Here is a 72089-nt window from a genome sequence, read left to right as displayed (position 1 = left end):
ATTGTCGTAACTGCTGTATTAGTTACTAACCTGCATGTGTGTGCATTGTGTTAAACTAGGTGAAATCAAGGCTAATCAGTAGGCTTATATCTATTGCTCGTTAATCTGCAATGTGAGTCATTCTTCTTTTTAAACTATTTTCTCACCGTTTGTGAGTAAGTATTACAAAACTCCAAGTTATTTTCAAAGGTTATAATTACAGGGATTAAGTCTTTGTAGTCACCAAATTACAGCTGGTATGTGGGGTAATTGTGCACATTACTGTTATTATCACTCTATGTGAGTGAATCTTACTCTATGTGAGTTATTATTACTCTGTGTGAGTACACCGTCACTATTTGGGCAACGGGACCCAATAGTGGTATGACCACAGTCACAGAAATGAATCGAGTGACAAATACCCATTCTTGATAATTGGTTGATAGAAACATTGTAATCGCTCTTAATACTGTAAATTATAACTAACGGGTCGTTTTAGAAAACAGAATGATTCACTCAGTATTTCCCGCTGACAAAACCTTTTTCAAACATGTTTCAGGTGATCTGTGTGATCCAGAAAAAGTGCAGTAAAGCACTATCAAGCTCAGAGAAGTGGCTCAGTGTAAATAAATGAATAAAACATGTTTTGAGAAATAAAGATTTCTGTATGAAATCAACGTATTGTAAATTATGGGATTTATCCCTTAAACTTTTTGTAATATATTAAACGAGCATATTTCACGGATAAAAGATCCTGTTATAAAAAGACTTCCGCTGCCGTAATAATTAAATACCACGGGAACTGTCTCGCGGTCCCCCGACTCCGTCCAGGGTGGGTCGGGGAGCCGTGACAGCGAAGGTGGTATCAGAGCTAATAATTAAATTGAGCCACTGATCGAGCCACTGATTAAGCCTAAATTAAGCATTTTGGACCACAGTGCTTAATTTTACTAGTTGTTATTCTGTGATTATTTGTTTTATTAACTGGCTATTTTTAGTTACAGTATGGGTAAACAAAAGTTGTCTGCTATCTACCACAAACTAGATGTGGCATCTTCTTCTAAAAATCCAGTAAATTTAGAAGAAGGAATCTTTGTCCGCAAGGCAAACTATGAGAATCCACTTTCTCCAGAGAAAAGGGATTCGATACTTAAAAAGAGTCAGGAGACAAAGAAACCCCGAACCAAGAGAGTTAGGTTTAACCCAGAAGTTCAAGAGTTGGGTAATAATACACCTTGGGAAGATAAAATAGACGGGAAATGGGCAAATTTCTATATGCTAGCTACTGTAGCAGAAAATGCTAATCTCTAAATATCCGACAAGTTGGGTCTAGTAAGAGAAATCACAGTCCCGTAAATAAATAAAGTCCTAAGTGTGTTTATTTCTGTTGTTCTTTGTGTAAATTAGTATGCAATAAAACTTCAGTATTTTGTTTGTTAAACTTTGTTCCAAAGTTTTAACATTGCATTTTACATATATGCTATGCAGCATGAATGAGATGTCGGAAACATTCCAGAATCTCAACTTATATCCAGTGCCTATCAAAGTCTCTCACGACTTTACTGGTTACATTGCTGACATAGAAGAACCTGTGGAATTCCAAGCTCCACCGCTGGAAAAAGCCAAACCTAAAAAGAAGAGAAGATATGTAGGGTGGAGGAAAGTGCGCCGTAGGAAAACTACCACTAGGAAACTCCCTAAAATAGAAAATCCTGTGATCATGAACAAGGGAAAGGAAATAGAAACTGGAGAAAGTTCAAAACCACCTGAAAAAGAAATAGGAATAGACCTGAAACAAAAGGGAATAGAGATTGGCGAAAGCTCTAAACAGTCTGAGGAAATCACGTTCCAGGACGAAATAGATCTCCTATTAGAGAACTTTGATGTTTTAGAGCCTATCAACGATAATCTCTTTTCTTACCCGGCTACAGTTCAATTCCCACTAAACCTAGGACCAGCTATTCCAGACCCACTAGTTCATACCAGACCATTAGGCCAAATGGAGGAATGGTGGACCAATGACTGGCAATTCCAAAATATAGTTAACAGTCCTTATAGCTTCCTTCCACAATTTGACCCAGAACCACTCCCAAATCCTCCCATGAGTAATGAAAACCTAGCTGAATTCCGTCAGTTCGGTGAAGAACTGATAGGTACAGGTAATAGGATCAGGGAAATGGGGGAGCATCTAACTTGGAAATACGATGAGAGGGAGCATCGTTACTAGAACCGTCAGTTAAACCACAGAAAGCCGTATTGTATAATAGTAACTTAAAATTCTGTAAAATGGGCAATAAAACTCTGTAAAATACAGGTGTGTATGGATGCATATACAATATACTAACAAAGTAAAAGTCGAGAAATCGACAATTTTGGTTATACTTAAATGTTGTGATAATCTATGTGTTTATCTATGTGAATTTTGTCATTAATAAGTTAGACACTAATAATTTTACCAATTAGCAGATGGAAAACGCTAACAATGAACCAATTAATGAAGTAAATTAATCTGAGCAAGAACAGGAAGATCAATATATAACCCGACAAGATATCGAGCACTTTATCGCCCAAGGGATAGCTCATGCTATTCCAGAAATTGTAGCTGCTGTTCGAAAACCTGCCGAACCACAATTAATTCCTAGTAAACGTATTCCAGAAGATAACGGCAGTAACAGCATAAATGGAGGCGGTAATCATGACGATCATGATCCGCAGCAGGCCCCACTCCCTAAAAGAATGAAAGCTGCAACGCCTGGTTGCACTTACAAAGAATTTCTTGCTTGCAAACCCGCTGAATTTGCAGGTAATGAAGGGGCAACTGCAACACTGCGTTGGTTAGAGAAAACCGAGGCAGTAATTGCAATAAGCAAATGTGCCACAGAGGATCAGGTGATGTATGCATCAAATCTGTTCAAAGAAGGAGCACTCGAATGGTGGAACACGGTCCTCCAGGCAAAAGGAAGAAGGATAGCCTACGCCATAGGGTGGGAAGAATTTAAGAGTTTGGTAGAAAGAAAATTCTGTCCCGAATACGAGAAGGAACAGATGGCAAACAAGTTCCTGAGTCATCGTATGTTAGGTATAGATTGCCGGGGCTATACTTCAACATTCTTTGAATACGCAAGGGTAGTGCCATCACTGGCTTCGCCAGAACCGGTACTTATCTCTCGTTACATCTGGGGGTTAATTAGTGAAATCCGAAACATCGTTAAAGCTGCGAGACCTCGTACTATTGACGATGCTGTAGAATTAGCTAATACCCTAACAGATGAATTGGTACGCACAAGAGAGGAAGATCGCAAGAAGGAATTAGCTCACAAGATTACCCAAGGATTTCGTGTGGGTAATGCCAAGAAGAGAGGAACCGGACAATCCTCATCATCTCCTTTCTGCAAAATTTGCAAAAAGAAGCATTATGGACAATGCAACATGGTTTGCAATTTTTGCAAAATGAAAGGACATCGGGAAGAAGACTGCAGGAAGAAAACAAAAGTTTGTTATAATTGCAGAGAGAGGGGACACTTTCAATCTGAATGTCCTAAGTTAGCTAAACCTATAGTTAACCAAGCCAAACCCACGGAAGGAACAACCAAGAAAAATGCTCGTTGATGTGCGTGAAGTGTGTTATATTTTTAGATATATATTTAAGCCCTTTTTACACTTTTAGCCAAGTTTTAAATTTATAAAACACGATATTTACTAACACTAAACACACATATGGGCAAGTGCACCCATCGTGGACGTAGTATAGTGTTGGTAAGATACCGAGGTCGTCCAAGGACACAAGAGCTTTTAATACCGGTTTATCCTCAACGTCTAATCAAATCAAAAAGTTAGAAAAATGTTTTAAACTAAGAAAAATAAAAACTAACTAAATGCTGAAAAAGAAAATAAAATAAAAACAGATAGACAAGATGAATCACTTGGATCCGACACGTGTGTTAGTATAACCTTTGATTATTTTCGCACTTTTGCACTTGTTTAAGAGATTATCTTAGTTATTGTAGTAGGCCCCTCTTTTGAAGGCGACGTTACCCTCAACCCAGTAGTTTGAGTCAGCAAGGATACAATCCTAAAGGGTCGGATTATTGAAAGATAATGAATTAAGTTATTAATGCAAATTATGGTAGGCCCCGCTTTTGGCGGTGACGTTACCCTCGGCTAAGTAGTCTGAGTCAGCAGGGATACAGTCCTAAATAGCCGGGTTATAGTATTAATAGTAGTTAGCTTATGAGGGGGTCAAAGAGTTTGGATCCCCGCCATCCAATACCTATGGGCATTGAAGGAGATCCTACTAAATTTGACCCAGGTCCCAAGCAGGACCTCTAAACGCTGAACAAGGGCAAGACCTTTACCAAACCGTTCCCTTAACCCCCGACCAGGTAGCCAACATACCTCCATATAGACCGTGGAGATATGAATGGTGAAAATCTTTTATTTTATATAGACAGTAAAATAATGCCAAGACACCACGGACAAACGATAAGGAAAGATCACCTTCAACATAAGTAACTAGTTATTAAAGTCATTAATACAAAACCAAATAAAAAGTGCAAAAGATTAAAAATAAAAAGTATTATACTAAACACTTGTCTTCACCAAGTGATGTAAGAGACTTAGGCAAACATGGCCTTGATTGTCAAGAACTCTTACGATCAATCTTGGATCCCGAGACGACTCACACACTCTATGATGGACAATGGATGATGGTGGTGGATGATGGTGTTATGGTGGTGGTGGGTGGTGGATGAAGTGTGAGAGAGGTGGTGTGCCAAGGGATGAGAGAGAATGAAGCCAAGCTCCTCTATTTATAGGCTGAACAGAACGCTGGACACGGCCCCGTGTTCGCTGAACACGGCCCCGTGCCCGTCTGACATTCTCTCTCTTCATTAATTGTAATTGCGAATTACAATTAATGCGCCTGCTGTACTTTCAACACGCCCCCGTGTCCGCTGGGCACGGCCCCGTGGTGAGCAATGGAAGCTTCTACTGGTTTGTCTTTTCTGCTGCTTCCTGGGCACGCCCCCGTGTTCACTGGACACGGGGCGTGTTCAGGCTCTGTTCTCTTCTCTTTGTCTTGGGAGGTGCCGTTGAGGGTCCGGGCAGTTTACTTTTGTTCCTTTTCTTGTATTTATGGTAGAATTAGTGGTCTTTTTGCTTCTTTTGTGATTTTGAGCTCATTTCATCCTGAAAATACAAAAGGAAGACAAAAACACTCTTTTTCCAACATTAGTACTTAAAAAGGGTTAGTTTTATGCCTTAATTGATGTGTTTTATATGTTGCATTTTACACACATCAAATACCCCCACACTTGAACTTTTGCTTGTCCTCAAGCAAAACTCTTTTAATGTGGCTTACACTCCCAAATGGAATAGGTAGAAGAGAAGTTTTTTTTTTTTTTTTTTTTAACTTGTCCTAGAGTGTCGGGAATCCAAGGTTTGTATAGGTTCTATTTTTACCTTATTTACAATCTTATTTGTCATGGTTTATTTTGAACTTTTCATAAGATAAACTACTTAATTTGGCATAGCATGCCTTATTAAAATTCCATTTATATACAAGTTCACATACCTCACGGGAGATCACTCAATCACTCGGCCGAAGGTGTATATTTAAGTGAATCGCTCGAGAGCGGCACGGATTTACATTTTCCATATGCTTGCCAAGTGATCAATCCTCCTCCTTTTTAACTTTTACCTTTGTAAATATCAAGAGGTCTTTTGGGGTGAAGGCTTGCGTTTAAAGGTGGGTGGTTGGTTAGTGGTTAGTAAAAAGGGCGAAAATTGTAACAAGTGTCGGTTTTTCGTGAAATACCTTATTTTTGGTGACCTTTATTTTTGAAGTATTTCTCCAAACAAGCTTTTTGTAGCTTATGTTTGTTTTTGACTTCATTTTTTTTTTTTTTTTTTTTCACGTAAAGGTATGTTTATGAAAAACCGAGTTTGTCACTAAAATAAAGGTGAAAAAATGAAAAAGGTTTTTGGTGGGTAGAAAATTGTTTGGGGGTAATGAAATGAAAGGTTTAGGCTCAAAGGGGTTTTCTAGGGGGGTTTTGGGTAGGTAAAAAAAAATAAAAAATAATGGTTTTGAAAGAAAAATAGTTAGTCCTAATGCCTCCATCATTTACTTACTTGGGTTTAAGCTGGTAAGGACCGGGAATGTATCGTCGTGGCAAGTTCTAGATTTGTAAAGACCGAGCGGCTATTCACACAAGAAACGAAAAATGAGCATTTAATCTAAGTATGTGTATTTTTATGCTCAATAAAGGCTCAAAACTCACTTTTTTGTGGGAATGGGTTTTTAATGTGACCAAGCATATATAATCGAATTTTAGCTAGACTTGTTATACCGTTTCATAATTTTCTTATGTTAGTTCTTTTTATCACGACGCTATCGGTTGTAAGTTTGTAAAAATATAACCCTTTTATAACTTGTTATTCCCAACTTAAACTAAGACAAGTAAATAAAAAAAATGAAAAAGTTTTTGAAAAAATTTGGGGTGTTTAGCGGTTCCAATAGAGTTTTGTGTAAGGCTTGTTTTAGGATTTTGCAAAATTCCAAGGTTTTAGCATCCCCCCCACACTTAAATTACACATTGTCCTCAATGTGTCCAAAAATAGAGTTTTTGGTTGATTAGAATATGTAAAAGTGTGTTTAAAAACAAAGATTTGTGTTACTGGCGCCCTGGACACGGCCCCGTGTTGACCGGGCACGGCCCCGTGGTCAAGTGCCAGTAACAAAAATTATAGAATTGAAACAGAAGCCTGGACACGGGGGCGTGTTCGCTGAACACGGCCCGTGTCCAGTTACCTGAACTGGGTGATTTCCTGCAGGGGGCTCAGCACGGGGCCGTGTTGGTTGGGCACGGCCCGTGTGGAGCCTTCTGTTATGGAGATTTTTGTCGGTTTGTTCTGTTCTTCTGCATGGTTCCATTTTTTCTCGTTCCCTTTTTCATCCATTACCACCATGAGTCCATAAATCATAAAAACCATCATAACATTGCTAATAGAGAGATAATACATAAAGATAAAAGTTACATAGATAGTAAGCTTATGGAGTTCTAGCCCTATGTTTTATTTTAATTTTAGCAAAATTTCCAAGAATCTACTGATCCTGGTTAGACAAGGCTTTGTAGAGCTCCAACTTTCGGATGCGTTTCTCCTCATATGTCGGCAAGCCACTCCTCTACCTCCCTTGGAAGGAGGAAGGAAGGCTCGTTCGCATTTGTTTGAGGAGTTTCAATTTCCGCCGGGACTTCTTGTGGGATTTCCATAGGAGGTTCCGCGGGGATGTCTCCCCACCCGGTAGGGTTGTTAATACCGAGTGCTAAGTTCCAGTCTTGTTGTGGAAGGACTGGTTCCATAGGAGGTGCCACCAAAATGTTTAACCTTTGGTGCAAAAGGTTAATCTCTTGGAAGCTGCTTTCCAATCCCATTGTAAGATCGTTGATACGGTCAATGAGGACCTCCTCTACGGACGTCATTTCGTCGAGAGCCTCTCTTAGTGCTATCACGTAGTGCACAAGTGTGGCTTCAACGGAGGGTCTCCTTCCCCTTCGGCTGTTTGAGGAATGCACGGATGATGTTTCGCTGTTTTCACTCGCCATTCTACGAAAAATAAACCAAAAATAGTTTATAAGACGAAACAGTTTCTGGACACGGCCCCGTGCTCACTGAGCACGGCCCCGTGTTCATCTTTCTGCAGAATTTTGGAGCAAGGAACCTTGGGTTTTCGAGTTATTTTCTGAGTTTGTGCAAGCTTTTTGACAGTAAATAACTCTAAACAATGTTACATAACATGTTTTTACCAAGATTCCATGATCAAAACTCCTTGTTTCCTACCATAAAGATTGAAAATTCAAACTTTTCATGGTGGCTTTTGAAGAAAGATGAAGAAGAAGGAAATGTCTAGAAGAGGAAAGGACAAGATGAGTTGTTGGAAACTTCTTTTAGACTTACCTAGGATTGTTTGAGAGAAGATTCCTTCAAATCTCTGTCCCCAAGTTGGTCCAAATGTGCAGGATTTTTGGCTGCATTTATAGAAAATGACAGCCTGCTGGACACGGCCCCGTGTCCGCTGGACACGGCCCCGTGTGCAGAGAAAATTCTGACACAGTTTGTCCGTATTCTGACGTCATGATCAGAAGGGAATCTTTTGATGGACACGGGGGCGTGTTGGCCGAGCACGGCCCCGTGTCGGAAAGCTGATTTATGAAGTTTTGTCTTTATTAAGGAGCTAATTCTTATCGGGTGGCTCCTGACTTGTTGGAACAACCCCATAGTGCCTAAGATACCTTAATTGTCCTATACTAAGGCGAGAACGCAAGAGGTTGTCGGTGAGGGTAATTCCTATTTTCATTCTAGGTGGACAAGTCCAACCCTTTCCCGGGCTCTCGTTAAAGAAGGTGTATGCCGAATCGCTCAGGTCTATGTATGCACCGAACGAGGTCGATGGGGAGTCCTTCACGGCACAATCGGCACAGGGACGACTATCGTCCACGTCTTGTCTAGGAAGAAAGGTATTTTCGGGAGCAACGAGGTTGTCAGAATGCGGTTCCAACATTTCCTCATGGTCATCATCTTGGGATGGATCTAAGAAATCCTTCCTAAGTTCTTTTGACCAATTTAGAAGTAGTTCTTCTAGTTGAAATAGCTCGTCAAGGAGCATATCTCCTAGAATATCCGGTTGGGCGCATTCGAGGGAGAAATAGTGTTTATTTTTACTTTCGCCCCTCTTAAGGCTACAAGGAATTGGTGGGTCTATATAGTGTGGCCTATAAGTGAGGAAGAAACATTTTAATTCCTCGTGTTCGCCTCCACATATTTGACACCACAAACCATAAGAGTACCGAAAGTAAAAAGAATCACTATTACTCATGTTTGTATCAGAAGTTACCAACCGCCGGGATCAAACGGTTCTGTTTTCAGCAACTGAATCTTGGGCACGGGGGCGTGTTGAGTGGACACGGCCCCGTGTTCAGCCTACTGTCTGATATAAAACAGGATTGCCAGTTCCAATGATTGGGCACGGGGGCGTGTTCAGCGGGCACGGCCCCGTGCTGAGCTCTGCAGAAGCTGAAAAATCTAAAAAAAAATCCTAAAAAATTAAAGAAAAATAAAAAGATGATTAGGCCGTTGATTCCTAACTTTCTTAAAATCCTTGTGTCCCCGGCAACGGCGCCAAAAACTTGATGTGCGTGAAGTGTGTTATATTTTTAGATATATATTTAAGCCCTTTTTACACTTTTAGCCAAGTTTTAAATTTATAAAACACGATATTTACTAACACTAAACACACATATGGGCAAGTGCACCCATCGTGGACGTAGTATAGTGTTGGTAAGATACCGAGGTCGTCCAAGGACACAAGAGCTTTTAATACCGGTTTATCCTCAACGTCTAATCAAATCAAAAAGTTAGAAAAATGTTTTAAACTAAGAAAAATAAAAACTAACTAAATGCTGAAAAAGAAAATAAAATAAAAACAGATAGACAAGATGAATCACTTGGATCCGACACGTGTGTTAGTATAACCTTTGATTATTTTCGCACTTTTGCACTTGTTTAAGAGATTATCTTAGTTATTGTAGTAGGCCCCTCTTTTGAAGGCGACGTTACCCTCAACCCAGTAGTTTGAGTCAGCAAGGATACAATCCTAAAGGGTCGGATTATTGAAAGATAATGAATTAAGTTATTAATGCAAATTATGGTAGGCCCCGCTTTTGGCGGTGACGTTACCCTCGGCTAAGTAGTCTGAGTCAGCAGGGATACAGTCCTAAATAGCCGGGTTATAGTATTAATAGTAGTTAGCTTATGAGGGGGTCAAAGAGTTTGGATCCCCGCCATCCAATACCTATGGGCATTGAAGGAGATCCTACTAAATTTGACCCAGGTCCCAAGCAGGACCTCTAAACGCTGAACAAGGGCAAGACCTTTACCAAACCGTTCCCTTAACCCCCGACCAGGTAGCCAACATACCTCCATATAGACCGTGGAGATATGAATGGTGAAAATCTTTTATTTTATATAGACAGTAAAATAATGCCAAGACACCACGGACAAACGATAAGGAAAGATCACCTTCAACATAAGTAACTAGTTATTAAAGTCATTAATACAAAACCAAATAAAAAGTGCAAAAGATTAAAAATAAAAAGTATTATACTAAACACTTGTCTTCACCAAGTGATGTAAGAGACTTAGGCAAACATGGCCTTGATTGTCAAGAACTCTTACGATCAATCTTGGATCCCGAGACGACTCACACACTCTATGATGGACAATGGATGATGGTGGTGGATGATGGTGTTATGGTGGTGGTGGGTGGTGGATGAAGTGTGAGAGAGGTGGTGTGCCAAGGGATGAGAGAGAATGAAGCCAAGCTCCTCTATTTATAGGCTGAACAGAACGCTGGACACGGCCCCGTGTTCGCTGAACACGGCCCCGTGCCCGTCTGACATTCTCTCTCTTCATTAATTGTAATTGCGAATTACAATTAATGCGCCTGCTGTACTTTCAACACGCCCCCGTGTCCGCTGGGCACGGCCCCGTGGTGAGCAATGGAAGCTTCTACTGGTTTGTCTTTTCTGCTGCTTCCTGGGCACGCCCCCGTGTTCACTGGACACGGGGCGTGTTCAGGCTCTGTTCTCTTCTCTTTGTCTTGGGAGGTGCCGTTGAGGGTCCGGGCAGTTTACTTTTGTTCCTTTTCTTGTATTTATGGTAGAATTAGTGGTCTTTTTGCTTCTTTTGTGATTTTGAGCTCATTTCATCCTGAAAATACAAAAGGAAGACAAAAACACTCTTTTTCCAACATTAGTACTTAAAAAGGGTTAGTTTTATGCCTTAATTGATGTGTTTTATATGTTGCATTTTACACACATCACTCGTGCATTCCAGCTGACCACTCAAGAGGCCGAACTCATTCCAGATGTGATAGCTGGTACGTTCTTAGTTCACAACGTATTTGCAAAAGTATTATTTGACTCTGGTGCGAACCAAAGTTTTATAAATACTTTATTTTGCCAAGATCTTAAGTTACCTTTAACCACTCTTAGGCAAATCTTCACAGTAGAAACCGCAGAAGGAAATTCTGTAAAAATAGATAAAATCTGGCAAGAAGGAAAAATAGAACTATTAGGCCATAAGTTTTCTGCAAATTTGTTACCAATGAATTTAGCAGGATTCGATGTAGTATTAGGAATGGATTGGTTGATAGCCAACCATGCACGAATCCTATGTGACAAAAATGCTGTAGAAATTCAAACACCTTCAGGAGAAATAATTTTAATTACTGGAGATAGACCTCGAAAGCCACTAAAATTCATCTCAGTAATGAAATTGGCTAGTTATTCAAGACAACAGGAAATGGTGTATATGATTTCAGTAACCATTAGCACTAAGGATAAAGAACTTCAGGACATCCCCGTAGTCTCAGAATACCCAGACGTTTTTCCAGAAGAATTACCTGGATTACCACCTGATAGGGAAGTAGAGTTTAGAATTCATTTAATTCCAGGTACTGCACCAATAGCTAAAGCACCTTATAGATTAGCACCTACCGAAATGCTAGAATTGAAGAAGCAATTAGATGAATTACTAAGCAAAGGATTCATACAACCGAGTTCATCCCCTTGGGGTGCACCGGTATTATTTGTGAAGAAGAAAGATGGATCGATGAGAATGTATATCGATTATAGAGAGTTGAATAAGGTTACAATTAAGAATCGATACCCACTACCTAGGATTGATGATCTTTTTGACCAATTGCAAGGAGCTAGGTATTTCTCTAAGATAGATTTAAGATCCGGATACCATCAGTTGAAAGTACAAGAAGAGGACATACCTAAAACTGCGTTTAGAACTAGGTATGGTCATTATGAGTTTACAGTCATGCCCTTTGGATTAACGAATGCCCCAGCAGCATTCATGGACATGATGAATCGAATCTGTAAACCATACTTGGATAAATTTGTGATCGTTTTTATCGACGATATACTTATTTACTCCAAAAGCCAAAAAGAACATTGTGAGCATTTACACGTTCTCTTAACTTTGTTAAGAAAAGAAAGGCTTTATGCCAAATTCTCGAAATGTGAATTTTGGCTTCAAGAAGTGCAATTCTTAGGTCATGTGGTAAATCATGAAGGTATCCATGTAGATCCTGCTAAGATAGAAGCCATTACGAAATGGAAAGTTCCACAAACAGCAATGGAGATAAGAAGTTTTCTAGGCTTAGCTGGATACTATAGACGATTTATCAAAGATTTTTCTAAGATAGCCGTACCATTAACTAAGTTAACCTGTAAAGCTGCTAAGTTTGAATGGGGACCTAGACAAGAAGAAGCCTTTAAGATTTTAAAGCATAGGTTGACAAATGCACCAATCTTAGCTTTACCCGAGGGAACAGAAGATTTTGAGGTATACTGTGATGCTTCGAAATTAGGATACGGATGTGTGTTAATGCAACGTAAGAAGGTGATTGCGTATGCTTCTAGACAATTGAAAAAGCACGAAGAAAATTATACGACTCATGATTTAGAATTAGGAGCCATAATCTTTGCTCTTAAAATCTGGAGACATTATCTGTATGGAAGTAAGTTTACTGTCTATACCGATCATAAAAGTTTAAGATATATATTTGGGCAAAAAGAATTAAACATGAGGCAAAGAAGATGGATGGAGATGCTAAGCGATTACGACTGTGATATCCAATATCACGAAGGAAAGGCAAATGTAGTTGCAGATGCCTTAAGTCGTAAGTATCATGAGAAACAAAAACGAGTCCGTGCTCTGAGGTTAAATCTACAAGTAGATTTAATGGCACAAATCAAAGAAGTTCAGAAAACAGCGATCCAAGATGATGCTGAAGGAATGAAAGGTTACTTAAAAGAATTAGAACAAGGAAATGATGGAATATGGAAATTCCATAAGAAACGTATTTGGGTACCTAAGCAAGGAGACTTAAGAAATAAGATTTTAGAAGAAGCTCATAAATCTAAGTATACTATGCACCCAGGAAACAATAAGATGTACCAAGATTTAAGAAATAATTTCTGGTGGATAGGAATGAAAAAGGATATAGCCGAATACGTATCCAAATGCTTAACTTGTTCACAAGTTAAAGCTGAACACCAGAAACCTTCAGGATTACTACAACAGTTGGAAATGCCTGTATGGAAATGGGAACTCATAACAATGGATTTTGTTACAAAGTTACCCAAAACCAAAAGAGGTAATGATGCGATTTGGGTAATTGTAGACCGATTAACCAAGTCAGCTCATTTCTTACCAATAAAAGAAACCTTTAGCATGGAAAGGTTAGCACAACTGTACGTGGACGAGGTAGTATCTCTACATGGAGTCCCGCTCTCCATTGTATCGGATAGAGATAGTCGTTTTACATCTCATTTCTGGAAAAGTTTTCAGAAAGCAATGGGAACTCGACTAAATCTAAGTACTGCTTATCATCCACAAACAGACGGACAGAGTGAAAGGACAATACAAACGCTAGAAGACATGCTCCGAGCATGTGTAATTGACTTTGGTGGTAATTGGGATAGCCATTTGCCATTAATTGAATTCTCCTATAACAATAGTTATCATTCAAGCATCGAAGCTGCACCATTCGAAGCATTGTACGGACGTAAGTGCAGAACCCCAGTATGTTGGGCAGAAATCGGAGAAAGTCAATTATCAGGTCCTGAAATTGTACAAGAAACTACTGACAAAATAACTCAAATCAAGGAAAGATTAAAAACGGCTCGAGATCGTCAGAAGAGCTATGCAGACAATCGTCGCAAGCCACTCGAATTCCAAATAGGAGATAAGGTACTTTTAAAAGTTTCTCCTTGGAAAGGAGTAGTACGATTCGGAAAGAAAGGAAAGCTAAGTCCAAGATACGTTGGACCATTCCCAGTGATTCAACGAATCGGACCAGTTGCTTATCGTTTACAACTACCAGAAGAATTGGCTGGAGTACATGATGTATTTCATGTATCCAATCTCAAGAAATGTTTAGCAGATGAATCCCTGGTAGTCCCTCTTCAAGATATAGAGGTAAACGAAAAGTTGAAATTTTTAGAGCAACCATTACAGATCGAGGACAGAAAAGTCAAGTTTCTTAAACACAAACGACTGGTGTTGGTCAAAGTCAAATGGAATTCAAGGAGAGGACCAGAATACACTTGGGAACTGGAATCGGAAATGAAGCAAAAGTACCCTCATCTATTCCAGTAAATCTCGAGGACGAGATTTTTTTTAAGGTGGGGAGGATGTAACAACTGTCACGAAAATCCATAATTAGGATGGTAATTAGGTAATAAGGAAACCCTAATTAAGAAACCCAAGTGATTCCGCATAAACCCTAAAATTTTCATAACAATCGGAATCAGGATCAGGACCCCTAAAACTCAGGGGGGGGGGGTTAAACCCTATTGACATTTATCTTCAAAAACGTGCTGGAGAAGTAAAAGTTTCGTTGATTAACAACTCACCAAGGCTAGTTTGGACACGAAACAGCCTAGGCTACGAAATAGACCCGTCGCGCCACGCGACGGGTACACAGGTCATCTTCGCGTGGCGCGAGGGAGGCCAAAATCCAGCTATAAATAGAAGGCTGTGGGACTTAGTTCTGTGCCTTACTCTGACGTTCAATTTCGAATTGAGCTCTGAGTTATAACAAATATCGTTCACACAAAACACACACCGATCACGAAGTGCTGCCGCAATCAGGGTAATAACTCGATCGCTATTACGATTCAACGTCTGATCGATTATAACTATCCAACGATAGTCCCGGTGCTGCTCAATTGAGCTTGTACTTTGATTACTCGTCGTGATTTCGACTTGAATATTAGAGTGCTGTTCGAATTCGGACTATGCTCTGTTATTCGTTGTGAATCCGATTGAATTATCGAGTATTGCACTGATTAATCGTTGTGAAAGTTTAATCTCGTGAATTGTCGTAACTGCTGTATTAGTTACTGACCTGCCTGTGTGTGCATTGTGTTAAACTAGGTGAAATCAAGGCTAATCAGTAGGCTTATATCTATTGCTCGTTAATCTGCAATGTGAGTCATTCTTCTTTTTAAACTATTTTCTCACCGTTTGTGAGTAAGTATTACAAAACTCCAAGTTATTTTCAAAGGTTATAATTACAGGGATTAAGTCTTTGTAGTCACCAAATTACAGCTGGTATGTGGGGTAATTGTGCACATTACTGTTATTATCACTCTATGTGAGTGAATCTTACTCTATGTGAGTTATTATTACTCTGTGTGAGTACACCGTCACTATTTGGGCAACGGGACCCAATAGTGGTATGACCACAGTCACAGAAATGAATCGAGTGACAAATACCCATTCTTGATAATTGGTTGATAGAAACATTGTAATCGCTCTTAATACTGTAAATTATAACTAACGGGTCGTTTTAGAAAACAGAATGATTCACTCAGTATTTCTCGCTGACAAAACCTTTTTCAAACATGTTTCAGGTGATCTGTGTGATCCAGAAAAAGTGCAGTAAAGCACTATCAAGCTCAGAGAAGTGGCTCAGTGTAAATAAATGAATAAAACATGTTTTGAGAAATAAAGATTTCTGTATGAAATCAACGTATTGTAAATTATGGGATTTATCCCTTAAACTTTGTGTAATATATTAAACGAGCATATTTCACGGATAAAAGATCCTGTTATAAAAAGACTTCCGCTGCCGTAATAATTAAATACCACGGGAACTGTCTCGCGGTCCCCCGACTCCGTCCAGGGTGGGTCGGGGAGCCGTGACAGATGTGCATCGATTTCCAAGACCTAAACAAAGCATGCCCCAAGGACTGTTATCCCCTCCCGGAGATAGACACCCAGGTGGACTCCCTGTCCCAGTACCCGCTGAAGTGCTTTCTAGACGCTTACAAGGGATACCACCAAATACAGATGTCAATAGAAGATAAAGAGATAACCGCTTTTATCACAGATGAGGGGACATTTTGCTATACCAAGATGCCCTTCGGCCTCAAGAACGCGGGGGCAACATACCAAAGGTTTATGAACACCTTGTTTAGGGAACAGAGGGGAAGGAATTTAGAGGTGTACGTTGACGACGTTGTCATCAAAAGTTTGACGGAAACAGCCATGATAGACGACATAGCCGAGACTCTCAACACAATGCAGGATGTAAACATGAAGCTGAACCCTGGAAAGTGTTGTTTCGGGGTAGAGGAAGGAAACTTCTTGGGGGTAGTGGTAACTAAAGGGGGATAAAAGCAAACCCGGAGAAAACCCAGGCTGTGGCCGAAATGCGCTCTCCCAGATCCCTGAAGGACATCCAGCAGTTGAACGGAAGGTTGATAGCACTAAATCGCTTCTTATCAAAGGTGGCTGACAAAACCCTCCGCTTCATGAAAGTATTAAAAGACTGCCTCCAGACCAGTAAGTTCAACTGGACCACTGAGGCCGAAGCCGCCTTTCAGGAAATGAAAACATACATCTGTAAGCTCCCGACATTAGCCACCCCGGTGCCTGGAGACCCGTTGCTCTTTTACCTATCTGCCTCGAAGACGACCATAAGCGCGGTCATGATGGTGGAACGGGAGGGGAAACAGATCCCCATATATTTTATCAGCAGAACACTTAGGGGGCCCGAGGAACGATACATGCCTTTAGAGAAACTTGCGTTGGCCCTGGTCTTTGCATCTCGGAGGCTCAGAAGGTATTTCCAAGGGCATAAAGTCACCTTAGTAACTGATCAACCCCTTCAGAAAGTGCTTAGAAAACCAGAACAGTTGGGACGACTGGCTAAATGGGCTGTAGAGTTAGGGGAACATTCTCTGGAGTTTAAGCCCAGAACGGCCATGAAGGGACAAATACTGGCTGACTTCCTAGCAGAGGTCCCCGAGGATGAAGAGAGGGAGCTACTAAAATGGGAAGCTTTGGAGGAGGAGGAAAAGAAAAGGGAAGACGAGGCTGTGTGGAAGTTGTTTACCGATGGAGCATCCAGTGAAGAAGGGAGTGGTGCAGGTATCACGCTGGTAAGCCCCGAGGGGGTCGAGTTGACATATGCTATAAGGTTGGATTTCGAAAACACCAACAATACCGCCGAGTATGAAGCCCTCTTAGCGGGGATGAGACTGGCACAGAAGATGAAAGCAAAACACGTGGAGGCTAGCACCGATTCACAGTTGGTGGTAAAGCAGTACCAGGGGGAATATGAAGCCAAGGATAACACCATGGCTCGATGTGTGGCGAAAGTTAAGGAGGCAGCTAAGACATTCAGAACCTTCAAACTAGAATACATCCCTCGTGGGAGGAACAGGAAGTCTGATGCACTCAGCAAGTTAGCTTCGGTAGCATTCGACCATCTCGCGAAGGAGGTCAAAGTAGAGGTTCTAACATCCCCCTCCCTTAACACAGCGGAAGTGGCTACGATTGAAGGTCCTCAGGAAACATGGATGACCCCAATCATCAAATTCCTCCAGGACGGGACTCTACCCGAGGGGGAATGGGCGGCCAGAAAGATAAGGGTCAAGGCCCTACAATATGAACTGATTGGAGGGGAGCTATAACGAAGGTCGTATCTGGGCCCGTCCCTGAAGTGTGTTGATATGGAAGAGGCCGAATATGTGGTCAGGGAGATGCACGAGGGGATTTGTGGAATGCACTCAGGACCAAGAACGGTAGTGAGAAAGGCAATGAACGCAGGGTTCTACTGGCCACGAATGTACGAAACGGCATCTGAGGAAATCAAGAAGTGTGACAACTGCCAAGTACATGCACCGATGACCCACCAGCACAAACACCCCATGGTTCCAGTCTCGACATCTTGGCCATTCCAGAAATGGGCCATCGACATAATTGGGCCTTTCCCGGAGGGTCCAGGAGGGGTCAAATACGTGGTGGTAGCCATTGATTACTTCACTAAGTGGATTGAAGCGAAACCCCTGGCAAAGATCACTGGAGATCAAATGAGACGGTTCGTGCTGGATAACATCGTATGCAGATATGGGGTTCCGAAAGAACTGGTGAGTGACAACGGGGTTCAGTTCGCCGGAAGACCCTTCAAGCCATGGTGCGAGCAAATGAGGATTCAACAAGTGTTCACCTCCGTTACCCATGCCCAGAGTAACGGGTTTGTGTTATGGGCATACCGAACCACTCCCAAAAGTTGCAACGGGGAGACCCCGTTCAGTCTTACCTATGGAACAGAGGCTATGATCCCTGCTGAAATCGGATCCCAAACTGCCCGGATGAAGCTTAGGGATGAGGAGAACGAGCAGGATCTAAGGATGAACCTGAATTTGCTGGAAGAGAGAAGAGAGATAGCAGCAGTAAGAGAAGCTCACTACAAAAAACTCCTGGAAAGTTACTACAACACCCGGATGAAGAAGCTCAACATCGTCCCAGGGGACCTGGTTCTCAGAGACAACGAGGCCAGTCTGCAGGAAAACACCGGGAAGTTGGGCCCCAACTGGGAGGGACCATACAGAGTCACATGGGCGAAAGGCAAGGGAACATGCAAGTTAGAGACGCTAGAGGGAAAGGAGGTCCTCAGGACCTGGAACCTCATGCAGCTCAGGAAGTATTACGTGTAAGGGGCATACCCCCAGGGAAAACGGCCAAGGGCCACTTTTGTAGTAGACAAACTATGTGTACGGGGATTTTCCCTTCAGAAAGTAAACCTTTTTGTAAACAGTCTATGCCGGGAAGTGTAAATCCCCCGAAGATTAAATGAAAGACGGACGAAAACGTCCCATTTTGAAAACGATGGGTAACCATACCTGGGCAGACGTGCCTATGAACACCCTTTAAATCTAAACTAGAGCAAACAAACACACGTGTATGAGGCATTCAAAGCATGCCAAAAGCCCGGCCGTGGGGCTAATAAAGGTCTAGCTAACCTAAAACGGACAAAAGAAAGTTAAAAACATAACACCGCATTATAAACTTGTCCGCCGATTGGCCTCGAACAGACAATCGCAGTTTAACGAAACAAACAGCAAAGAACAAATAATGCAAGCGCACCCGTGTATACAAAACTACGAAGGGGAATCTGCTTTATTTAATACAAAATGTACATACAAAGAAAAGCCCCAATAACTCGGGCAAGAATTAGCAATATACAAGATTACAAACACAGCAAGGTAAAATGAAAACATAACTCCTCGCTAAAACAGCTTGAAAATCCCCAAGGAATCACCAAGCTAACCTCCGATAAAAACCCCTGCAAAACAAAATAGACAAGACAAGGAACAGGCAACAAAGCGAAGGGGGCTATACATAACCATAGGCCATACGATTAGAGGTCAAGATGGTCCCCAACACAAAGGACCATCCAAGAAAGTCAAGCAAAACATACAAGTATCCCAAAGTAAGTTAGAGTTATTACAACCATATCGAAGTTTATCAAATGTTCAGAATTCACTGGGGATCACCCCCGGAAAGGGACGGCGGAGACGAAGGACCGGCAGAGGAGAACAGGGCCTTCAATTCATCAATTGAAATCAAGGGATGCTCAAGGATCTTGGCAAGGATGGCCGGGGTTTTACGCCCAAACTCCTCGTTCAGTTTGGACAACCTCTTTTTCGCCTTAGAATTATAAAGAGGAGTCTCTTTTCTACCCAGGCCTTGGGCAGAATAAACATAGCCATCCTTCAAGCCCGCCTGATAGCCAACATCCCTATAGGCCCTATAAACCTCCTCCAAACCGCTTTTAAAGTCTTCTGATTGAGCAACAGCAGTGAGGAAAGCTCCAAAACCTTCAGTAATCAACCAGTGCTTCTCCCCCGCCAATCGTTGATTATCATCGGAAGGTATCCCATAATCTGCATACATGGTATTAAGCTGCTCCTGGGAAACGGAGCCAACTTCCTTTACATGCTTCAGCTCAGCAACAAGCTCTTCCTTCTCCGCAATCAACGATGCCATTTCCTGCTCCCAAGCCCGCTCCTTCCTCTCAAGCATAGCTCCAGCCCCCTAGACAAAGGGTCAGTGAGTATGTATGTATATATAAAAAAAGGGGGGGGGGAGAAGACTATGCACCTTCTCCTCCTGTAACCTCCTCTCAGCATCAACCACCTAGTCTCTAAGCCCGGCAATAACCAACTGAGAAGCCTTAAGCTCAGCCTTGAGTCCCTCGTTCGCTTTCCTCAAATCGTCAATCCTTTGCAGCATCCCAGCACCCCTAAAGAAGCTTTCACATAAAGACATGCTGTATTGATCTTCAAAGAGATCATCCCTTAGGGCAGAATTTACAAATTTATGTGAGGGAGGGACAACATGATTCAGAAAGTCTCTGGCAGCTTCAGGAGTCCCTATTACGGAAGAACTAGTTACATTCCATTTGGGAACATAAGTGGTGGGAATGGCATCAGCAAACAGAGGGGCAAGGGGGGATCGACAAGCAAGGCCTTCATGAAAAGTAGGTTTGCTAGTCCCAGTAGCATGTAAAGGAGAAAGCTCAAAGACCGAGGAAAAGCAAGCTACCCCCACCTCAGAGGCCTTGTCCCGGATGCGGCAAGGAGAAGGACCAGTTGGAATTTCTATAGACTCCCGAGAACTCCCCTAAGAAGCAAGAAAAAGGACAATCAGAAATGACACAAAAAGAAAGAAGAAGAGAAGAGATAACTTACCAGTAATGGAGCACTCACTAAGCTTGAGGACTTCAAATGCTTGGACAGGGAACCTTTGACCCCGGCGGGAGGAAGGTCAGAGGCAGCCTTGGAGGAAGAAGGAAGTTTCTGACCACTAGCACTCCGAAGCCTCTGACGAATGTTGCGAGGTGCAGGAGCCGGTTGGGGACTGGCAGACCTCCTTTTACGAACTAGCTGTATCTCCACTCCTTCGTCGTCGCTTTGACCGGAGGGATGAACGGGAGGAAGGTCGGGAGAACTTTCCTCCCCACCAGAAGGATCCTCCTCAGATCCACCCAGGGCAACAGAGCCTCCTGCCTGGACGGATCCCCCCGCAACCTGCGCCTCCGCGTTCAACCGGGGATCAACCTCATCATCAACCACATATTTTACATCCTTAGAGTCACCCTGGAGAAGCCGCCACAAAGTTATCTCTGCACAAGACACTAAAGATGACTATGGGTCCCCAAAGGCATAAAAAAGGAAATGACTGTAAGAAGCAAACCAAGAACAAGGAAATACCTTTCTTGCCGAAAAAAGCTCTTGGACGAACTGGGTAGGAGGGGCTCAGACCACCCATAGCAAGCATCCCTTCAGAGGAAGTGAAAGCCCTCGTTGGATTGTCACACATCCTTTTCCACTGGATGGTCTCACTTGCAGAAAGGATGGGGATAGCATCCTCAATAACGGCGTCAAGATCCTTTGGCACAGGGGACTCCGGCAGCATAGCCGTAGAAACAAAGATGAATCTGCACTTCCAGTCCTTTGGATAGGTAGAAGTTGGCATGAAACTGTAGCAAGGCCTCGAAACACTGTTCTGTCGTTTAGCGAAGGTGAACCAGTCACCGTCAGAAATAAGCCGGTAAAACATACAGAACAAGGGGACAGAGGGTTCCCCGGAGATAGCGGCACAGGACAGTTCAAAATGAACTACCCTCATGAACCCCAAAGGGTGAATCTGTGAGAAATGAATACCGAAATGACGAAGCAGAGAAATCTTGAAGGCAGAAAGGGGGTATCGGACCCCGCAAGAAGAGAAGGCAAGAGTATAAATGGGTATCCTGTCCGGCGTACATTCTGCCGATTCATTGGGGCCGGGCAAAGAAGGAGAAAACCGATCTGGAATGTTGTATGCCTCAATGAAAGATTTCAGGTCCTTCACCGTTAAGATAGACCTTATCGACCACCGGCCACCACGACTCATGATTAGAAGAGACAGTGAATGGGGAAGATGATTACAGGGAAAGAAAGGAAGTTGGAAGATTTGAATGTGAAATCGGAAGAGGTTAAAAGGGGGATATTTAAAGAGATGATCGCTGACATGCAAGTAACCGTCACATCAGCGGTCTCTTCAAAATTTAAAAAGGGGGCACGTGCTACTAGGGAGTTAATTCCCGCTACAGTAGATTCGGCGATGTCATGATTAACGAATACGGTAAGCAGCAACTGACCCGGAATGGGCCCACCAAAAGAGAAACCACCTCTCTTAAGCGGTTGTGACTCAGCCCCGGATCATGAGCCTCGGGTCTCAGAACCAGGGACTAAAGATGACTTGACGACAGGCCAGTGGGGAGACCCACTTTACCCGCTTTGGGCCTTTCTCTTTGGGAGCCCAATCACTTAAAAGCCCACTGGATGGAACACCCTTGCTTGTTAAGGTTTCTCCTTCGTTTGGCAATGAGCGGGAAAACAGCTAAGGAGGAGCAGGCTCATTAAATGCTTGATAAGAAGAGCATCCGGTCACCATCACTGTACTTATCCGGCTGGGTATTAATGAAGAGAGGCATCGCACCGTTGGGGATCAGACACGTGTCTGACCTTCCCAATAAACCACAAATACCGTCGGATAGCATGGGGGAAACCCCTCTAGGAGATAAGGGCTGGCCATTATATAAGGAGGAGAAAAGATAGAGCAAAGGTAAGTATGATCTCCGGCCAACTTCTCATTTACTACTCTCATTAATTCCCTTCTCATTTAATTCCGACCAACATTCCTCACATTTACTACATATAACTCATTAATTAGATTCACACCAAGGGAGGAACTTTCCGGTGAATATCTTCATCGGAAAATACTCCTTATCTTTCCCGGCAAGTTTACTTACTCTCACGCCGGAGCTTGGTCACGGATCCCCCTCCCGGGGTCCCCCGTGGCGAGGCTAATGGTTTACTATTTTGTAGCAAGCAAGGCCAAGAGCTCCTGACGTCACCGAAGATCCAGCCAACGTCATCCGGAGGTTGAGTATTCGACAAATGTATTAGTAGTTTCTATGTTTTAATAAATTTTTTGTACTTTATGTTATAGAAAATGAACAGAATGAAAATGATAATGAGGACGTTGTTATCATGTTTGAAGAAGTCGATGTAGTTTCATTTCATGACACCAAGAATGTCATAAAACTTAGAATCGTTGAGAGTTTAATATGTTGGATGAATAATGATTAAATAGTTGATTTAGTAAGACCGTAAGAGTACCATAAAGGTTTAACTATAATATCTAGGATTTTTTATAATGTAACATGCTAACATAGTTGATTAATTTCTCATATATTTATGTTGACTTAAAGTAAAAAAAACTATGGAAATTAAAGTGTTAGGTTTTAAAAGCTTGATGTTGATATAATACTTAAAATTTAGTCATTAGCAAAGTGTTTAAACATCCTCTTTTGTAACTCAAATTCTAAAACACCTCGTTCTTCAACCATGCTATATCACCTTTTAGTCTATAATAACTAATTTGGTATTCCTAACAAGTTAGAAGTGTTTGGTTTTATTATGTATGATATATATGTGCATACTAGATTTTCATGGAAGACTGATATAGTTTTGATCTATAGCGTGTTTCTATACAAAATGGCATCGAACCTTGATTATGACTATGCGTTATTAAGATCATCAACAACATGTGTTTGGATGAAAATTGTGGTGATAAATTTAGTTAATTGAAAAAAAAAAGTAGAAGTTAGTGATTTCGTGTTAAAAGACCTAATGTTATCCAATTATAAGATTCTTTACCAAGTTGGTTAAACTTGTGTTCTAAAAGCTTATTAATAAACTTATGGATGATATTCAATCAAAAGACATGTCTAGAATTTGTTAAAATTCAATGTTGTCAAAAGTTACAAACCAGTTGGATTTTAGAATAACTTGAAATTTGAAAATCAACATACTAATTATTGTATTTCTAGGACTAGAGGATGCCCAGAAGTGTGACTTGATAAATATGTAAAAGGGTTGATCAATTTAGTGGCCATGTGACTTGATAATTTGATTACAGAAATATGATAAAATTTTATGGCCATGTATAAGGGGAGAGGGTGGTCACTAGTGATACATTTCTATCACTACCAAGCACCAATCAACTCATACCATGTCATCACCCAATATTCTATCACTAGTGATAGAAATATAGTCGGGGTGGTCACTAGTGATAGAAAATAGCTATTTAAAAATAGCTAACAAAAGTTGAGGGGCTAAATTTGAACTTTTCATCAAAGTTCTATCTCTGCAAAACAAATACGACAAAACAATCTCTGCAAATTCTTTCCAATTTCAACGCGTTAAACTTTCAACGCGTTACAAAAATCATGCGTTATAAGCTTGGCGGCGACGGTGTTCGATTGTTGTTTCACGTGTGATGGGGTGGCCATCACGGACCACCCCGCCTCCCCTAAGCGAAATTATTTATGTACTAATGTTGTAAAAATGTGTTGCTAAATGGGAATAACATTGATTATGTGGCCCGACAACTAGCCAAGTAAGACCATCTCTTAAATGTTTTAGGAATGTAATGCTCTAATGAGATGTGTATGTACTTTACTTCCTAATTACTATCGGGTATCTCCATAGTGTGTTCATTTGTTAATTGATGTTATAATATGCACACTAATATTAGAATGCTTTTATAGCTATGGGTTCATATTTTAAGTCTGAACTTATGTTATAACGTCAACATTGTTATTTGTGAATACCATATAAGTGAATACCACAGTTAAACGTATTTCGAAACTTAAATTTTTGGAAAATGCTTGCTTAAAGGTGTGGAGCGAGTTTGCAACCCAAACATCATATATTACAACGGATCATCGTAGAACTACAGTCATGAGATAATAGTGAACATTATGCCATTTTATCAGAAGTCTATTAAAAGACGAAAGGAGCATCAAATGTCTGCGAGATGATGAAACCAAATCTATTGGTCGATGAAATGAAACTAATATGAATTAAGTGTTGATGAAGACTAAGAAAAATAGGGGGTAGATCAAATGATCAAGGAGAGGATGTGATTGAAAAGGTATCATGTTGAGCGGCGATGATAGAGAGGGGAGAGTTTTCGTATTACAGTTGGGAGGATCGATCATTGTGGCAAGGGGAAAGTGTAATCTTGAGAAATTCGATGATCATTCTCATTAATCAAAAGGGTTTAAATACAAGAATACAAAGGCACAATAAGGAAACTATATCTCCGTAAATCAAGGAGAGACATGTGCACAATAAATACAATAATATATTTCTGCTAATATCCTCCCGCAGTCGAAGCAGTAGCTGGCCGAATGCAAAGACTGGACTTAAAGCGTTCAAACAAGATACGTGGAAGGCCTTTTGTAAAGATGTCAGCATATTGGTATTCAGTGGGAACATGTAGAACACGTACAACACCAAGACGAACTTTCTCTCGTACAAAATGAATATCAGTTTCGACATGTTTGGTGCGTTGATGTTGAACCGGGTTTTGTGACAGATACATGACAGAAATATTGTCACAGTAAAGGATGGATGCCTGCGTAACTGGAAGATGCAGTTCAAGCAACAAGTTGCGAATCCAAGATAACTCAGCTATGGTGTTTGCAACTCCCTTATATTCGGCTTCAGCGCTTGAGCGTGAGATGGTAGGTTACCGCTTGGAGGACCAAGATACCAAGTTGTCTCCAAGAAAAACACAATATCCGGAGGTCGAGCGACGTGTATCGGGGACCCCCCCGCAGTCAGCATTTGAGTAGGCGGTGAGACTCGTTGATCTGGAGGGGGACATGTGGAGACCGTGATCGGCAGTGCCCTTTAGATAGCGAAGTATGTGTTTTAGATACGCAAAGCGAGGCTCTCGTGGGGCATGCATGAAGAGGCAGATTTGCTACACTGTATATGAAATATTTGGCCGTGTAAACGTAAGGTATTGTAACGCACCCGCAAGGCTGCGATATAAAGTCCCGTCAGGAAGGGGTGTGCCAGCCGAAGCACTGAGTTTAGAATGAGTATCGGCCGGTGTGGTACACGGTTTTCAATTTTCCATCTTTGCTCTACTTAGAATGTCATGAATGTAGGCACGCTGGGAGAGAAAAAGACCTCCAGATTGATGAGTAACTTCAATGCCCAAGAAATGATGTAACCTGCCAAGATCAGTCATAGAAAATTCCCGAGACATAGCTGATATAAAATGATGAAGCAGCCAATCATTTGATGCAGTGAGGACGATATCGTCCACATATAAAAGGAGGTAAGCCATGTCAGTGCCTCGTTTATATATGAACAAGGAGCTATCAAAGGTGGATGTCCGAAATCCACAGCGAATGGTATATGAGGCGAACCTATGATACCACGCCCGATGTAAGACCCCGAAAACGGGTTTTGTAATCAAACCACGTTTATACTAAAAGACGGGTAATTTACCTTTAGTGGTAAAAGTAACCCGGTGAATATTAGGATTCTTAAATAAACAAACCTATTATTAAAATAAAAGTTAAATGAAAGTTTTCGAAGAAATAAAGTTATAGAAGCCCGAGATAACGGGACTTAAAATAAACTTAGTCGTAACTTCCCCGAACCCACTAAGTTAACTAGGAATGTTTAACCTAGTTAATAAGAGGGAATGTTACTAGAAATAAGTAGGTTATGGCCTACTTAATAACTAACCAAACTAGAGGGACTTAAGTTGCCAAAAAAGGGACTTGATTTATAAAAACTAAAAATCGAAACACAACACACACTTAGTGTGTGTGTGTGCGTACGACCAGGAGCAAGAGCAAGGAGCTCAAAACCCTAGTTCAACAAATTGGTCAAGTTGAAGCTCGAATCAAGATCCAAATCAATGCATGAACGCGTAGAAACGATCACCAAGTCATGGGGATCACAAGGTATGTCACAAAACCTAGATTGGTTGAAGTTGAAATTTGAGACAAGTAGGTTACTTGCAAATAAATTGATGGATTATGATCCAAGGATGAAAGTAGGAATGATTTTTATGTCTAGGAGTAAACCCTAGTCATTTACTTGTTGAATTGAGGTTCATAATTGTGAATTTCATGATTATCCATTTATGTGTTAAATGGGTTTTGTAGAAATAAGATGAACCCTAGAATGATGACTTTTAAAATGGTGATTAACTGATTTCCATGAGATGAATCTGAGAATAGTATGCATGCTAAACATAATGGAATTGAAATTATGTTTATGTTTAGTAGAAATAACTAGTTATGAACTAGTTGTAAATGTGTAAAAATTTATGCACATTAGGTGTTTGTTAAAATGCCTAAATGAGAACTAAAGTGTTGAAATTAGAGTGATAATGTGTATTTGAATGATATGGCAATTACGCGTAATATGAAGTGATAAGGGTTCTAAATATTATGTTGATTTAGACTTAATGTTGTAACCCATGTGATCAAAAAGTAGTTAACTTTAGATAAGCTAAGTTAACTAATCATGAAGTCGAATAGTAGCTTCGGCATAGAAAATAAGTGAGGTGGAATAGTCGTGATTTTTATGACTAATTTAACCGCCGTGTAAATGATTGAAAATAGTTTAACGCCTAACGAGCTAGGTGGAGGCTTGGGAAAGGAAGCGGGTCAAACAAATCAAGAATGGAGGAAAAGCATAATTCGGATGCAAGGTAAGTATATCTTACACTAGTCATATATTTTAGAATATCCTTTTGTCGTGTTAATTACGAAAAAGACAAATACCTAATTGAGATATGGTGTTCAGCGTGTAGTCGTACAGAACAAGATAATCAAATATGCTGAGAAACCATAGTGATGGCTAAAAATGAGTTAAATCGGTAATTCGATCATATTATGACGAATGAAACGTGTACTTTTAATTGTTACCATATAAGGTAAATCATAATAACCAATAAGGGCAAAATGGTAATTTGGTCACACGTTGACCATAATCGTTAGTTTTGAAAGACAATTATGACGTAAGCCATAATTGGCCAAAAAGTGTTAAGAAATGGAATTATAAGTAAAATGACCGCACGGTGTAAATCGGAGCAAGTCATATATACGAGGTGGTAATAAATGTCATCTCGCTAATATAATTGGTCAGTTAGACCAAATGGGTCAAAAGGTGAAATTATCACCCTTTGACAATATCGACTAATGGGTTGTCGAGTTGTATGATTTTAGGGAATAAATAGCACATGGATGTTTACAGCGCTATCACTTAGCAGCCACTAAGGCAAGGTATTGAAACAGGTCAATATATTGATCCGAGCCAGGTATGTATAATAACACAACTCATCATGTAGAATTTGGAGTTCTATAAGGGTTAGACAAGATTAAAATATCGATATTCGGTTATCTTTTAGGTAAACCGAATAAATTGAGTTATGATTATAGTGTTTTAGAAGCACATGGGTTTACAATCAAGAATTATAGTTAAAAGATCGGATTTTGAGTCAAACAAGTATTTAAAGGTCCTTGTAGTAAAAGAAGGATGAAAATTGACCAAATTGCCCTTGTAAGCTAATTCGAACGAACGACCCTTAAAGGTGGTTCGGAAACAAGTTTTATGATTAAATAAATACTTAGAATGAGTATAGGTAGTGAAAGATTTAAATTCTTGGGTCGAAAGACTTTATATGAGTCTTTGTCGTAAAATGATAATCCGAGGGGTAAAAACTCGAAACATATAGATATCCACATTAAATCCAACGCACATATAGTTGTGGTGGAAGATTACTTGATAAGAAATGTAGGAATAAGATGCTAGAAATGAATGAAAGCGATTTCAAGCTTTAAAGTGCTTAAATACCCTTAACAGGTCAAAATAAGCATACGAGCGAAAACGGGTTTAAATTGTGTAATAAACCTGTGATTAGAACCTAAAATGGTATATAACATTAATTTGAAGAAGTGTATGCGATATAAGGATCAAACAAATACGTTTGTTTGATAAAATGCATAAACGGGTTAAAATTCGGTAAAAAGGTAACGAGTCGAAGGCTTAGAAGTCTCAAAATTTATTATGTTGGATGTTGGATTTTAACTCCATATGATGGAGAATTAAATTACGGACGCGTAGGAAAAAGAATCGCGTAAAACGGATCAATAACGAAGAAGTTATGGTCGTTTCCGTAAAAACTGGTATTGCTGAAAAATGCAGGACCCAGCTCCAGAGGTGCTGGAAAACGGTCTCCCTCGCGCCATGCGAGGGAGCAACGTGGTGCCGGCGCGTGGCGCAACAGGCACTGTTTTTGGCGAAAATTTTTTATTTTAATCAGTTTCGCTTCCCGGACTCCTTTACGCACGTTTTAAACTACGTATGACTAATCCGACTCATGTTTTATGAATTTCAGGTATAATTTTAGCACCGGAGGACGATCAAGCACAACGAAGAACCGAACACGATCAAGAAATAAGCTTCTGCACTATGTATCGTTCTTATGTTAAATGACGAACTCACACATGTTATGTTGTATAGTTTTAATTCTGTAAGAAAGTTTAATGAAACCCGTATTTTCAATGTATTTGAAATTCTAATTACCCGTTTATCTTCGTAAATTATACGAAAATCGTTAAATAATAATAAGGGTGTTACACCCGAGGTGCCTGTTTGATCCCGTATAATGATTTATTCAGCTTGCACACATATTTAGGATTATATGCATCAATAAATCCTGGTGGCTGAAACATATACACAGTTTCGTTGAGATCCCCACGCAAAAATGTGTTTTTAATGTCCAACTGATGTATAGGCCAGGACCTGGATACTGCCAGGCTAAGTACAGTGCGAATGGTAGTTGGTTTAACTACCGGACTAAACGTCTCATCACAATCAATGCCAACCTGCTGGGACTTACCATTTACCACAAGACAAGCCTTATATCTTTCCAAACGTCCATCTGCGTGAAACTTGTGGCGAAACAACCACATACACCTGATAATATGAGCATCGGGATGCCGAGGCACGAGATCCCACGTGTTATTATCTATAAAAGCAGTGTATTCGGTTTTCATAGCATCGGACCAATGTGGATCAAACTGGGCATCAATGGGTGACTTGGATAAAGGGGATATGGTTTCAATGTTTAGGTTAAGAGGTGCCTTGGGTTTGGACGTCCCGTCACGAGACCGAGTGATCATTGGGTGTGTCGAAGTGGTAGGGGCGGTGGGGAGTGTCGTTGGCGGTGGAGCCGGGTGTGTGTTTGGTTGGGCCGAGGTAAGAGGTTGGGCGATGGGCCGTGGTCTACGAGAATAGGTAAAAGTCGGTGGGGGGGCCTTGATGTAGGAGTCGCTGGTGGGATGGGTGGTATCGGGTGTTGGGACGGGGTGGTGTTAGAGGGCGCGGAAGCTAGTGGTATCGGTGGTTAGGGAGTGGTGGCCATGGGTTGTTGAAAAATTATAGGGGATGGGTCCGACTCCAAAAAACTGTAGGACATAGGTTTAGGTGTAAACGTCTTGGACAGTGGGAACTCAAGTTCATTGAAGGTGACGTGACGGGAAATACTAACTTTTCCAGTGGATAAATCCAGGCATCGGTACCCGCGATGATCCACAGGGTAGCCTAGAAAGACACATGGAGAGGAGCGGTGAGCAAGTTTGTGAGGGCGAGTGTCAGACTGGTTAGCGTAACAGGCACAACCAAACACCCGAAGTTGTTGATAGTCAGGGTTTTTGAGGTAGAGGGCTGCAGTGGGTGTTCGAAAACCAATGGGTTTGCAAGGAAGAATGTTATGAAGGTATACGGACGTGTGCAATGCCTCTACCCAATATTGTGGTGGTAGTGAGGCATGGGTGAGGAGAGAGAGCATGATTTCATTAAGACGACGAATCATGCGCTCAGCCGTCCCATTTTGTTGGGAGGTGTGAGGGCACGAGAAGCGGAATTGTAAGCCATGGGTCGAGGCGAATTGTTTGAATTGGGTGTTATCAAATTCTCCACCCATGTCACACTGGAAGCTCTTAATTTGGTGATGAAATTGGGTGGATATGTATTTGTAAAATTGGGTAAATTTGGTGTAGGTTTCGGACTTAAAATTCAAAGGAAATACCCAAGTAAAATGAGTATAATCGTCAATCACAACCAAATAATATTTATATCCCTGTTTGCTAAGTATAGGAGAGGTCCATAAATCACAATGAATAATATCAAATGGACAAACAGTGCAAGAAGTAGATAAATTAAAAGGCAAACGTTTATGCTTAGCAATTTGACAAGAGTCACAAAAAACTGAACGACTTTGTTTATCACAAGAAATAAATTTATTGGAATTCAAAAAATCTAGGACATGTAAACCAGGATGTCCAAGACGGTTGTGCCAGGAGCCTTGAGAACTGGTGGAAACAAAAGCAGAAGCATTAGGTACTTGGATAGCGGTTAGCGGGTAGAGATTACTGGTACTGACGTGGCGACTCAGGATAGTCCCACTCGGATAATCCTTCACAGAAAAAACAAAAGGATCAAAATCGACAGACACCCAATTATCACGAGTAAATTTTCGAACAGAAATGAAGTTCTTTATGATATTAGGTGTGTGAAGTATGTTTTTAAGGTGGAGTGGTTTAGAGGTGGTGGGTAGACTGGTGTGGCCTGATCCAACAACTGGTAACCGATGTCCATTTCCAACCAACACATTTTTAATAGATTGATTACAAGGGTGAGAAATCATACATGAGTCTCGGGTGAGGTAGTCTGATGCTCCAGTATCCATGAACCAACTAGGAGTTTCGGGTTCCAAAGCCATAGTGTTAAAAGCTTCTGCAAGTTCAGTAGGTTCCAAGGGGTTGACATCAGTCATATGGGCTTCAGGGGCGGACTGATTTGGTGCCGAAGAAGGTGGTTGTTGTGGTGCGGTCCAAGGTGAGACCCAACCCGGTTGGGTTGGGTAGGGGCACGGGGGTGGTGGGTTGGCTCAGAACGAGTTGGCCCAATACGGTGGTGGCATGGGGTAGTATTGCTGGTTCCACGAGTTCCTTGGCGGGTTCCGATTAGATGGGCCACGACTGCTGGACCCAGACCCAGAAGTGCCTGAACGATAGTGGGCTGGGCCAGAATTAATGGGGCTGTTAGTTGGGTTCTGGTTGTGGGTTGGGTTATCCCGGTGTGGACCGCTACGACGATTTTGGTTGAAACGGGTGGGACGGTTCGAGCCATAGTTCTGATTGCGAGTGGGCTGAGTATCACGAGGGGGACCATCACGGCTGGGAGTTGGGGCTACGGCTACATGTGGTTCCGAATTGGGACCAGTTCTGTCTCGAGCAGCCTGTCGTTCCATATCACCACGAAGCATCTCACGTGCCTCGTTTCAGGAGGGAAGTTCACGATTAATGATAGAACCGATGGTGTCATACTCCCGAGGCAGACCCCGAACAAGTTGCAGAACTAAAGTTTGTTCGTTAACCGGGCTGCCCACATCGTCTAACTGGGCTGCCAAATCCCGAAGGGTTTGGCAGTAGGCTTCCAACGAAGACATAGAACTGAGTTTCAGGTTCACAAACCGAGATTGAAGGGCGGCACAACGAGGACCTTTGTTGTTATGAAAGATGTTCTTGACCCGATTCCAAGCTTGGAGAGTCGTAGATGGTTCTTCAAGGACCCGAAGGAGATAGTTAGCGGATAACGTGTTGTATATCCACTGAAGTACGACAACATCAATCTTCATCCATTGAGCGTAGGTGGGATCGTCTTTAGACGGTGGTTCAGCGGTGATGTGGTCTAGGACCTCGTATCCGCGAGCATGAAGGTTAAAGAGCTTCACCCACGCGGAGTACGTGACCGTAGTACCATCCAGGACAGGGACCTTCTTGGTGATATCAGTAACAGTATAAACTGGATGTAAGGGAGCAGATTGTGTGGAGGTGTTGGTGGTGTCATGTTTGTCGCCCATAGTGAAGGGTCAACCGAACTGGACACAGGGTCGAAATTAAGGAAGAAGGTGGCCGGCGGCTTAAGGTCAAAACCCTAGAAACTAGATCGAGATCCGAAAAAAAACAAGGGGCTGCGGCTGCGGTTAGGTATAGAGCACAAGCTCTAATACCATGTAATCTTGAGAAATTCGATGATCATTCTCATTAATCAAAATGGTTTAAATACAAGAATACAAAGGCACAATAAGGAAACTACATCCCCGTAAATCAAGGAGAGAGATGTGCACAATAAATATAATAATATATTTCTGCTAATAGAAAGAGGTTTGATAAGGGTAACTTTATCATTTGATCTTTTAAGCATTTCAGTTCATCAAAATAAACTACAAACCTAACATCACACAAATGTTTAGTAGAATTACTTTCAATTTATTCAAATGCGAACTTTTGGTCACATTCCAGTTACTTTTATAACATTCTTCAAACCAAACGAACCCCATAGCACTGCGAATGGTGTGTTGACGTGTAATTGTGCTTGACCCAAACTAAAAAACCAAAGCGGAGAGATACAATATGTATGGATCAAGCTTCGGGATCTATTTATTTTGTTCATGATAGTAATCCACCATCTTGTGGATAAGCCTTTATATTTTTATTATCCTACATATCTAAGGTATACAAATGACTTTTTTCAATAAAAAAGATAACGTGCTATTTATTCGAATAAAAATTATAAGGTCATCTAGCAATCTTACACGTATTATACACGGAAAGAGTCTATTTTATATGAAAGAAACGAATCACAGAAAAGTTTTCTAAGGGCTTTTGAATGCTTAAAATGTGTTGGCTTATAATTGTTTAAGTGGTTATATAGGCTATAGTGGAATTAATCAAAGTGATTCTTAAGTACCACTTAAGAGTGTGGACCTATATGCTATCACTGGCCACAACAGAACTAAAGCTAATGTCCCATACACATATTCTTGTGTTCAAATCAAAACCATCAAAAATTTAAGAACCACTTTAATAATGTCATTTTGTTATATAACCTTTCCTAACATTGCATGGATTAAGGAGACTTTCACCCAATTTTCTCTGTTCGTCACGCGTCATAACAGATTTTCTATACGAATCCGAATTTTCTCTATAGCGAATTAAAAGCTTACGAAATCAACAAATCTTTTCGCTAAACCGTTCCCTACAACAATTTTCACCTCACAACATAGGAATGAAACATGACCTAAAGATGTAATGTTCATGTGTTTTGAAACGAGGGAAGTCAGATAGATGTTGCAATCTTTTCTCTTTGCTAAATATGTTTCTGGCTCTTCTTAGGCCATGTGTAGTTATAAAGCCCCTTTGTGGGCGTTATGCGACACATGTCGTGCCACGTCACACAGGGGCTTTATGGTGCGTTATATCACTAGACCCTGTAGTCATAAAGCCCCTACCTTATCATTATTAATTAATTAATAACCCCTTCAATTATATATACATATGTATGTATATATATGTGTGTGAGAGGGGGGAAAAGTTTGAAGATCCATAGCGCCGCTATATCCATCATGCCAGCAACATTTCAAAGCCTCATAGCGCCGCCCGTCATGGTGTGGCGGGCGCTATGGCCCAAAAAAACCCATCTCCGCGCCCCACTACACTGGACCTTAAGGTCTTTAATGAGAAAATTCTTCGATAGTAACTCTTAAAATATAAATATCCTAAGTAGCTTGTGAAAAAGAAAAATACACCTCTTATATATACTTGCAAATGATATTTTTAAGTCATCTTCTAATTCTCTTCAAGAGTTCTTAAGTTATATTTGTGATTTTGTCTTAGTCATAGCAATGTGATATATCAGATATAAAAAATATAGTAATGATTTTATTATAATATTTATCAACAGGTTTCTTAAGGACAGTGGCGGATCTTGCCCGTTGAACCTGCCAGGGCCGAAAGACACGGACACTAAAATTAGCACTACGGCCAAAAAACATGCCAGGGCCGAACATAGTATATATACAAAATTTCGATCGAAATGCGGAAAATTAACACTACGGCCGAAAAACTTGCCAGGGCCGTGGCCCTGCCACGGCTCCACTAAGATCCGCCCCTGCTTAAGGAGCACTTATTTATATAAAATAGTGTCAGAAAGTTAATTCTATTTGAAAAAACAGAAGCGTCGATTTAACATGTCTAGAGCCGATTTCGTATATTTCCAGCATAAAACTCGCTTATGAATCAAATAGTGGTTTTCAAATCGATTTCTTAAGGAGCACTTATTTAATCAACTGAAGTTTTATATAAATTAAATTTGAAGTTGTATAACGCTTCGCTTGCGGTATGCTCATATAATGTATATATATGTGTGGGTGTTCGGAGGCAAAAGTGAAAGTGCTCTAATTTTAACGTTATTTTACTAATTTCGTGAAAATAACGTTAAAAGAGAGGATGTTTAATCATGCATCATGTGGTGGCATTGATAGCCGAAAAACAAAGGGTACATGCACTAATCGGCGTTTGTCTCAATTGCTGAGTATTATGTGCCTTATGTCCAAGGCTTGATACAAAACCACTATCGAGCCGGGGGTCTCACCGGAAGCTGACTCTCTATTCCTACAAGGTAGAGGTAAGGCTGTCTACATCTTACCCTCCTCAGACCCTACCTTAGCTTTGCTATTGGTGGGCTATACTGAGTATGATGATAATAAACTTTAAAGTTGTATGAAGTTTTATATAAAATAACTTTGAAGTTGTATATAAGAAATTTATTTTAATCTAAATTTACACTTCGCTTTAAGACGACGCTTAGTATTAATTTTGTTACGTATGATACAAGTCCTTTATGCAATAGTTTCTAAGTCACCCTCAATAATTATTATTATTATTATTATTATTATTATTAATGATATTTAATAAGGTTTGACTAGATTTAAGTATACATTTACTATTTATATTTTTGTAACTAAATACTATTTAAATTAAATATTATCTTGTTTAAATACTTAAGAATATAATTACTAAATATTACATAATAATAATAATACCCAAATATAATCTGTGTTTAAACTATATCGCCAGGTTGGATTAGATTGATCTCCAAAAGAGCCTTAGTGACATGTTTTGTATCGCACGGGTCAATGAACATGAAGAAGTAATAAATAAGTTTAAATTACCAACCTATATTGTTTGGTTATATAAGATCTGCTGATTATGAAAGTCAAAACTTAAGGAAACTATCTTCCATGCTTGATGGAATAAGTTGAAGTAGAATCCTTGATCCAGAAGTTTTCTCCCTTAAAGGCTTCCCAAAACAATTGCTCAAACTACCACTGATACAAAACTGATGCTTTCAAGATTAAAAAAATAGAAGAACAAATGATGGAATATCAAAGTGTTGGTCAACAAGTCAACAGAAGTCAAAACTGAAGACTAGAAGATCAAGTAAACAAGTCAAAGACAAGAAGTTCCGGATTACTAGAAGTATTGGTTCACACCAGCAGGTTTAGAGAATCCAGTTGTTTTCTCTTATTTAAACTAGAAGCAATAGTCTAATGTAATAGTGTAACTATCTAGCAGTTTTACTACTGCTTTCAGTTACATCGTATAATGAATTGTTAGGAGTCGCTTTCATGATGACATCACCAGCAGTTCTCTCCTCCTATAAATATAGTTCTTCTTATTCATTGAAATTTAACACTAACGCTCTGTTCCCGAGTTAACTTAACGAGGGATAAGAAAAGAAAACAAAAGTGAGAAAGGAAAGGACGAGAAAGGAAAATAAAAGATGACTTTCCCACCATTTCCTCCCAAATCGGAAGGAAAGAAAAATTAAAGAATTTAGCCTAGCTTTCCCGTCATTTCCTTTCTTTTCCTTCCTTAAATGAAACTCGGGAACACGACATGTTTTATTTTCTTTTCTTTTCCTTCCTTAAATGAAACTCTGGAACACAAAATATTTTTACTTTCTCTTTGTTTCCTTTCCTTTCCTTCCGTTAGTAAACTCTGGAACACAGTGTAAGAGCCAATTGGCATAAGAACTTAGTGAGAGACAGTTCACCTGTGAGGGGGAGTATTCTGTACCTTGTGATTGTATTGAAGCATTTGAATATGACAGAATCATTGTGTAATTATTCCCAAATCTAATAGTGTTGATGTGTTTGTATAATCTGTTTTGATTAAGTTTCTATATTTGTTTAGAGTTAACTGCTATTTTCGTCCCCGTGGTTTGTCCACTTATGCCAGTTCAGACCAAATTTCAAATTTGTACCATTTCCATCCCTCACATTCTTGAAACATGTCAGTTCCGTCCAAAAAATGGCAGTTCTTGTTTAACTGTTTAATAAAAAACACACACTACACACTCCCTCAGATCCGACATATATGTAAAAGATAACGTGGAAGTAATATACTCTTTATTAAAAAATAGTAAAACATTCCGATTTATAATATATATTAATTAATTAACTACATATTATTTATCAAATTTTAGTTGTGAGACATTTTTACTATTTAATTTTTGTATATTTTTCATTCTTAGACCACCCGTAGTGGGGCGTGGTTTTTAAAAATTTTTCAAAAAAAACGCTGGATAACGCCCCGTCCCCCATTACACCAGACGTTTCCGGGCGTTTTTTCGAAAAAAAATTCGTTTGGCGTTTTAACTAAAACGCTGAAATTGTATTGGGGTGCGAGATTGGACCGTTGCCAAACGGTCAAATGTATTTAATTTTTTTTAATTCAAAAATTTACCCACTATATATATATCAACCCACTTTCTCCTATTTTTTTATAAAAAAACTCTTACATTCTCTCCTATTTTCTCTTATTTTTTATAAAAAAAACCCACTTTCCCCTATTTTTTATACAATCATGCATCCATTCCGACCCCCTTTTGGTGTCCCCGCAAGACCCACGAACCCGAACACAACCCAACCGCAAACCCGTATAACCTTCAAGACATGAACCCGAGCTTTTTAACGTACGCGGCTTACTTGAGTGGCGCCACTCCGTTTGTGCCTCCCACTTTCGGCTATGGTCAAGCCGGTGGGTCGCAACCGTCACAACAACAAGCCGAATCCGAACCCGATGTCGATGTCGTGCCGGAGACGCAACCCGAATCGGTGCAAGAGAAATCGAAACGCGGCAGAAGGTCGCATTAGAAGAAGGAAAAGGACGAACCTCGACGTACAAAAAATACCATTAAATGGACGAAGGAAGAGGAATTCACGTTGACTCGGGCGTGGCTCGACATTTCGGAGGACGAAGAAACCGGTAACTCTTATATTTTTTTTTTTACATATTTTTTACTTTTATTTTTAACATACAACTTATATTTTTACTTTTTTTTTAATTTGTAGTAAACTTTCAAACGGGACCCGTTTTTGGGATAGGGTTCGTGCACTCTTTTTTAGCACGTGGGGTCAAGGCGAACATTGGGACAAAGATTCCATTTGTAGCAAATGGACCGACATCAACAACAAGTCTCACGCGTTCCAAGAAGTTTAGCAACGTAACTATGATACTCGCCCGAGCGGTGAAAGTGACGTCGGGGTTTTAACGAGGACTTTGGAGGAGTTCGAGAGGACGAAATGCCCTTTCACGTACTATAAGTGTTGGGATCTACTACGAAAAAGTCCAAAGTGGGCGCTAGTTAATCCAATGACGTCTAGTAGTAGACGTCGAGCTAAAAGGTCAAAAACATCATCCTCCGTTGATCCTTCAACTCCGACATCGGATGCCCGCAATGTCGATTTAAATGAGGTGGTGGACGTTGACGAAGAACTTCAAGAAGAGTTGACCCGACCGCAAGGTAGAAGAAAGGATAAGCGAACCGGGAAAAAACGGTCGAGTCGTCTTCGGATCTCGAGTTAAAGGAAGATTTCGAGGAGATGAACCGTCGTCTCCAAGACATTCGCGGCCTCGGCCACCAACGTTATGAGGTTATGAAAGAACGAGTGGCCGAAACAAAAAAGTTTAACGAGATGCAAGAGGCGAGGCAAATGGAAAAGGACATTGAGTTTTTGTCCAAACCTATCGACCACCTCCAAGGCGATGCGTTGATACTTGCGCAAATGCGTCGTCAAAAAATTCGAGAAAAATATGGACTCTAGATCATCCTTTTTTTTTTAACTTTATTTTTTTTAGGTTTTTTTATTTTCTGTTTTTTATTTCGTTTTTATTTTTCAAGTAGTGTAATTTTTATTTTAGATTAATGAAGCTTTTTATGTTTTAAATTAAAAAAAATAATTGGGAAATGATTACATAGGCGTTATTGGAATAATGGCCCACTACACCACTTTATGCTATAATGCCCCATGCTGACTGGGATGACACGTGTCGAATAATGCCCCATGGTGGGGGCATTATTTTGATTTACCACTACACATGGTCTTATGCTTTTGATTTTCTACCACATTGGCACAAACTATTTTTCATCTTTGACCCTAACAATTTTTTTACTTTCAAGTTTCAACTTTGGTCTTATATACTTTTCATCTTTTACAAATTTATTGTTTTACGTTTCAATCTAAATTTTACGAGTTAACACGTTGCAACACGCATTTGTAGTTCAACGTTCTTATGTGTTTTACGGTTTAATGTTATTCTAATTTCATTGTTGAAAATAGTTATTTGTATGTAAAACTGACACGCTATTCATAAAATCAAAATATCCTACCCACACACCATTGTTAATAAACAATTTATGATTGTTAAAGGACTACCAAGGGTAATTAACTAAATACACAACACAATGATCTAAATGATGTAACATTCCTTTGTATAAAATAAACATTAAAAAAAGTATTTTCTTCTAACTTTCATACCTAATTATTTTCTTTACAATAATAACAAAAATAAAAAATTGAACTTTGTACAAATAATTAATTTAATAACCTGCATAAAGAGAAATTAATTTCCTCCAAGTGCCTAAATATAAAAATATTAGGGTGAAGGGGGTGCTCACCTAATAGGTGAGTCCCCTCTCTTACGCCAAACCAATCCCCGTGTGCCACGTCAACTCCCCTCTTAAACTCCCCTAACACCCCCATTTGATGGCGCCACTCCCCTCTTAACTCCCCTTATTTTTTTATTCAAAAAAAAAAAAAAAACAAAGAAAATCTATGATTGGTTGATGCTCAGCTGGCCCACCAAACTTCCCCCCTCCTCCATCGGTGAGTCCATGCCCATCTTCACCCCCGATTCGGGACCCTGCGGGGATGGCGGCGGTGTTCCCGATCGGGGAAATGGTTCACCGATCACTTCACCGATTGCGCCCCGTTCACCCTTAGAACCAAAAGATCCTCCAAACTCATTGGAGAATAAACACACAGTAGCCTTTTTCTCCAACAAGAACCAGGGTTTTAGTGAGAGAAAAAAAACAGAGTCACTTTGTGTTTTTGTGTGAAAAATAAAGAGGACAAAAAGGGGAGCTTCCATCAATCATAGCAAAGCTGCTAAAATCATGTTACCTGCTCCTATGTGATGGGTATCTGTCAATTTCCCTTTTTTAAGTAACAAAAATTTACCTTTCTGATTTGGGTATTTTCTTTCTTCTGTTCTTCATCATTTCTTGATTGTTAAAGACTTAAAGTTGAGATCTTGATTGAATCAAGATTAGGGTTTTAAGTGGGTGACAGTAAATAAGTAATGGGTAATGTTAGTGTCAGAGAACAAGCAAAGGGTAAACAGTTTGATCAAGATGAGTGCTTCATGGAATGTGGTCATGCTCAGGCGCATGTTAGTGATAGAAACAGCAGCAGCAGCTATCCTGCGCATATGCTTCCCCACCATAGGGCTTCAGCTTCTCACACGCCTCAGGTAACTCAAACAGTCAAACTATTATATATATACACATATAGACATATTATATATAGTATCCTCAAGATTCAGTCTTGTGTTGGTTTGGTTTGGTTTTTATGGGTCCCACTTATGGTTTAATAATTTTAGATTGTGCAGGTTCAAAGAGATGAATATAAATCTGTGAATCAAGAAAAGAGTATGCCAGTGGTGATAAGATGGATTCATGGTGGCACAGAAATTGCAATTGAGGGGTCATGGGATAACTGGAGGACAAGGTTTGTTCATAAAGTATTTATATATTATTGCTATGGTTTTGTGCTTTCTTGATCATATTTTGTGTTGATCAGGGAGTTATTAGAGTGTTCGGGCAGCGATTTCTTTATCGTTAAGGTGTTAAACGTTGGCGTTTACCATTATCGATTTGTTGTTGATGGGCGGTGGACTTATGCTTCTGATTTACCACATGAACTTGATGATATAGGGAATGTTTTTAACATTTTGGACTTGAAGGTATGTTGCATTCTTGTCATGTTTCTTTGTATTGATTCATTTTTGCATAATTTGAAGTTGTGTTATAAACTTGAATTACATAACTATGAGAATCACATAGATACTTATGCCTATTGTTTTAAATATGGATCTTTCTAGAAATAGTGGGTTTAGAAAGTTTAAGAGTGTTTTCATGTGGGTGAATTGTGACTAAAAGTAGGTAGGGGTGTTCACGGTTTGGTTCGAAATTGTGAAACCGTTCAAACTGGTTATCAGTTTAGTTTTGCGGTCGGTTTTTTATCTAAAATTTTGGTCGGTCGATTTCAAAAATTGCAAACCATAGTGAACGGTTTGGTTTGTGGTTTATACCTAAAACCAACCGTATAAAACCGGACTGGACCGTAAAGTTTAAGTAGATTTTTTAAATATTTCATGCAGTGGCGGACCCATGATTTTTTCATGGAGGTGCGGAATATTTTTAAAGATTTTAGGCCCTTAGGTATATGAAAAAAATTTCGGTTCATATCGGGTCAGTTCGGGTCGGGTCATGCAAAATAAAAGAATATCAAGCTAAAATTTATATAATCATCAAAAACACGTCAAACGTCGTTACAAATATATTTAAAATGTCGCCCTACGAGTTTTTATTTTTTAAAATCTATACAAACATCATTTAGAGCTAATGGTCTAAGCAAATCTTTCTCTATATAACATATACAACTAATTTTTAACACTAAACACTTAAACAATCATCACCGAACTTCATAATTTTTTATTTTAAAATCAAGCCCTAGTTTAATTGTTTATTCCTTGTAACTAACCATTTAAACACACTAAACTTTAACTAAAACAACAAAATCAGCCAACTAAAGTTTCAAAAAACAACAAAACAACTAAAATTTTGAACAATTTTATTTCTCCTAAAAATAAAAAAAAAACAAGAAAACAACAAAATAATTGAACCATACTCGAAAAAAGTGATGAAGATGCTGTTTTCATGAGTGTAGTGGCCATAATTTACTATTCTCCGGCGGAATCCGAAGTTGTTGCTGCTGCCTGATGAAGACCTGTTGTGCGCTGTTGTTGGTGTCATGGGCCTGGGATCACAAAACAAAGAGCGGGACGTGAGAAGGGGAAAGGGTGGTGGGTTGGGTTATTATATTTTAGTTCAAATTTTATTATTTTGAAAGATTCCAACTCGTATGTTGTTTGGATAGTTAATTCAAGACAATAACATAACGTTCATACTATTTTGAAAGTTAACATGTATTAACAAACTCTTGATAACAAACCAGAAGTTGAACCATTTTAGTTTTGGTTAATCGGTTTGCGTTATTTGGGATTTTGTGTTAAGGAAATGAACATGTTCACAAATACAAATAAAATCAGCGAAGGCGGCATAGGCTAGAGGTGGATGGCGGAGGGAGCAGTGCGGGAACGTGAAGCCCTAATCGTCGGACGGGGGTCAATAGTATTCATCGATGTGAATAATGAGAAGGAGAGGGAACGGTACATAAACATGGTGGGGATATGGTTTCCTATTTTATTTGTTATGGTAATAAATAAATAAGAATTAAAGAATATAAAACATTTAGATACAATAAATAAATGAACGAGTAAATTGCGTTTTCGGCCCTTGTGGTTATATCACTTTTACTATATTAGCCCAAAATAAGAATTTTAAACATATATGCCCCCAAATAGTTTCTATAACTAACCATTTTGGCCCATAAGTCTAGAGATCATGGGGCCAAAATGGTTAGTTATGGAGACCATAGAGGCTAAAATGGTTAGACTTAGGGGCTAAAATAGTTAGTTATAGAGACCATGGGGGCAGATATGTTAAAAATTCTTATTTTAGGCTAATATAGTAAAAGTGATATAACCACAGGGGCCAAAAACGTAATTTACTCATAAATGAACATAAATATATAAAGAACAACATAAAGAAACGTAAATGAATGAACGCTCAAGAATGCATAACCGAATGTTCACGAACAAAATTGAACGAATAAGACCTTTATTCATGTTCTCGTTTAGTTAAGTAATCGAACAAAATTTCTTGTACATGTTCGTCCAGTTACTAAACGAACGAACGTAAACGAACTTCCCGCCAAACGGTTCATAAACTATTCGCTAGACGTTCGGTTTATTTGCAGCGCTATGAGAACCTAAATGTAGCCATGAATCATTATACATATACAAATTTTAGTTTTAATTGAACTTGAAACTCAATAATTAAGAAATCATATTTAACTACATACTTCTAAGAACACCTTAATTGATATTCTATAAATCTTCTTCGGTTATCCATATATGTATCATACATGCAATGGGTATGATATTGCTCACCCATTTTTGCCTACCCGTGCCGTGTTATGCCCCCCTTAAGAAAATTATGTATCCGCCACTGCTTACAAGTCACGAGAAAGTAATTGGATGTGACAACACAAATGAAGTCCGCTATCTTAATATGTAAACTCTGCTTATAATTGGTTTTGTATTGTATTGTATTGAAGAAAATGAAGTCCGCTATCTTGATGAACAAAATGCCTCATTATTTAGAAAAAAAAAAATATGGATCTTTTGTTCAAAGTTTCGGTTTTTTGACATTTCAGGAAAGTTACTCCGAAAATGGGGGACGAGATGAAGAACCGGAATGCCCTTCTTCCCCGGTATCAAGCTACAACAATGCCGGCTTCACATTACAAGATTTTGGCGAGAAACTGCCCGAACTGCCCCCGTTGCTACAACAAATGCCTCTAAATCAACCATCTTCATCCAAGAACTTCCAACAGGCTCTTCACAAGCCATTACCAGCCAATTTGAACCATTTATATGTTAAGAGAGACGGTAGCAATCAACCTGTTGTTGCGCTGAGTTCATCGCAGCGATTTCGCTCCAAATTTGTAACAACGGTGCTTTACAAGCCATTCAAGAAAGTAAGAAAGTGATTTTTTTTTTATTTTCTTTCTTTTTTGTTTGTTTTATTTGGGGTTTACAAACCAGAAACTACATATTGGAGGCATTGAGTTTTATAGTTTAGGAAAAAAGGCAGAATCTTGATTTATAAAGAATTTTATGTCGTTTACATTCAATATGTGCTTTGTCATGTGACAAAACTGCGAAAGGATCGAGTAACCCGCAGCTGGGGATGGGCAAAACCCGTCCGGAATCTCAAAAGCAAACAACCTGGACCGTTGTAAATGGGCCGGGTTGTAAAATTTGAAACAACCCTTATTTGGTTTGGTTTATAATCAAATTTTCTTTTCTTTTTGAAGAGGTATGGTCCCAATTCCCTGCCCACATGGCAGGGACCACACCACTTTTTGTGCACACAAGGCACCCATGTCACCAGGACCTTCTAGAAGCTTCCAGAAGACATCTAGGCGGTTCATAGCTGGCATCAAAGATGCTTTGCCCAACATAAAGGACAACACGTGTCACCATTAAGAGAAGGCCACATAGGCCTGCGACGATCCAGGGAGCAAGTCTGACGCAACCAGTACGAGGTATCCAGCGTAAGCAAATAGAAGGACGCCACGTGTACCACTACACCCTTCGCGACAGAGCAGACCAAGAGGATATTCCTTTTGGTCGGACAGCTGGCGCACACCCACATCTGGCACAGCTGCTTCCTCCTTCTTCACCATCCGGCTATAAATAGGACCCTTCATCATTCAGGTTAAGGATCTTGGCTCTCTTTACTCACTCTATACACACACTGTTTTATTCATCTCAGAGCAGTACTTATTCTCACGCCGGAGCCTGGTTAAGAGGGAAAACCCCATTTTCCCCTCTTAACGAGACTAACGGTGTTTACTGTTTTGCAGATCTCAGGCCTTTGATACGAGCAAGAGAAGAGGTTGAACCCCATAAGTGAAACGACCCTCTTGGTTATCTTTGGTGTTAACCATTGTTTCAACATTGGCGCCATCCGCTTTTTTGCAAGACCACTCTCACCTCTTTTTCTCTTTTAGAAACACTCGTGAAAATGGCAGACCAAAATCATTCACACCCAGCTGACGGAGAAATCTCTTCTTTTGAACTCGTTTCGGACACGGCACACGTCCAACGCGGTCAAAGGAACGAGACCATCCAGGAAGGTCAGCTGAACAACGAGTTTCCGTCCATTTTTGGAAGTGCGTCCAGGGCTGCTAGCCAGACCACAACTGGACCCATTTTCCAAACACCAACAAGAATCATTACTCAAACCACAAACGGGGCTGCTCTCCAACCTCCAACGGGGATGTTACATCAAACCCCACCGCCGATGCAGACTGTAAGCCATGGGCCAGGCCCTTCGGTGCCATCGGAACAAGCACAACTCAACTATTCTGCACTTTTAGGGCTACCCGAAGGAAAAACTCTGGCTTCCTAGTATGCCGAACAGATGGCGTCTATAAACCTCGTTTATACGCAGCTCAACGCACAACAAGCCTTGCTCCAAGCACAGGCTAACCAATCAGCGTTCGTAACTCCACAACCAAGGTCTCTGAGTACACACACGGCTCAGCAGACAAACGCGTGGAACTTACGACCAGAAAGAGAACCAGTGCAACAGGTCAGAAGACCCAGCATACAAGACACGCGCGATACCTATGCGGAAACAGAGAGCAACTTCGTCCAAACTTCCAATCAACAACGAAGGCCGATCCAAACCCGTTTGGGCGCACGCAACATGAATACAGAATGGGAAGAGGAGGAAGACGACCCAACGTACAAGGCAGAATCCACGGTGTTTAGCAGACTTCCTCCAGAACACGAGGCTTACAAACCAACCAAGCGCGCGGGGTACAACCCCAAAGCAGAGCATGACTTCACTTTGAGCTATCGTCCTGAGGACATGGCTGAAAATTCAAAATTCATTCCAGAAATCGCGTGCGCAGCCATCGACAAAACAAAGTTACCACACAACGTAGGTAAATACAATGGGTTGACGGACCCAGACGATCACCTTCAGGTATTTAAAGGTGCGGGAGCAACAGGCGGATGGAACTTACCAACATGGTGCCACCTGTTTGCTCAGACATTCGTCGGCGCGGCGCGCATTTGGTTCGACAACCTACCGGCTGGCAAAATCAAATCGTGGGTCGACTTCCGAGAGAAGTTCTTGGCACACTTCTCTCAGCAACGAAGACAAGCAAGAGATTCAGGTGATTGTCTGAACATATGGAGAAAAGATTATGAAAGCGTAGAAGATTTCATTACAAGGTATAACAAAGAATGTCTAGAGATCGGAGACATACCAGAAAAAATGATGCGTGCACACTTCATGAGAGCAGTCAAGTGCGATGATCTGGTTAAAAGAATCAAAGGGCGAGATGGAGGACCCAAAGACTGGGAAACCTTCATTGAAGCAGCCAAGACCATTGCGCAGACGGATAGGCAACTGACCGGTGACGATCACCGTCAGCGCGCACACAACCATCATGATCGAAACAACAGAAGGGGCAGAAATCAACCCTGGAGGGCCTCTGGGAACAGAGAAAGAAGCCCCCCACGGGACGACGCACGCCATACGATCAATCAGATAGCCCATCGAAAAGAAGTAAAGCGCGAAAATAGAGAAAAGCAGTGGACTCCACTAACCAAAACACCTTCTGAAGTCTTAGCTACAGAGAACCATCAATTCAAACCACCCTTGCAGATGCGCAACAAAAGGGGTCAGGACCCAAATCTCTTATGTGAATTCCACAAAGACACGGGCCACTTGACCGATGATTGCTTCAGCTTAAAACAAGAAATCAAAAGAGCTCTAAGAGACGGGAAGCTCGGTCACTTAGTCAAAGGAGGAAAGCGCGATTACCGCCAGATACAACGAAGAGATGAAGGTCCAGACAACAAGAAGCTCAGAAAGCTAGAAACTCATATGGTGCAAGGAGGACCACGGCGACCAAGAAAAAACTACAACAAACGCGCACAGGATGATTCATGGCGCGAGAAGCAAGTAGTGTTCCCAATTGTCAGGGGAGGTCCAAGAGAAAAGCGGCCAATAGTCATTCCAGGGGTGATCGGCCACTACCAAACAGATTACATCTTTATTGATCCCGGAAGCACCGCAGACATCATATATGAACAGTGCTTCAATCAATTCGACCAAGAGGATAAGGCGCGCCTAGAACCAGTTGACTACCCATTAACTGGATTCTGCAACGAGGCCGTCTTTCCCCTAGGGCAAATATCTTTCCCAGTACTACTTTCTGATGGGAGAAATTCAAGAACTGAAGAAGTCACATTCATGGTGCTACCGGCACATTCAAGACATGACATCCTCTTAGGACGAGAATCCCAAGGAGATTTCAGTATGATCTGTTCCGCACCACATTCCGCCATAGGCTTTCCAACCGAAACAGGCATTGCGCTGATATACGCAAGCAAGGAAGTGCTAGCAACAGACGAAATCAGGCCGGCAAAAGCAAGCAAGCCCGCACCGCGCAGAGAGGCAGAAAAATGGGTATTGAATAGCGCATACCCAGAACAAACAGTCACTCTGGGACCCGCGATGTCTGACCTAACGCGTGCGGCGCTAAAGAAATTACTGCATGACAACATGGACGTGTTCGCCTGGACACCGGCCGATATGGTTGGTGTTCCACGGCATATAGCGGAACACCGGCTAAACGTCTCAGAGGATGCGAAGCCAGTAGTGCATGCCAAACGACACCTGGGGGACATCAAACATGATGCAATGAAAGAACAAGTGTTAGAACTGCTAAACGCAGGAATCATCAGGGAAGTCCGGTACCAAACGTGGGTGGCAAGCCCAGTTATGGTAAAGAAACCGAATGGCAGTTGGCGAATGTGCGTCGACTACAAGGATCTGAACAAAGCATGCCCCCGTGACTGCTATGCGTTGCCAGACATAGACGAGAAAATAGATTCTTTGGCAACATTTCGGTGGAAATGTTTTCTGGATTGCTACAAGGGATACCACCAGGTCCAGATGGCTGTTCAAGACGAGGATAAAACCGCATTCCGCACGCCAACGGGGCTATACTGCTACACCAAGATGCCGTTCGGCTTAAAGAATGCAGGTGCTACGTATCAACGGTTGATGAACGAAACATTTAGTGACGCCATCGGTAAATACATCGAGGTATACATGGACGATCTGGTAATCATGAGCAGGGAGGAGAGCGCGATGCTGGTAAATATTCAGAAAACCTTCAACACGCTGCGCAGTGTGAGCATCAAACTGAATCCAGCAAAGTGCTCATTTGGAATGGAGGAAGGAAAGTTTCTGGGCTTCATAGTCACCAAAGATGGTTTTAAGGTGAACCCAGAAAAGGTCCAGGCCATAGAGAGGATGCCTTCACCAACAAGCATCAAAGATATGCAAAAGCTCGCAGGACGATTGGCAGCCCTCAATCGATTCCTAGCTAACCACGCGGCAAAATCTTTCCCATTCATCAAGACCTTGCGAAACTGCATGAAGAAAACACAATTCCAATGGACTCCGGAAGCAGAAAATGCGTTCCGCGAGATGAAAAACTGTCTCATCAAGCTGCCAACTCTAACCGCACCAAACAAAGGAGAGCCTTTGGTTTTGTACCTCTCAGCTTCCGACAGGGCCGTCGGTGCCGTATTGCTGGTGGATCGACAAGGTGTCCAAACACCTGTGTATTATGTGTCCAGAACCTTAACCGACCCAGAAACAAGATACGCAATCATGGAAAAGCTTGTCCTTGCACTGATTCACGCGTCAAGAAGGCTACGCCGATATTTCGCCAATCACGTCATCCACGTGTTAACAAATTACAATATTGGGAATATCCTAGCAAGGCCGGAAATATCAGGAAGGTTGGCCAAATGGGCGATAGAGCTAGGGGGACACAACGTAGTCTTCAGACCACGACCGTCGATAAAAGGCCAAGTTTTGGCAGACTTCATGACAGAAGTCCCCGATGACAAAGACAGAGAGTGTAAGGCGATGGAGAAAGCGGAGAAAAAACAAACTGAAGAACCATGGATGTTGTATACTGACGGTGCGTCCAACGAAGATGGGGCAGGCGCGGGGCTACGGCTAGTGAGCCCTGACAAAAACGAGTTCACTTACGCCATACGTCTAGACTTCAAGAGCACAAATAACGAAGCAGAGTATGAAGCCTTTCTGGCCGGCTTGCGCTTAGCAATCAAAATGGGAGTCCGACATATTGAGGCACATGTGGACTCCATGCTAGTGGCAGGCCAAATCAACGGTCAATACGAAGCCAAGGGCGACATAATGGCACTCTATCTCAACCAAGCAAAGACGTTGCTGCAAACCTTCTATTCTTACAAGGTGCACCACATAAACCGCAGCGAAAACAAGCCGGCAGACGCCTTAAGCAAGCTTGCGTCAACAAGTTTTCAGCACCTAGCCAAAGACGTACGCATAGAAGTTTTAAGCAACCCGTCTGTTCCACTCCGAGAAGTCAGCGTCATCCAAACAGGAACCACGTCCTGGATGACACCCATCATCATGTACTTACAGTCCGGGATACTCCCAGAAAATAAAGCTGAGGCGCGGAAGATCCAGTATAAATCAGAACATTATCAAATGGCGGACGGGATATTGTACCGAAAGTCATATCTCGGCCCTCTGCTGAGATGTGTTGACGCCGACGACGCAAATTATCTGATCCGGGAAGTACATGAAGGCATCTGCGGCATCCACGCCGGGCCGCGCATGGTAGTGGCTAAAGTAATGAACGCCGGTTACTACTGGCCCGGAATGCACCTCGATGCCGTGAAGGAATTAAGGAAATGCAGCGGCTGCCAACGGCATGCACCAAAAACCATGCGTCCAAAAAACGAGTTGGTGCCAGTAACAACCGCATGGCCCTTCCAGCAATGGGGCATAGACATGGTGGGCCCCTTCCCAGAAGCTCCGGGGGCAGTCAAGTTCATTATCGTCGCGGTCGATTACTTCACCAAGTGGGTAGAAGCAAAAGCACTTGCGTCAACCACATCGGCAGTCGTTAAACGATTTATCTGGGAACAAATCATATGTCGTTTCGGCCTTCCACTCCGAATTATCACCGACAATGGTACAAATTTTGCAGCAGATGATCTCGAACGATGGTTCAAGGAACTAAACATTGAACACACCTTCTCGTCGGTCGCACATCCGCAAGGGAATGGTCAAGTTGAAGCAGTCAATAAGAGCATCGTTGATGGCATCAAAGCAAGACTCGGTGAAAAAAGACGAGGATGGGTCGACGAGCTACCAAGCATATTATGGGCCCATAGAACAATGCCCAAGACAAGCAATGGGGAAACACCGTTCAGCTTGGTCTATGGGTCCGAGGCTGTGATTCCAGCAGAAATCGGGCTTCCATCGCCGAGAATGCTCTCCATGAATCTGATCAATAACGAAGAAGAAAGGAGGATCGACCTGGACCTCCTAGAAGAACGGAGAGAGATGGCAGCAATCAACGAAGCCAAATACAAGACAAAGCTTGAAAAATATTACAACTCCCGAGTCCGGATCTGCACCTTCAACCCAGGCGATTATGTCTTAAGGGACAATGAAGCGTCCAACGCAGAAAAACCGGGAAAACTGGCTCCCAAGTGGGAAGGCCCGTACATTATTGATGAGGTCCTCGGCAAGGGAGCATACAAGCTACGCACCATGAACGACAAAGAGGTTCCACGAACCTGGAACGCCCAACAGTTACGAAAATGCTACATATAAACATGTAATCGTATAGGGCGAATCGCCGACACATTTACCTAATACAAGAAGTGTTTGGCTATATTTACTTCATGCAAATTTTTTGTCACAACTGCATTTATCACTTCGGGCGTACACGAAAACATCAATGGCTCGACCATAGGAAACGTTGTAGACCTCCAAGGCTCGTCACAACCAAGTGCACAGCCGGGTCGAAAAACACAACCAAAGCCTACAAAAACGCCAAAAAACATAACTTCGTGCCCACATAAACACGAAAATATCGATAGCAAGGCAACTAAACATTGTAATGCTCCCAAGGCTGTGATCCCAGCTGAGCTCACACAATAACCTGCAACTCGATCACTTCGTATGTCACATGCAAGCGCGCATACTTAAACGACAGAATAAAAACGTTGTAGTAACGCAACATCACCTGTCAGTGCCATCATTCATTCGTGACACCTAATCAAAGTAATTAAAACATGCACATATTATGACGATTTCAAAATTTGCATAAACATAATCAAAGTAGCAACACATTTGTCAAAATACATAGAACCGCAGGTACGAAATATGAAATTGTCTTAAAACACCATTACAAGCCCATACAAGGCTATACGCGGCACACAGGCCGGAAACTTCCACTTAGGGACGGCTGGGACCAGCACCACCTGCACCACCAGCGCCGTCATCTCCCAATGCTTTCTTCAACAAAGCAACTCCATCAACTTTGAGGGCCAATTTACCAGCAGCCTTCACAACAGCAAAGTCAAGCATCGCAAATGCTCGACGCTTCTCAGCATACGCACCATCACAATCAGCCTTATACAACTCAAACTTGTAATCCTTATCGTTGTTGGCAGCAGCTAATCTACCCTCAGCATACCCAAACTTGCGTCCGCTGTTATAACCTGCCACGCCCAACTCAAACATATAGTTGGCAAGTTCCGACGAATGTACGATACGATCAGCAAGCTACACGAAACACAGGGAGTAAATAAAATGACAAGGAAGAACACGCAAAAAACAAAAAGGAAAAACAAAAGAGAAGAAAAGTTACCAGGGGAACACCACGAGATAACAACCACCTAGTATCAGCTGCGGTTTCCTCAGCAAGGAGTTCAGAGGCACGACACTCCGCCGTCTTCTCATCAAGAAGACGCTGAACAGTCTCACATTCAGACGCTTTTTCTTGCGCAAGTAGTTCTAGCTTGTCAATCCGAGCAATATACTATTTCTCCTTTTTCTCTGCAGCAAGCCGCACCTGATTAGCCTCATCAGCCAAGGCCGTCTTCTCACCGGATAAACGAACAATAGCATCGCGCTGAGATTGCATCTCTGAGTTCGTGCGCGCGCAAGCAGATTCCCAATCTTTTTGTTTCTGCTCATTCAACTTTTTCTGTTCTTCGAGCTTTCGCTCAGCTTCCGCAACCCTCCATTGCAGCCCTTTCTTCTCCGCGTTAAACTTTTCTCTTTCCTCAGAGAAAACCTTCTTAGACGCTTCAAACTCAAGAGTCTCTTCCCCTATAAACCGCCATTCACGAAGGATTTCTTGAGAAGTGGCAAAAAAGTTGACCCCAGCCCTAACATGATCATCCATAAGAGCAAAACGGTTACGGGTTTTCTGAAACATCCTCTCAGCGGGCGGTAGAGCCAAAGAGAAAAACTGATGACAGTTGTCCAAATCATCCATACGAGAACCCTGCACAAGATTACAACGGGGAGCATGAGGCATGTCATCACATGCCGGGTTATCCCACGAATCCTCAGGCACACGTTCAAAGTGCGAAGATCGCACAGTGCCAGATGCGACTCCATCACCAGGAGGACGCTTGGTATAAATGGTCTGCGGCGGAGTAGTCTCACTAGACTCCACATCAAGTTCAATTCCCTTACCCTTGTCACCCGCCGCAACATTACCCGCAGTCTCATTACCCCCAACATCACCACCACCTTCAGCACCACCTCCACCTCCAGTTTCACCACCCTCCACATTCACCTCAACATCGTCTCGTGGAGGAGTCAAACCAACAGTCCTCGACGGAGAAGTAGGTGGAGTAATTTGAGAGATATCCACTGGTCGAAGTTTCTTACTCGTTTTAAGCACTGCAACAAAGCAACAATCAACAAACGCAAAAGAAGAAACAAGACAAAAATACTGTCAATAATAACTCACCAGGGCGAGGAGCAGAAGCAGCATATATCTCCTCCAACAAGTTTCCTCGACCACCACTGAATACACCCAAGTCAACCTCAGACTCTGAAGGTGCCGGAGGAGCCTCTTTCTGAAGCTTAGCCCTCTTGGCCGCGAGAAGGGCAGCAGCTTGCTCATCAAGATGACGTTTATGGTCATCCAAAGATTTCTTCTTCATATGCTCGGTTAAAGTAGCCCTATCATCAGGATCCGACTCTTGACGCACCTCCCCAGGGCCTAAGCCAGACAACGTATTAGACACTACTACATAATCTAGATAAGAAAGAACGGAGGGTCGCTTACGAGAAGATCCGGCAGCTCCACCCTTAACTCCCTCCCCTCTCCTTCCAGACCTATCAATCCGAGCTTTCTTCCTCGTCTCCAACTGAGCAGACGGATCAATAGACGCTTCCGCATCATCATCGTCTCCAACAACCTCATGTACCGGTTCAGCATCGCCACCAGGCACGGTACCTGCACGCGCGGAACGAGACGTTAGATCTTCGCCACCCCAACCAGAACTCCCACTGGAAACAACGATGACATCCTCTTGATCAGAGTTAACAAAGTTATCCCAAACATCCTCACCAAGAACTTCAGCAGCATATCGGCTCAAACTTTGATCGGTAGGGTGTAAGAAGCGATCTCGTATTTGATCTAGCCATGTTGGGTTACCATCAGCCTGGATGGCTTCAACCATAGCACCCGCTGCCTTGGGATCCAAAGCATTCAACAAGCTGTAACCAACTGCAGAAAGACAACAAAACTAAAGATACATGACAAAGCCTAAAAGGAAATAAACAACCAACAACATAAGAGAGGAATCATACATTTGCCCCGATGACTGTACACAGGCTGACCCAAAGGATGCTTAGGCACCCATAGCATGCTCATCCCAGCACCAACCAAGGCCATTTCATCCAGCTGAGAAATGGCAGTTGCCTTGGCGGTTATCCTCCCATACCATTCTTGGGCAGCAAAATCCTCCAATGGATCCACCCTCGGGATCCCTTGAGCCACCTGCCTGTACGTCATCTCCGACGGAATCACGCCGCGACGAATGTAGAAAAACTTCTGCTTCCAGTCATGAATACCCTTTATTGGAGCAGAACACACCGGGACAACCCCCGTCCTAGCTTGAAAGGAATAAAAACCACTAGAATATGTCACGCTATAAAAAGTGTTGAACATTGGAAACGTCGGTTCAACTCGATAAGACCGGCAAACAAACTCGAAGTGAGTAATCCGGGGGAGCCCAATAGCATTTATTTGAGAAATATGAAGACCATAACCTCTCAGAACGTCGGCAACAAACTTAGTAATGGGCAACCTAAAATTGCCTTCCCGGAAAAAAGCAGCGTATAAAGTGATAAAACCGCGGGGGGGGGGGGGCATCCAGTGCAGTAGACCCAGACGGAGGATATCGAGCCCCCCACTCAGGTCGAAAGTTATGTCCTCTAACGAGGTTCTGGAATTCATCCTCTTTCCAGTTAATCAGGGCCTGGTCAGGACCAGGAGGCGCTCTACTCTTATGTTTCCTTTTCTTTTGAGTAGGATTCTTATCAGCCATGATAAAAATCAAGAAGAAGACGACTTGAAAAAAGGTGAAAGATAGAACAAAGGGGAAGAAGAAGGTAGAGAGAAATTGCACTTAGAATTTGAAAGTGAAGGAAGAAAGAGATAACCGCCCCATATTTATACCCATCGCATTTAATGCGATGGGTAGTGGACCGTCAGGGAACAGAAAAAGCGCCCAATAGATGACTGACACGTCACAGGAGAGAGAAGACGTCGGCTCATTTTTCGGGAAGCATGGGCGACAGGGTCTGCTGATGTGACAGAAAGTCACTGCAAAAGCAACTGTTCGCCTCCGAAAAGACAGGGACGTCAGACGGTCACACCAAACGCTTCCCCATAACCACCAAACTTCCAACAGAAGAAAGCACAAGAGAGCCAAAACCCATGCGGCATGCGTTCATTTGGCTCACTTTTTTCAAAGGGGCAAAACCCATGCGGCATGCGTCCATTTGGCTCACTTTTTTTCAAAAGGGCCATAACCCATGCGGCATGCGTCCATTTGGCTCACCTTTTTCAAAGGGCCAAAACCCATGCGGCATGCGTCCATTTGGCTCACTTTTTTCAAAGGGCCATAACCCATGCGGCATGCGTCCATTTGGCTCACCTTTTTCAAAGGGCCAAAACCCATGCGGCATGCGTCCATTTGGCTCACCTTTTTCAAAGGGCCAAAACCCATGCGGCATGCGTCCATTTGGCTCACTTTTTTCAAAGGGCCAAAACCCATGCGGCATGCGTCCATTTGGCTCACTTTTTTCAAAAGGCCAAAACCCATGCGGCATGCGTCCATTTGGCTCACTTTTTTAAAGGGCCAAAACCCATGCGGCATGCGTCCATTTGGCTCACTTTTGCAGAGAGCCAATAACCAGACGGCACGCGTCCACTTGGCTCACTTTATATTCACCAACTTCAACGCGATGCATAGAAGCCACAACTCTCATAAGTCCAGAATCCCTCCTAGACGATCAACTCAACTAGAAGGCACACTGGACTGGGGGGACTTGAAGAGGTATGGTCCCAATTCCCTGCCCACATGGCAGGGACCACACCACTTTTTGTGCACACAAGGCACCCATGTCACCAGGACCTTCTAGAAGCTTCCAGAAGACATCTAGGCGGTTCATAGCTGGCATCAAAGATGCTTTGCCCAACATAAAGGACAACACGTGTCACCATTAAGAGAAGGCCACATAGGCCTGCGACGATTCAGGGAGCAAGTCTGACGCAACCAGTACGAGGTATCCAGCGTAAGCAAATAGAAGGACGCCACGTGTACCACTACACCCTTCGCGACAGAGCAGACCAAGAGGATATTCCTCTTGGTCGGACAGCTGGCGCACACCCACAGCTGGCACAGCTGCTTCCTCCTTCTTCACCATCCGGCTATAAATAGGACCCTTCATCATTCAGGTTAAGGATCTTGGCTCTCTTTACTCACTCTATACACACACTGTTTTATTCATCTCAGAGCAGTACTTATTCTCACGCCGGAGCCTGGTTAAGAGGGAAAACCCCCTTTTCCCCTCTTAACGAGACTAACGGTGTTTACTGTTTTGCAGATCTCAGGCCTTTGATACGAGCAAGAGAAGAGGTTGAACCCCATAAGTGAAACGACCCTCTTGGTTATCTTTGGTGTTAACCATTGTTTCAACACTTTTTTTTTCCAACTTGAAACTACTTTGGATAGATTAATATAGCTTTGGAAACAAATTAAACACCAATTGCTAAATGGAAACAATTAGCACTAATGAACCGCGAACAAACTAAGTTAGTGTGATTGCATGTGTTGAAGTTTTTGGATAGACAGTTTGCAGCAATTACTGATTTTTGACATTCTGTTCGGTTTTTGGTTTGTTTTACAACTTGTGCGATAAGTAAATAATAATACTTTACTGTAAGAAAACTATATAATTTATTACACTTCTTAATTAAACCGTATCATATTTACCTAAATAATAATAACAATAACAATAATAATGATGGATAATTAAATCTGTAACATTTATGTTCATTTTTTTCTACTTTACCAAATAAAGAAACATTGATGGATGTGTATCTTCTATAAATTGCGAGAGGTTATGTGTTTAGAAATTAGGATTTAGTGTTTATCGTTGATGATTTATCAAGGAGCGGGAGAAGAAAAATGATAATAATTTCATAAGAGTATTTAAAATGTGTAAATATAGATAAAATATAATATTATAAATTCTTTTATGAGAGTGAAACCAAAAAATATCTGAAACACAAACCAAGGACCCAAGGACGGACGTTACTGTGAAAAGCCCAGGCCCAACAAACTATCTCACGTATTCATAATAGAAGAAAAAATAAATCTATATTTTTCTAAACTAGTAAATTGTCCTCTGCGTTCTGTGGTATTTCGTAAAAATTTTAGGTCAAAACGTACACTAACAAACAGAAAAAGTATATAAAAATAAGAACGGATGTATATTACATTTGACCCGACTTATTTCCGAAAAAATTTACGTCAAAACGTAAATCAACTTGAATTTATATCCACCATGACTGCCTGAACGGGGCGTGTTCAGTCGCCATGCTAACACGGTAACCCATTTGACTCGTTTATCTTTATAATTTATTAAAACGTCTTTTTTATCATTGATTACACGACTTGGGAATGTTTTGTCAAACTTTAAAAGATAAAATAGAAATTAGTATCAAGCTTCATAATTTAGACATTATTATTTATATAAGTTTTTGGTTTTTGGCGTATTTTTTAATTTCATAGTAGTAGTAATCATAATAATAATAAATATATATATAAAGTTTCAAGTGGTAAAGGTTGTTTTTGTAATGATTCAATTAAACTTATAATTTATTCGGGTTGATGTGTATAAGACGATTCCTGTCAAAACTTATAATCACGGTCTGATCAAACATGATATCGAATGAAAATTATAACGTTGATTTCTTTTGATTTTATAGTTTAAATTATTTACATATTGAGCGGGTTGGTACTTCTACGATGATGGATACGAACCTGGCCACACCTCGCCTTCTCCGCTTTATCCTACACCTGTAAACAAGAAGAGATAAACGTGGGCGGTGTAGAGACGGCCGGTAGACGAAGAATCCCCTATTTCCAGCTACAAAAGTGTGTTGCCCTATATCTCATGCCCTAATAAGGAGGTGGAGACCTTCTTATATAGGAGATATGGGAAAACCCTAACCTCAATGGGCCAGGCCCAGTTAGGGGTTGTCTCTACGAGCCCACAGCCTAGTGTAGTATAAACTACAACGCGCTGGGCTTCGCGGGTTAGTACGCAATAATAATATATAATTACTATAAAAGTGATAAATAGCAGGAAAGTCCGACCGTTCGGGTCGGGTCTAGTACCATACCTCGTCACATATATACCTCCAAACACCACCATACATCACCACCACCACCACCACCACCACAATCATAACTAAACAAAATTATTTGAGTAAACTGTCATTTTGGTCCCTGTGGTTTGGGCAGTTTTGCCATTCTAGTCCAAATCTCAAACTTTTTAAATCTGGGTCCCTGTGGTTTCGTTTTTGTTGCCATTTTGGTCCAAAACTCAAATCAGATTTATCAAACAAAACCCAGCTATTTTGTCCTTTTCTGAAGGGTCAAAATGGTCATTATATAAAAAATGCTATTTTATCCTTTCCTCAAACTCCCTCTCTCTCTCTAAACACCACTGTCTTCTCTCTCTCTCTCTTCTTGATCTTCAAAATCTTAAATCATTTGCAGCAGAACCCTCTTTATTTCAAGAACCCAAATCACAAAATCTTGAAGACCATCGTCTAAAACACAGAGCATCATCTAAAACACAAAGCATCTGTATATACCATTGCAGACCGCAGTAGCTGATTCAGAATTAACCGAATTCGACAAAATCGAGTTCAAGTTACTCCAACCCATCATCACCAGTCATCTCAGCACTTCGATTTGGAACAAGACAATACTACTTCAGGATTTAATGGTGGAGAACAAACTTCATGGCTTTCCGGCGAAGATCTCCGCCCTAATTCGCCGTCGCACCACCAGAATCCTGCCGCCAATAACGTCGACCGGCTTCTGTACAATGATCTTGTTCAGATCGTTCTGTACAACAGAAATCACCATCATCCTCAATGATCAGAAAAATAAATGAAACAGGGGAAGAGATATGTGTGAGGAGGTGGGGGTTTACAGGCGAGTTATGAACGATCTAAGTCCGTGTTTACGTTGTTTAGCATTACACGAGTGTGAGGAGGTGCGGATCGTTGCAGAGGATTGATTCTGATTCGTGTTCGAGCTCGAGAAGTGCTTTAATGGCAGATTCGGATGCGGTTGAAATTGTGTTGTTATCGGTTTGTGAGGGGTTAGGGTTTTGGTGGAGGTTGTGTGAAGATGATCTCCTGTGGGTTAGGGTTTTTTTTTTTTTTTTTTTTTTTTTTTTTTTTTTTTGGTTTGATCTCTGGTTAGGGTTTCGCTTGGGAGGTTGAAGATAATGATCTAATTGGTCTCTGATAGGGGTATTTATATTTGGGGAGTTTTTTAATAAAGAAATTGTTTTAATGAAAATTAAATGGACAAAACTACCTCTGCAGATAAAGACAAAAAAAGGATGTTGGAAAGTAAAAATGAGAGTTTTTGAGTTTTGGACTAAAATGGCAACAAAATACAAACCAAAAGGACCCAAATTTAAAAAGTTTGAGATTTGGACTAAAATGACAAAAGTGCCCAAACCACAGGGACCAAAATGGCAGTTTACTCAAATTATTTATATAAAGTTTTTTGGTATTGTATTTACGTATGGAGCAATTTTAAAAAAATTATTTATACAAAGTTTTTTGGTTCTATATTTACGTATGGAGCAATTTAAAGGAACTTTCCTTTCCTTCGCTTTCGAAGACCATTCTTATCAGATTTATCTATATAATTTAATTAAAAAATATATTTTTCTTTAAACTGTATATATTTTTAAAAGTCTTCACATATGTAATTTATCAAGAAGCTATATTTGATCATTTGATTGCATATTTTAAAACATATGTGTTTCATAAAGATAAAACTAACATTTCATTATTTAAAAATGTTACTTTTTTAACGGCAAATCTAAAAATATTAAGTCTACATTCTACATCATTAATATGTGTTTCATAAAGATAAAACTAACATTTCATTATTTAAAAATGTTAACTTTTTTTTTTAACGGAAAATCTAAAAATATTTTTTTTTTGAACGGCCAACAAACTCAATCCCGAGCACTCTCGGGGCACCCACTGGACAAACGGAGTACTCCGAGAGTAACCCGAGTCCACCACCAATTCCGGGGAAAACCCGGTAACCCACCCGCCCGTAGGCACGACGGTGAAATTACCGGTAAAACCCGTTTGGCTCAAGGATCCAACCCAGGTTTCCCTGGGTCTCCTATCATTGCCCACCAATGCCTCACTCTGCACCAAGTGGGAGTCGAACCTGCATCTCTCAAGAGAAATGCAAGCCTTCCACCACTTGATCTAGAGATCATTGGCAAAATCTAAAAATATTAAGTCTACATTCTACATCATTAACTAAAAGAGAATACAAAACTACACTTTTTTTTTTCCATTTCATTCATTGAACTTGTTAACAAAGTTGAATGCACATATACAATATGTGCTTATAAAACCACCAAAGGCAATTATAAAACTACACTTTTTTTTTCCATTTCATTCATTGAACTTGTTAAAAATGTAATTAGAAAACACTACAATAGCATGTATGTAGTCACAAAAGGCCATTAAATCTGCATTCCATTAAAACTGCAATTACAAAACACTACAATAGAATGCAATGACAAAGTTGCAATTTTTTTTCGTTTCATTGAACTTGTTACGTGAACAACTAAGGAACAAAATATAAACAAACACTGATCTAAGTCAGAATTAAATATCTTCTCATTCTCTTTGATTCAATTCACTTGCTTTCAATTTAGCTTCAAGCTCATTCTTTAAAACATGTAGCGTGCTATAGAAGCTCCAAGCTCATTCTTTAATCTTAATTAATAGACCTGGTATGATATCCAAGGATCATTGACTCACATGCGAGTCAACACATCCAATCAAACTTGTACATTGTGACCCATACATGATAATTAAAAAATGGGGCAAATAGCTGATTTGGGAGGTGGGGAACCCAACATCATTGACTCACCGTGATACTGGCACCGTAGTCAAGGTTGACTACCCGACCGCAGGGCCGTCTCCGAAAATCATAAAAAAAATTTTGGCCCCGTGCGAAATGAAAAATCTGGGCCCTATTCGCAAATCTCCATATAATATAAACTCATCAATCATTCAATCACATATATAAAAACTAAAAAAACGATAATACAACAATAATCGTTATCAAATAGATCAAACAAATCAACAAAAATACTGGAACAAGAAATTCACTATAAATATAATTTAAGACAAATTTCATTTGAGTATATCGAACCTGATAACGTGGAAAGAAGAAATGTTTTCATCAAATTTCTCTCCAATACATTAATTGTGTTCGATCTCTTTAAAAAAAACTCACAAACTTGCGGTTGTGGTGTCATACAACAAGAAGTCTCATCACTTCGAGATGGTTAACAACTCAATTTCAAAAGTTGTGTTAAAATATGTACAATGAAATTTTGCATAGCCCACATACAATACAACCATGACATTGAAAAAAGTAATACCTTTTAACTTTGCTGCAATTAAAGGAAGCAAACCGAAGAGACTTTGTTAGTTATTTTTTTTTCTAGCTCTAAAACAGAGAACATGGGGCCCAAAGGAAACTAAAACATTAAGGAAACTTAAAAAATGTTTGGGGATATGCCATGTTTCGATCCTGCATCTCACACAAACCAACAGTTGCGATAAACCATCTGAGCCGCATCAACATTCTTTATTGTGTCGCGTGTATATATTTTATTTATACATATAAAAGGAGAATATTTTCTTTTGGGCCCCTAAAAGTTTTGGGCCCAGAGCGGTGGCACACCCTGCACACCCTCTGGGCCGGCCCTGCTCGACCGTCATCAGCCACTTGGCTCTTCCAGATACGCGGAAAACCGACCTCCACCCGTCTGGAATAATCGGTAAAACCTCGCCTCCCATCAAAGATGAACCGGCGCCACCTGTATTCATCCTTCACCTGGATGCCGTAGAAAAGAACGGGGAGAGTTGGAGTCGAACCTGGGTCATAAGGAATACGAAGTCTTTCACCAATCACTCCACCACTACCTCATTGGCTTTAGATGTTATAAACTACTACAATCTTTTTTAGGGCACCCGGGGCACCACGTTATAAAGCCACCATCACGCGTGGGCTAGTTTGATAGACCGTCGTCGGTGACTTCGAAAACGCGTGAATCTTATAACTCGTGGCCACCATGACTCGTGAAAAGTTGCAGAATGTGAGGGAAATTGTTGGGTGTGGTGAGTGATGGTCATCCCACTAAAATCCATCACTATTGATGAAACCAGGTTCGATGACGTGGCGGAACATGATTGATTGTGGTGAGTGATGGAAAGTGGAGCATCCCTACCCCACTTAGGCTATAGGGTATGGTCATGACCCTCATGACCACCATGACCCTCCACATAGGCACCATGTCATCTATCTTTAATCCACCATTCAAAACCACTACCCTAAGGGTGTGGTCATGACCCAAACCACTATCCCCTTTATTTTTTTAATTTATTTTTGTCTTAAAATTATCAAATAGGAGGGCCGTGGTAATCGTGGTTTAATCCATGGGAACCACCATAAATCAAGGAGGGGGATGGTGTACCATTTAGTTAATGGTCCTATGTGGAAATAATGTTCCAATCCATGACCCCCACACTGTTGGGTTGTGGAGGATTTGACTAGTAGGGGTGTTTTTTGTTATACTCCTTCTGCATCTAGCAGGGGTGTTATGTGATACACTCCTTCTGCAGCTAGCAGGAGTGTTCTCTGTTAGTATAGTTTAAAGTCAACAACCCTAATTGTAACCTGTCACGGCCCCCGACCCGGTTTGACCCGTTTCCGGAGCCGCGGGACAGAAATCCCGTGATATTTATTTATGTGATTTTAGCAGCGGAATTTTTCCATCAGGATCGTTTTAAAGCTAAAAACTTTTCCCGATTATTTTATTTCACAATTCGGGATAAAACCCCGATAATTTACAATAACAAGATTTTACTGAGAAATCTTTATTTTTACAAAACATATTTCTTTTATTTTATAATGAGCCACTTTCTTGAGCTTGAAATGCTCCCCAGCACTTTTCCTGAATTACAATAGATCACCTGAAACATGTTTGAAAAAGGTTTTGTCAGCGGGAAATACTGAGTGAATCATTCTATTTATTAAAATGTCTCGTTTATTATAATTTACAGTATTAAGAGAGATTACAATGTTTCTGATATCAAACCAACTACCCACAGTATTTGTCACTCGACCGGATCTGTGACTGTGGTCATATCACCATTGGTTGCCCCAATGAATGACGAATATCACTTAATTTTAGGTTCGCCCACCTAAAGTGATAACAACAGTAGTAATGTGCACAATACCCCACATACCGGCTGTAATTTGGTGATTACATAAACTTAATCACTGTAATTATAATTCTGAAAATAATTTGGAGTATTGTAAAACATTTGATAAAAATAGAATGACTCACATTGCAGATTTAACACGGGCGGAATACGATTTAGCCTTGTTAACCTAATTTAATAATAATGCACACAAAACCGGGTTAGTGATCAATACAGCAGTTACGATAACTCACGAGATCAAATTCTCACAACGAACGACAAAGTGCAATACTTAAACATCCATCGATTTAACGACGAACGACAAAGTATAACCCTATGTGGGCGGCACTTAAACATCCATTGGATATATTGATCAGTCGGAAAATGAATCGTAATAGCGATCGAGTGATTACCCTGTTTTGCGGCAGCAATTCGATATTAGTATACTATGGACTGTTTCTGCTTATAACTCGACGTCTACAAAGAATTCTTACGTCGTTTTCAACACAGAAAGCAACTGCCAATGTCTGCTATTTATAGTGATTTTTGGACAGGCTTACGGACCGTATGGCTTTTCCCCTTACGGTCCGTAAGGGGTGCAGTCTAATTACATAGGCTAGCTGGGTACGGGACTAGCTTGCATGACTCATTTTTAAAATCAATTTCAATCTGTACAACGCAAATTTGGTGATAATCATCACTAGGGTTTACCCCCCTTGCATTTTAGGGGCCCTGATCCTAATTCCGATTGTTCTGGAAATTTTAGGGTTAGTGCAGAATTACTTGGGTGTCTCAATTAGGGTTTTCTTATTGACTAATTATTATTCTAATTATGGATTTTAATGAGAGTTATTACATAACCCCCTATATATACTTCTTATTCATGTCTATAAACTTTGGAGCACCTAATAAAGAAGAGAACTAGTTGTGGGAGTGGATGTAGGTCCGATTAGACCGAACCACTATAAATCTTGTGTTCTTGTTCTTGTGATTTAGAGTGTGTGAGTGTGTGTTCTTGCTGATTATTGTTCTAGTGTTTGTGTGATTCGTGTTCTTGGTCCTAACAACTGGCATCAGAGCTCAGGCTCTTGATCGATTCACACAAACTAGGTAAGAGGTGAAGAAGAAGAACACTTACCTGTTGAAGAACAAGTCGTGGTCTCGGGTTTCAGTCGCAGGCATAGCATCTAGGGTTTCTGAAACAGCCGCCGCTAGCACAGCCGCCACCGCCGTCAGTTCCTAACTCCGATTAGGGCTCCGATTTGAAGACATCTTCAGCAGATTGCGACTAGGGTTCGATAACCCAGTAGCCGCGACCTAGGGTTACGAAATTGAAGACCATCCTTGCTGAATATCGCATCTATGGTTCCAAAAATCAAAGATTGGGGCTTTGATTTTGCACCTTGGTCACTTGATTTTGTGAAGTTTGCGGGAGCAGGTCGTAGGAAGAAGAAAGAACTGGGCGTTCTTTTTTTTTCTTTGTTTCTTTAAGAGAAAATCAGCTTTCTCTTATTTGCAAAAAGGCCCCTCAACTTTGACCAAAGAGATAAGTACTGAGATACAAGTGCTAAACCGTCTGTTTGAAGATCAAAGAAACTTGAATCAGGTGTTTTCTGTTTCTATTTGTTTCAGTGTTGGTTTCTATTTGTTTCGATTTCAGTTTCGTTTTAGTCGTGCTTGTGTTATTATGGCAGAAGACGGGAAGGTGCAAATCGAAAAGTTTGACGGGAAGAAGTTTGGTTGGTGGAAGATGCAGATTGAAGCATTACTTTGTCAAAAGGACTTAGATGTAGTGCTTGAGGATGAAAGGCCAGAAAAAATGCCACAAGCAGATTGGGATAGGATGGATAAGAAAGCCAGGGCAGTGATAACGCTTTCTCTATCGGAGAATGTTGCATTCAATATCCAGAAGGAGACCTCAGCTAGAGGAATGATGGCAGCATTATCTAATATGTATGAGAAGCCTTCTGCAGTGAAAAAGGTTTATCTTATTTGAGAGCTTGTGAATACCAGGATGAGGGAAGGTGATTCAGTTACAGCGCACATCAATAACTTAAACTCCATATTGTCTCGGTTGGTGTCTGTGAACATCAAATTTGATGATGAGGTTCAAGCCCTATTGTTATTGTCCTCATTACCCAATAGTTGGTCCGGAACCGTAACTGCTGTTACGAGCTCTTCAGATACGAGCAACTTTACGTTTGTGAAGATGCGGGATCTTATTCTGGGCGAAGATATCAGAAGAAGAAATTCAGGTGGATCATCGGGTGATTTAATGCATGTCGGAAGAGGAAGGAAGAATAACAGATGTAGTGGCAGCAAGAACAGAAAGAGAAGTCAGTCTAGGGCTCGAAATGATGTGACCTGTTGGAACTGTAAAGAGGTTGGACATTTCAGGAATCAATGTCCAAACGACAAGAAAAAAGTTAATGCTATAGTAGACCATTCAGATGATGAATTTTTAATCTGTAATGCGGAGAGCAGTGTGGATTCTTGGGTTATGGATTCGGGTGCTTTATTTCACGCCACCCACATCAGTGAAGCATTAAGGAATCTTAAAATTAGAGATTTTGGCAAGGTACGACTTGCAAATGATGAAGTCTTAGATGTCACAGGCATGGGTGATATTGACTTAGTTACTCCAGTCGGATCTACGTGGACTTTAAGAGACGTGAGAGTTATTCCAGGCTTGAAGAAAATGCTTATTTCTGTCGGGCAGCTGGATGATCAGGGTCACGAGGTTAAGTTCGGTAGTGGACAGTGGAAGGTAACTAAGGGAAATTTAGTAGTTGCACGTGGCAAGAAGAGAGGCTCATTGTACATGGTTAGTGTACCGCCTGAGGGAGAGGTTCTCCCAGTTCAGAAGAAGACCAAGATCCGGTTCATAGAATCTCGTGGGCAGAAGAAGGTTTGCTTTGCAGATGGCAAACCCAGAGTCACAGGTCAGATTCAGGTTGAACGTGCTAGAAAAGGTTCAGTAAAACCAGTCAGGGGCATTCGTGGAAGTGGGAGCACGGGTCGTGCTTCAGTCAGAGTTACCAGACGACAGTGGGTTAAGAGAACCAGTATTCCAGCTGTCAAAGTCTCTCCAGTTGATTATCTGCTTTATTCGGAGAGTGTTTGTTCTCAGGATGTTTAAGGATCGTGCAGTTCGTCTCGGTGGGAGCCGATAGGGACAGAGAACGAGTCACGAGTAGTGACTGATAAGTTGAAGCTCAGTGGAAGTTTCAACGGGCCTTCAGGTTAACCGATGAGAAGGCCGCCCACAACTAGTGAAGATGAAATGTTTACAGAGGTACTTATGAATATGAAGTTACATGGAGTGCAGTTTGAAGTTGTCAAAGCCTCCAAGTGGGAGATTGTTGGGTTGTGGAGGATTTGACTAGTAGGGGTGTTCTTTGTTACACTCCTTCTGCATCTAGCAGGGGTGTTATGTGTTACACTCCTTCTGCAGCTAGCAGGATTGTTCTCTGTTAGTATAGTTTAAAGTCAACAACCCTAATTGTAACCCCCTATATATACTTCTTATTCATGTCTGTAAACTTTGGAGCACCTAATAAAGAAGAGAACTAGTTGTGGGAGTGGATGTAGGTCAGATTAGACCGAACCACTATAAATCTTGTGTTCTTGTTCTTGTGATTTAGAGTGTGTGAGTGTGTGTGCTTGCTAATTATTGTTCTAGTGTTTGTGTTATTCGTGTTCTTGGTCCTAACACACACCCCATAGCCTTATGGGGATGGGGGTGGTCCTCACTCATCACACACAACATCCAATCAAGTTCTGCCATGTCATCAACCATTTTTCCATCACTCACAACCTTTTTTAGTAACAATGTTCATCACTCACAACACCCAACAATAAACCCTCACACCCCCTCACATGTTCCATCACTCAAACCTTGTCACGCGTGAATTTTTCACGGAAATCATATTCTCACGCGTTGAACAATTTGGTGGCGGTGGAAAATGGAAACCACCACGCGTGGAAAACTTCATCACGGGGAAAAATCCAACCACCCCGCCTCCCCTTAAAACTAGGTTTTTTATTCTAGATCTTTACTTTCTCGATATTTTTTTTCTCTAGTAATTTAGTTGAACATTAGATGAGTTGAAAGTTTAGTTTAACAAATTAAGTTAAAAGTTTAATTTTGACAAACATAAAAAGAGAAACAAAAGTTATATATTTTTTATGTTCTGAAACTAAAATATAGTTTTTTTCATAATTTTTTATATTTTAAAATTTCTTTCAGACCAATTCAAACTCCATCGTTATCATGCATGATTTATAGGTGTACAATCAGTACCCATGTCCATGCAAGACTTTTCTGAGATGCCATGTTTATTTTCTATTTCCCAATTGGCTCTTTATGTTTATAAAATATAATATAAGGTGATATCTAAGTTGATAAATAATTTAATTTGATTTAATGACTTATTTGCTCTCTCAGTAAATTGAAAAATTACTAAATTATATGTCATCTGGAAAACGACTTAATATTTGTCTATATTTCACTCTTCTAATCTTATTAATAGTTTTGCTTGTAGTGAAATTTATTAGTTGTTGAACTAAATTATGTCGCATATCACATATGCATATGGTCGAATACATCTAAATCGATATATAATAATATAACGTCGTTACTCACCATACACATACATTATCTCCTATATTACATTTTCGGTGGCCGAGAATAGTTCTTTACATCTATTGGTCAAATATGCCGGTTATAGTGCTTGCTGGCTATTTGTTAATTTTTTTTAGGTGTCTACGGTTAAAAAACTATTTAATGGATATATTAGAAGGATAGTGGCAGTAAGCTACGTGACCCTTCTCTGTTGGTCCAGCCAAATTACGATTTTGCTCCGTTTAAATTTACAGTTTTAGCATTGGTTTTGTTTTTTTTTCCTTCTCCTAGCCTAACTACGATTTTGCCCTTATCTCAAATTTATAGTTTTGTCATTGTTTTTTTTTCCTGTTAAATTACGATTTTGCCCCTAGTGTAAAATTCGTTTTGGTGTTTTTTTTTTTTTGACAAAACTATGGTAGTGTTTTGTTTTAACTGGTTGGCTCGATGTAATTTTTTTGAGATCGTGTTATGAGTAGTATGTACAAGTAACCGAAACATAGACGTATATGTTATGAAATGAGATAGAAATACTCGGCTTAGTGCCCCGCAACGCAGGCGGGGAAAAAACTAGTTATAAACAAAAGAGACAATTTTTTTAATAGAGAATTACTCACAAGTTTTCATAATTCTCCACTTCACTAAATGGTTAGATATTAAACGTGTCATAGTGACAAACATGCATAAAATTCTCTACTTAACCAAAAACATTATAGCTTCTGCATCAAAACTAAATTGTTTAATTCACTCGATGATTCCAACTTCATTCTTTCTCTCATTTGCCTTATAAATTGCGCACATCTATTGTTCAATTCCTCTGTTTCTGCTTCTTCTTTCGATTCCCCTGTTTCGTGATCTTCAACAACAACAAGACCATCTTCAACAATTGAAACATCATCATGGTAACAAGTCACACAAACCCGATTCCCATTTCGCTCAATTTCATCATCATATTCTTCATCTTGTTCTTCCGAGACGGATACTTGTTCGATTGTTGGTGTCAGTATCAGAGGTTGATGCTTGATTTCATATGCGACCACTAAATGATCCTCTTTCAATGAAGAAACATCGGTCGAGTGGAAGTTCATGATAAGGATAGCAAGGATTCCGTTGCAGAGAAGGAAGATGTAATGTCTGTCGGTGTAATCGGCGAAATTGGATAGATTGCGAGTGCAAAAACAGAGGAATACTGCAGATGAGAGTAAGAAAATGAAGGTACAAACCGAAACGGTGTCGTTGAGTTTGAAGAAATGAGTTTTTGATGGTGAATTGATCCTCTGTTTTTTAATTTGATTTGCTAATGTATTCATTGTGGCAGGAAGAGGTGCAAAAGCAGGAAGACTTTTACTTATTAGATGAAGGTTGATGATGGTCATTGACGAGGGAGTTGTCTATATATAAGTTAACAAATGTGCGACTTTACAAAATTACCCTTGGTTAGCTTGAGTACATAATAGCGGAACATTTAAATAATTTTTAAAAAAATATATTTCCCGATCGTTATTTCCGACAAATACCCGACCAACTTGTCAAAATCAAATTTATATTATGTACTTAGTTTATAACTAAAAAGTTAGGACAACTACATATATAGAATCATAATACTGACTAGGAGTGTTGATTGGATTTATTGTTTGGGTTTCGGGTAGTTCGGATTTTTTTTGTGTGTGTTATTGTGTCTGACAAACGATCCATATCAAAATAGGCAGGGCCGGATCTTGGGCCGGCGAACCCGTGCCGTCGCTCGAGGCCCAAATTTTTAAAGGGCCCGAAAAGTTTTTTATAAGCTTTTATATGTATAGTAAATTATATATTTAATTTATGCATTCATTTATTATACATAAAATTAAAAGTGATGATGGTGAAGTGGAAAAACCATTTAAGGATAACATTAAGGTCTCAAGTTCAAGATTTGGCTCTAGCACCAAGGTCTTATTTTTTTTGTAAATTCATTTTCCCATAGCATAATTTTGGGCCCAATTTTTATTTCGCCCGAGGCCTAAATTATTTTTAGAGTTGTCGGAGACGGCTCTGAAAATAGGGTTCGTCAGGTTTGGTTTTTCGGTTATCAGGATCATCGGTTCAGGTTATTCAGGTGGTTTGAGTTTGCGTATTGTTGTTAATAATAAAAATTTTGAGTTTACATAGTACTCTATTGGTCTGAAAGATTCCAACTCTTATGTTGTTTGGATAGTTTATTCAAGACAATGATATAATGTTCATTATTTGGAAAGTTAACATGAATTATTAACAAACTCGACAGACCAGAAGTTGAACCAATTTAGTTCGGGTTAATTGGTTTACGTTTTTGGGATTTTGAAGTTTAAAGGTCCAACCGATACCCGACCTTAATAAAAATCGATTTTCAGGTTATGTGTTTATTCAGGTCAATTTAGTTAATTGGGTCCTGTGAAAGCGGGCTAGGTTAACCAGATACGAAATAAAATCGATGGGCCTAATACAGAAGAAGATTATCTAATTAGATATCTCCTACATATTTTAGATTTCATTATAGTCAGTCAGGGTTACATAAAAATGTTTATAAAGGATTTGTTTGTAAAGATGAATAATAAATAATACAATACAATTTGTAATGAAAAGATACTAACATATTAGAAGTCAAAGTCTATTTACAAGTCAAGCTTACAAGTTCGCAAGACATGTGGGCCATGTAAATATGGTAATTTGTCGGTTGTCGCATGCTGAAATTTATGCGAACCTTCCTTCCAATTTCCGCAGCCCAACAAAGACGCATAACGTATAAACATAAAACTAGATTTTTTTTTCTTATAAATGAGAAAACTATAAGAAATGGCGTCTTTTTTTCTTTAAAGGTTTTGCCTTCACAAATAGACCACAACCTCATTGATAAATGGCGTCGAATTCTAGGTCTAACTAAACAAAAGGGGAAAAAATACATATTAGGATGCATTTTTGCTCTATTATTCAGTTAGGTAACCTATATTACTTTTAGTATTAGAATGCTTTTTTTTTTCTTTTTTCAATTAGGGTAACAGCTAACATGATATCTTGTAAATATTGATTAACATCTTATTATGTTAGGGAGGAGGCGTGTAGAAAGATGTGAAATGTAATGATTCAATTCATGCTTCTTGAGACTCCTTAATAATAGCTTATCATGTCACATGTTATAAGGTTTATTACGAGGTGGGTTAGGGAGAATATGTGAAAGAATGGTGGTGGTTCGATTGTGATAGGTGGTGACAATTAGGGGTGGACTCATATGGAATGGGTCGGGGTCCTCGAACCCCAATATTTTTTAAAAAAATTAGTTGGATCCAGTATATTAAATTTTATAAGGACCCCATAATTACAATTATGTGGACACTATAGGAAGAAAATGAAAGCTGGTACAAACTTTCTTTTATTTAGTCGAACCACAAGGACGATTTTGGCAATTTACTCAAACCCTTTTTAATTTCTTTTATTTAATTATTTTTGTTACATATATAATAAAAAAGAATACACATGGAGTTTTTAGAGAAAAAAAAATTAATAGTTTTGTCACATAATTTTTATAAATTTTCATCCAAATCATCAACTCAGTTTATTTTTTCTGTTAAGGTGAAGGATGTTTTAAATTTTATAAATTAAGACAGAAATTAATTTATAGCTTCTTTATATAAATCAGTTTTATAAAGAGAAAACGTCATTGGTGTGCAACACATAACAATCGATTACAACTTTTAGTATTTATGTGTTGTAGAGATAGATAAAAATTGTAAAACGTTACATATTTATTAAATGTGTTGAGCATCTAGGAAATACGTTGTTTGATTAGGAGGGGGCACTGGCTTCTGTTTTTCCTTATGAGCGAATTTAAAAGAGTAGAAGATGAATTACAAACTTGTTACATATGATAAGATTTTTTTTTTTTGACCTTTTTCAATAAGGTCACCAGCATTTTAGTTTTATAAATTTAGAGGTTTAAGTAGATTTTATTTTTATAAAACTGATTTATATAAAAAAATTAGAAAATTAATTTCTGTCTTAGTTTATAAACATTCTTCGCCTTAATAGAAAAATTAACTTAGTTAGTGGTTGAATGAAAATTTATAAAAATTATGTGACAAAGCTATTTTTTTTTTCATATACAAATTGCATGTATATTCTTTTTTATTATATATGTAACAAAATTAATTAAATAAAAGAAATTTAAAAGAGTTTGAGTAAATTGCCAAAATCGTCCCTGTGGTTTTATATTTGCCAGTTTCATCCAAATATCCTCAACTTAACAAAAAAAATAAACTAAGTTAGTGGTTTGGATAAAAATGGCAAAAAGTTACAAACGTTGGGGGCAATTGGTACAAAAGTGTCATTTTGGACGAAAATGGCAAACTTGCCCAAACCTCAGGGACGATTTTGGCAATTAACTTATCCTTCTATTTACAAATAAGAGGTTATGAGTTCAATCCTTGTATAACTTGTTTTTTCAGTTTTTTTTCAAATCTAATTCAAACCTCGATCTGACCCGAACGAGGACCTACCCGAAAATTTTAACGTTTTGTTATGAAAATTT

General features: G+C 40.4%; 4 protein-coding genes across 6 annotated transcripts; 2 read left to right on the top strand and 2 right to left on the bottom strand.

Moving 5' to 3' along the window:
* The first annotated feature begins 16274 nt into the window (after positions 1-16274).
* Positions 16275-17540, top strand: LOC110926822. The gene has a single exon (XM_022170495.1). It carries the CDS (start codon positions 16275-16277, stop codon positions 17538-17540), a length of 1266 nt encoding a protein of 421 aa, XP_022026187.1.
* Positions 17541-32127: 14587 nt separating this feature from the next.
* LOC110931999 lies at positions 32128-32709 on the bottom strand. Its single transcript, XM_022175367.1, has one exon. It carries the CDS (start codon positions 32707-32709, stop codon positions 32128-32130), a length of 582 nt encoding a protein of 193 aa, XP_022031059.1.
* Positions 32710-39895: 7186 nt separating this feature from the next.
* Positions 39896-44076, top strand: LOC110929582 (SNF1-related protein kinase regulatory subunit beta-2). 3 transcript variants are annotated; one of them, XM_022172736.2, is made up of 5 exons: positions 40007-40175; positions 40273-40507; positions 40637-40764; positions 40837-40999; positions 43597-44076. In XM_022172736.2, the coding sequence occupies exons 2-5, from the start codon at positions 40337-40339 to the stop codon at positions 43930-43932; spliced, it is 798 nt and encodes a 265-aa protein (XP_022028428.1). In that variant the 5' UTR covers positions 40007-40175; positions 40273-40336; the 3' UTR covers positions 43933-44076. The 3 variants fall into 3 exon arrangements, with proteins under 3 accessions (XP_035844327.1, XP_022028428.1, XP_022028429.1); XM_035988434.1 differs by having other exon boundaries at positions 39896-40507; XM_022172737.2 differs by having other exon boundaries at positions 40008-40507; positions 40646-40764.
* Positions 44077-68088: 24012 nt separating this feature from the next.
* Positions 68089-68960, bottom strand: LOC110927962. The gene has a single exon (XM_022171257.2). The coding sequence runs from the start codon at positions 68923-68925 to the stop codon at positions 68260-68262; it is 666 nt and encodes a 221-aa protein (XP_022026949.2). The 5' UTR covers positions 68926-68960; the 3' UTR covers positions 68089-68259.
* Positions 68961-72089: the final 3129 nt, after the last annotated feature.

Source organism: Helianthus annuus, chromosome 3 (genome assembly GCF_002127325.2).
Source record: "Helianthus annuus cultivar XRQ/B chromosome 3, HanXRQr2.0-SUNRISE, whole genome shotgun sequence".
Taxonomy (NCBI): Eukaryota; Viridiplantae; Streptophyta; class Magnoliopsida; order Asterales; family Asteraceae; genus Helianthus; species Helianthus annuus.
This window is presented reverse-complemented; position numbering and strand designations above follow the sequence as displayed.

Coding starts and splice junctions, on each gene's coding strand:
- LOC110927962 (XM_022171257.2), bottom strand. CDS start 68,925: ATGACCATCATCAACCTTCATCTAATAAGTAAAAGTCTTCCTGCTTTT.
- LOC110929582 (XM_035988434.1), top strand. CDS start 40,337: ATGGGTAATGTTAGTGTCAGAGAACAAGCAAAGGGTAAACAGTTTGAT. Junction 40,508..40,636: donor CAGCTTCTCACACGCCTCAG/GTAACTCAAACA, acceptor TAATAATTTTAG/ATTGTGCAGGTTCAAAGAGA. Junction 41,000..43,596: donor TTAACATTTTGGACTTGAAG/GTATGTTGCATT, acceptor TTGACATTTCAG/GAAAGTTACTCCGAAAATGG.
- LOC110926822 (XM_022170495.1), top strand. CDS start 16,275: ATGCGCTCTCCCAGATCCCTGAAGGACATCCAGCAGTTGAACGGAAGG.
- LOC110931999 (XM_022175367.1), bottom strand. CDS start 32,709: ATGGGCGACAAACATGACACCACCAACACCTCCACACAATCTGCTCCC.